Genomic DNA, 72089 nt, shown 5'->3' on the forward strand with positions numbered 1-72089 from the left:
TCCGATCTTATAATGGTAACATTAAATCTAATATTTCCCCTTCAAAGACATTATTTTCAATACTTGTAGTTAAAAAATTTGGTATTATATGCTTGCATCTTTATCTTGCAGAAAATGTTGGAGCGGGGATATGATGGGACCTGGGTCCAGGATGATAAAAAAAAAGCTGGCCATAATCAAGCACTGGTCCGATCTAAAGAGGAGGCACATTAGGTGGATCAGTAAGATCCGTGACAGAATATGCCCAGGTACAATACTTACATTACTTTTGTTTCTCTCACCAACACGCTGTAATGTATATATACAGTTATGCATATAAGTATTTCATCCCTTTACAAATGATTACTTAGTACCTGGTGTGACACGTAGCAAATCAGCCAGTTACATCATACATCTCTACCTCGCTGTGAGTGTATATACACTCACCTAAAGAATTATTAGGAACACCATACTAATACGGTGTTGGACCCCCTTTTGCCTTCAGAACTGCCTTAATTCTACGTGGCATTGATTCAACAAGGTGCATTCTTTAGAAATGTTGGCCCATATTAATAGGATAGCATCTTGCAGTTGATGGAGATTTGAGGGATGCACATCCAGGGCACGAAGCTCCCGTTCCACCACATCCTAAAGATGCTCTATTGGGTTGAGATCTGGTGACTGTGGGGGCCATTTTAGTACAGTGAACTCATTGTCATGTTCAAGAAACCATTTTGAAATGATTCGAGCTTTGTGACATGGTGCATTATACTGCTGGAAGTAGCCATCAGAGGATGGATACATGTTCTCATTCTGTTTACGCCAAATTCAGACTCTACCATTTGAATGTTTCAACAGAAATCGAGACTCATCAGACCAGGCAACATTTTTCCAGTCTTCAACAGTCCAATTTTGGTGAGCTCGTGCAAATTGTAGCCTCTTTTTCCTATTTGTAGTGAAGATGAGTGGTACCCGGTGGGGTCTTCTGCTGTTGTAGCCCATCCGCCTCAAGGTTGTGCGTGTTGTGGCTTCACAAATGCTTTGCTGCATACCTCGGTTGTAACGAGTGGTTATTTCAGTCAGCGTTGCTCTTCTATCAGCTTGAATCAGTCGGCCCATTCTCCTCTGACCTCTAGTATTCACAAGGCATTTTTGCCCACAGGACTGCCGCATACTGGATGTTTTTCCCTTTTCACACCATTCTTTGTAAACCCTAGAAATGGTTGTGCGTGAAAATCCCAGTAACTGAGCAGATTGTGAAATACTCAGACCGGCCCGTCTGGCACCAACAACCATGCCATGCTCAAAATTGCTTAAATCACCTTTCTTTCCCATTCTGACATTCAGTTTGGAGTTCAGGAGATTGTCTTGACCAGGACCACACCCCTAAATGCATTGAAGCAACTGCCATGTGATTGGTTGACTAGATAATTGCATTAATGAGAAATAGAACAGGTGTTCCTAATAATTCTTTAGGTGAGTGTATATATATATATATATATATATATTTATACACGCAGCGAGGTACAGATGTATGATATAACCGGCTGATTTCATACATTTCACATACACATAAATATATATATATATAGTGTGTGTATATATACTGTGGGAATTAGTTCTTAAAGAGGAAGAATTGGCCGGCTTGCGGACAGTCAGAGACAGTGACACACAGGGTTAAGTCCAAAGAAAGTTCCACTTTATTGTGGTTTTAGCAGCAAACAAAAAGGACTTTACATTTCAGGCAAACAAATACAAATCCTGTTCGTCTGAACACTACCTAGACACTGTTTCCCTAACTGTCTTATACACGGTACTGTCAGCCCTGAAGTTCTTCTCACAGCAAGTTACTCACAAGCACCAGCATATCAGCCCCAGCTCTCAGGCCCAGACTCCTTGCCTGGGTTATTCTTTATGCAACTGGTGCAGATGCAGCTAATCAGGCAGCAGTTTAGATCTCTTGTCATAAGTTAACTGCGGATTGAGGAACCCGCCCAACTCTTTCCCAATCCAAAACTCCAGACCCCATACCGACTTTTCTACAAAGCCACCACTGGAAAGCTTGAGCTTTCCACTACACAATGGGCATTCCCTGGAGCGTAAGCTGCATATGACAGGATTCTGGAGGAAAATTACCTGCCATCAATCACTCTACCTGTCACTGTCTCACAGTACATAAACTGCAATAATCATTCTGTATTACAGTAAAAGCCCCTGTCCATCATCACATTAGATACATCCCCCACTTAATTAGCATTTGTTATGAGTTCTAAGTTGTTTGTCTCAATTCTGAACATTGTGTGATGACAGGTGTTCCTGTTCCCTCCGTCCGCCGCAGGCATTCCGCAGACGATCTGGGGGTAGTGGTGGTCTCCGAGGAGGAGGAGGAGGATGAAGAGTGGGCTGGACCCTCCCAAAATGCGGATGCTCCACCCCCACCTGATATTGGCGAAATAGTGGAGGCTGAAGTAGCCGGACCCTCCCAGGACCCGGTTTCCCCCCCACCATGTCCTGATGAGGAGGAGGATGTCACCAGCCCCCGCCAGGAGGGTAAATATGTGCACACGGCAATATAATTCTGTATCCATAACATGTATATTGAATATTTCAAGGTGTGTAGTGAGCATTTTGACAGATCAAGCGTTTCCCAGAATTAGGAAACACTTGGCTTTGAAAAATAAAAAGAAATTGCAATTTTTTCCAGGAAAAGTTGCTTTACAACAAAAATTTTCACTTTCACAAGGGGTAATAGGACAAAATTCACCCCACATTTTGTTTCCCTTTTTCCCTCGAAACACTCCATATGTGATCAAAAAAGGATGTATGGGCGCATAGCAGGGCTCTAGAGTCAAACAGCAAAATATGGATTTAACGGACCTGATTTGGCAGACATTTATTTTAGGTACCATGTCGCATTAAATAAATTCCTGTGGTCCCCAGAAATTAAAAACCCCAACAAGTGACCCCTTTTCAGAAACAGCACCTCCGTATGAACATTTTAAGTGTTGGAGAGGGTATTTGTCAGCAAACAGGTGTATCAAGTGGATAAGGTGAGTTATGTTTTTTTATTTTTTAACGCCTCAAGGCACATTTTACTAAGCATTCTGTATTAAGAATGCTATTATTTTCCCTTATAACAATGTTATAAGGGAAAATAATACAGTGAATATACTTTAATGAGGTCCGGGGTTGCTCATCCTTATCATCTCCTAGCAACCATGTATGAATAATCGCACCGCATCCGCACTTGCTTGCGGATGCTTGCGATTTTCACACAGCCTCATTTATTTTTATGGGGCCTGCATTGTGTGAAAAATTCTTAATATAGAACATGCTGCGATTATGACGCAACGCACAAGTGATGCATGAAAATCACCGCTCATCTGCACAGCCCAATTGAAGTGAACGGGTCTGGATTCAGTGCGTGTGCAATGCGTTCACCTGACGCATTGCACCTGCGTGAAAAACTCGCAGGGGCCTAACAGTACAAATAGAATAAAAAAAATATATAAGGCTGCTGCAACAGGAGCACCTGAAATCAATGAAGGAGCTCCGCGAGCAGCAGAGGAAGCAGCAGCTGATGTTTTCAAAGAAGGTGCAGCAGATAGAGGAGCATCACCGTCCGAGAATCCAGGAGCTGCTGGACCTTCATGAGAAACTTAAGGCGTTTCCATAGGGTAATATTTGTTGGCAAAATTTTAAATAAATATGTTGTTCAGTTATAACGTGTGCTTTTGTTTTTTAACAAAATGCTATGTTTTAGTGTAATATTAACAGATAAGGTTGCAGTAAGGCCCCTTTAGTCCAGGGCAAACTCATCAGGATCAGGAGAGACAGTAGCATCAGGTACATGTAACGGTGGAGTATAAGGCCTACACATAACTCATCGGGATCAGGACAGACAGCAGCATCAGGTACATGGTAACGGTGGAGTATAAGGCCTACACATAACTCATCTGGATCAGGACAGACAGCAGCAGCAGGTACATGGTAAGTGTGGAGTATAATGCCTACACATAACTCAGCATAATCAGGTCAGACAGCAGCAGCAGGTAAATGGTAATGCTGTAGTATAAGGTCGACACATAACTCAGCAGGATCAGGACAGACAGCAGCAGGTATAGGTAATGGTGTAGTATAAGGCCTACACATAACTCAGCATGATCAGGACAGACAGCAGCAGGTTCTTTCTTTGCAACAGGAATGTGTACCCAGGAATGGGCCCCCACCAGACCGGGTCAACACAACAAATAAACTTAGACACCTTTAACAGCAGCAGGTTCTTCGTCTAGAGCAGGAATGTGCTCCCAGGCATACAAAATGCAATATTTTCCTTAAAATAATTTTTAAAGGTATTTTAACTTTGTAAAGCACACAAAATATTTGTGCAAATTTTTCTCCACACGCCGCATGCACCAGTCTGCTCTCAGTTTTCATATCGGGCACATTAAGTCTGGAGCAGAACACTGCGGTAACACATCATGCCGCATCGTGTTCTGATTCCTCCAAGCCAGAGGGCAGCAGTACTGGCGGGGATTAGCAGCACCTATCTCATCCTCCTTTTGCCTGGGAGGAGGCATGGGTACCGCTGCTTGCCCCACCCATACATGATCAGCGCCGCACACACGCTGGGCTCCGGCCATCGGCAGCACCCAGCCGTTCTCTGCCCGTTTAAGCACAGAAGCCAGTGAGGGGCCAGCTTGTCTCAGTCCGTGTCCGGAAGTGTCCACGGCTCTGCCGCTGGGATAAGTTCCCCTCCCCTGGGTGATGACTCGGCTGCCTCCAGTGTGCAGCATGGATCATCTATCGCAGGTCATGCTGCTGAATAAGCCTTTAGCTGCAATTCTTGGCTACACACGGGGGGTAGTGTCACACAGCCCAGGCCAGACATCACCAGAAAGGGGCTGACAGGCACCGGAAAGCACCGACAATGTCATCAAGCAGAGCAGAGTTTGTAGTCTGTTCTGAAGCCATCATGTGTTCTCGAGTTACATAGAACTGCAGGTAAACTTATCCCACAAAACAAATGCCGCTCTACTTCATGTTTGAGGACTGTCGGAATATTTATGCTGTCTCCGTCTATATTATTTATGTGAATAAATTAAAATCTATAATGAAGGAGATTATAATTTATTATCATAAATATCAAGCTAAAACAAGCTCGTGATCTGCGTTGAATTGAAGACAAAACCCAGTTACAAACAAAATATATATGTAATTTATTAATACAAATTTTAGTACAAAATAATATATATAATAAAATTGGTGATAATAAAATTCAATCAATGATATGCAAATAGTGAGAAAGTCAAAAATAATTAGGAATATATATCTACACAATTATGCCTTCTTATAATGATACCCCTCAATTATATTTAAATCAATTTAGTACTTGATTTCTCTCAGCCGACAAATGTCCGATTAAACCCAAATATGGTTTATCTTTTATCTATACAGATATTTATACATATATAATCAACCGTACCGGTCTAGAACTGAATTCAGTTCCTTGGAGATAATACCGTGTTTTCACCAGTATATTTTTAATCTCCCTGTATTGGATTAATTTTCAGGATGATGCTGCAGGTACACCCCAATCTTATTCCAAAACAGATACTATACGCAAGGTATGGTTAATTGAATATATATAGATATGTATTATAATAATTAATTATCCTATAAAATATAGGTAAGGTTATACTATACCCAAAATGTCAGCTAGCAGAAATCAGTTTCAATGGTTCTAAGATGGCTGCCTCCAATGACAAAGGTGGTCAGGGCTGGATCTGGTCTTTTCCCTTAATGAACGTCCCTTGATGATGATAGTTAGAGAGAGAGCTCCAGAGATAGATAGATGGATGGCTGGATGGATCTATGGATCCCCTCTGTCATCCCAGACCATCTTTTTATCCTATCTTAGAAAGGGCTTGGCCAAGCTTTATCATTAACTAGTGACCTCACTTATAACCAATAGAACCTCCCTCTAGGGAAAATACACCCGAGATCTTTAGGCTACCCTAACACTAGATGGCACTAGTACTCCATACAAAATCAAGGCATATTATTGGTTCTCTTATTCATTTACTAATGATACACTTTAACTAAGGTTTCAGACACAACCTTGAGGAGATCTTGAATAGACAATGACTTTTGTATCTGGTCAAACACCTCGCATATCCCTTAATCTTTTGACCAGACCTAATTAAATCAAGATACACATGACCATACTCAAGTCATTGTTCTGGGGAAAAGACAAGGTTTGTTTATGGTCACCTGTGTACACATTTCTCCATACAAGAAAACCTCAAGCAAATAAATAATTTACTTGAGTTTCACACTGAGAGAAATTCTACAAAAAAATGACAGAGTAATTTCTAACCTTAAAACTGAATATATCTATAAGGACCACACTCTTATATATACAGTACAACACACGTATTTAAATTGATGATATAAAATCAATCTACTCATACATTGCTTAATATAAAAACCCCAAAGAAAGATTAAAGTCTTTCTATACACTGAAAATCATCAAGACTCAGCATATGTCTAATACATTGTCTTATCTAGGCAATTACTAAAAACAGACTTGGGTAAACACCTTGGTACAGATTGTTAAACTTAGGTTAGTAATTCTGAGTTAAAATCTTGAACTCACTCTGCCCTCTTAAAATAAGACAAAATGGTTGTTCTTTAGGCTCATGTTCAGACATCTTATATAGGCCTTATACTTATAGACTTTATTTATACCCAATAGTTCTGACAAATCCCCCCCCTTCTTCCCACGTTAGTCAAGGATCCCCTTAAGACCTAACTGGGAGAAGGTCGGAAGAATTTTCATGTCCATCAATATTTTATCCGTCGCATCATAAAGTCAATCCGGAAAAGTATATTGTCACAGAGATCCTGTGTCCAATGGTTTTAGCATGTAAGAAAATGCAAAACTTGGCACCAATCATGCCATTATTGCTGTGACTTTGTTCTCATGCATAATGTACCAATTTGGTTCCTTTCCCAAGCTAAAATGGTGATATCCGGTATCTTCATCCAATGAATGTCCTTGGATCCAATTTCACAAAGATTCTTGAAGTAAAATCTTCTTTGCCATCATTCCCAATCTTGGGACATCTGAAACACGGCTATAGATTCGGGTTGATGATTAGTTCCGTCTTCAATTGGACCTCTCGGATCAACATCATCCGCACGATATCTGTATCTTTGTTGTCAACATCATCGCCAGGAATCACGTCTGGTTCCGCCCGTCCTTTTTCTATAAAAGAAAATGAAAGTATGAATACATATTCTTTAATCTTTCGATATATACAGTTTCCCTAGCGTTGCTATGTAAAAATGCTTTGCAAGGAAACACTAGAATCGGAACATCTGTGAACTGAGAGAAACCAGATTAACGCAATCCTTATCTATTCTCTTATTCAGCATCATCTTCTATGATTCTCAGTTGTGATCTCGGATGACATACTCGTAATTGATTTACATGGACCCATTTCTCGATGAAACCATCTTTGGTATTAATTTTCACCTTATAAACTACAGGTGATATTTTATCAATTACATCATATGGACCTCTCCATGATGGGAGAAATTTTCTTTCTTTTACCCTATCCCGGGCAAAGTTATAGAGATACACTCTATCTCCTACCTCATATTCCTTTTTGGTAGTTTTCAAATCGTAATAAGTTTTGTTACTTAGGGCGGCTTTCTCAAGATTCTTCTGCGCGAAAGCAAACGCGTGTTGAAGATACTTACGAAGGTCCTCCACATACTGATGTGTCGTGGCTGCATTAATCAGGTTATGATCTGATGTGCGATACAACAGATGTTGAGGAAGTACCATCCTTCTCCCCGTCATCAGCTCAAAAGGTGACATCTGGGTAGCCGTGCTTGGAGTAGCTCTAATGGCCATGAGTACTAATAGTAACCTTATATCCCAGTCTTTACCCGACTCCTTAACATATTTCTTAAGGATGTTGACAATAGACTGGTTATAGCGCTCAACAGATCCGCTAGATGCTGGACGATAAGCAATGTGTAATTTTCTCTTCACACCCAACATCTTCCACATCTTCGCCATTACCTCACTTACAAAGTGTGATCCACGGTCTGAATCAATCCTTAACGGTAACCCAAATCTGGAAAATACATGGTTAATCAACAAAAATGCGCAGGTCTCGGCTGTGTTATTATGGGCCGGTAGACACTCTACCCATTTTGTAAACACACAAGTGACGGTCAACATGTATTTATTCCCTCGGGATGACCGGGTTACAGGACCAATAAAATCGATTTGGATGTCAGACCAGGGTAATAAAAAACCTTTCTTCTGAAGTGGAGCACGATGTTTAGGACCTTGAGGTTGAAATTGCGCACATACCAAACAACCTTGACAATAACTCTGGACATCCTTTAACATATGAGGCCAGTAGGCATAATCACGTAGTGACTCATATGTAATCTTCTCTCCACGATGACCAGCTGTAGGGGCATCATGGGCATGCTGTAACATTAAACCTCTAAATGTAGTAGGAACTACCCACTGCTGAATACCATTTTTAGAGGTTCTCATTAATAACCCATCCTGAATACTAAATTGGGATTTGGATTTCATAAGTAATCGGAGGTCTTCTTTTTGGGTATAATTATCCTCCGATATGGGATTATTATTAGGATCCTCAATATGCTTATAGAAGATTCCCAATATAAGATCTTCCTTCTGGCTTTTGATCAGATCCTCACTAGAAGATTCTTGGCTCCATTGAACTACACTATTTTCAGTTTGGGCCTTAGCCTGTTGTCTAGTGATAGCGTCAACGGGAATCATCTCTAGTAAATGATCTATATTCACATGATCCCCATTTATGGCTCCTTGTTTGGCTAGTTTATCAGCTAGGTCATTACCCTCTTTATCTTTATTTTGGGTTTTGGAATGACCTTTAGTCTTTTTCCAATAAATGGTTAGATCATTATGTCGGACCAGCTCATCTATGGTACAAAACAACTTGGTGTGTTTCACTGGTTTGTTATTGGACCGTAACATGTGACTCCTCTTCCATGTGGGCATGTATTCTACAAAACTGTTCCGCACATAATTTGAATCAGTAACTATGACGAATTCCTTTATATTGTGCTCTATAGCAATTTTAACAGTTTGGTAGACAGCTGCTAATTCGGCTACCTGGCTACTCTTAGCACCAATACTGTAACCTATTGAAATACTCGGGCATTCATCTATCCAAGTAATGCCAATTCCTGCCACTAGTTTTCTTTCGTCCTCTATAGTGGTGTGGTAAGCACAACCATCTATGTACGCACAGGGGAGTAGAGAGCAATAGTCTTCGTCATACACTTTGTAAGGGGAAGATTTTTGTTCCTCTAGAAAATCATCTATCAGCTCTTCTGAATGAGAAGGAGCTGCGCAATTATGCAGTTCAGCAAGTCCTTGGGCTACTGGACACTTTTTATTTTGCTTGTACCGAACCTCCAACGGCCATCCTTGTAAAGACAATGTCCAAGCAGTGATCCTGCTGTTAGACAAGTTACCATCCCTAATTTTATCACTCTGTAGATATTGTAGGGGTTGATGGGCCGTTTCAACAATGATTTTCTCACCCTGTACAAAACTTCTAAAGTTTTGAAGTGCCCAGACTGTGGCCAGTAAAGCTTTTTCACAGTCACTAAACTTTATATCGACTGGTGACAGGGATTTACTTGCATAAGCTATAACTTTATGCAATTTATCCTGTTTTTGGCATAGGACAGCACTAATACTAAGATTCGTAAAACCAGTTTCCAGATAAAAGGGTTTACCCCCCTCTGGATAAGCTAGACATGGGGCTTGGGTGAGTCTCCTTTTAAGCTCCGACATAGCTTGTTCCTGATCCTCCCCCCATGTCCAGGGTACACCTTTCTTTAACAATGTCAGCAACGGTTTACTGATCTCAGCATAGTTATCAATGAATTTACGGGAGTAATTCATCATTCCCAGGAATGATCTTAATTCACTGATATTAGTAGGCGTTTTAGATTTCATCACAGCCTCCACCTTTTTCTTCTGGGGATTCAGGCCTTCACAAGTAACCTCATGTCCAAGGAAATTTACCTTGGTTCGACACCACTGGGCTTTCTGTAAAGAAATTTTCACACCTGCCTCTTTCAACTGATTCAGTACATGTCTAATTTCTTGGATATGCTGGTCAAATGAAGTACTTTTCATCAAAATGTCATCTACATAAGGTAAGTTTCCTCTTTCTGTGGCATCAGGCATAGCCTTATGTAAAAACACCGCAAATTCATGACCTGAATTTATGTACCCAAACGGTAGTCTAGTCCAGGTAAACTGTTCTTTACCAAAAGTAAAGGCCAATTTGTATTGGTCTTCAGGACTCACTTTGATGGTCCAATATCCCTGAGCGCAATCTAAGGTGGTAAAGATCCTAGCGCCTTGCATTTGTACCAAGCATTGGTCTATATATGGCACGGGCCAGCCGGACATATATACACGTTTATTTAGCTGACGAAGATCAGCACATAAACGCCATTGACCATTCGGTTTAAGAATTCCAAGAATAGGATTATTATAAGAACTGTGCACTGGTCTTATAATACCTCTCTCTTTGAGATTACAAATTATTTCCGCTAGCGAGTCGTAACAAGCTAGTGGAAGACGATATTGCTTGATATAAACGGGAGGTGCCTCAGGATCAGTCTGAATCCTGGCAATGTGTATGTCAGTCAGACCACAATCAAAGGAATCTTTAGCAAAGATATCCTTGAATTCTAGGAGAACTTCCTTTAGTTGTTGTTGCTCTGGGTCATTGGAGCATCCATCAGCTAATGAGATTTGTTGCTGTACCATTTCCATAAACCCTGGGAAAACTTCTGGTTGACCTATTTCATAGGTTTCCTCCAACCTGTCAGTGAGGTCATGATTTGACTTACCTGCTTTTTGAGCAAACTCATGATATTCCTGGGCTTCCTGCTCATTGATTGTATGATCAAAGATAAGGGAGGATTCCTCTACCTTGCACGTACATTCTTCAAGATTAAAAGGATATACTGAACTAATGGTGAACAATCCTTCAGGAGAAGAATAAAATGTTTGTTCAACCAATTGTTCTTCTGTCAGATACGATTCAGGTATTAAGCCAATAATTACATTCTGAAACCCAAACGTATAATAATCTGAATCTAATGCCATACCAATGATAGTGTCTTTAGACAAATGGACTTCATTTGGCATACCATTATTCACAATTATTTGGGTTTTGAAGGTTTGTAAATTCACCATAGGGGTATAATTTACTGAAATACCTAATTGTTGCATTCTGTTTGATAGGCATATCAATGCATCACAATTCTTTAATTTTTGGCCTTTTGACATCTGAATGGGTAACAGGAAATTACTAGTACCTGGAGGGATTATTATATCTCGTGGCACTAATACATTAACTGCATAAGGCAGTATCTGGGATGACTTGAGTGCTTCAAGTTCATCCATAAAACCATCAGGATTCCGTTTTAATCTTGTCCACAACGTGGAATTCACTATATCCACATGGATAGCAAAACGATGTAAAATATCGTTGCCAATGTACATGGGATATCTGGGCTCATCAAGCACCAGGAATAAATGAGTAGCCGATTTTCCTGCAATAGAAATGGTTAATATACATTTTGCAATTATATTATGATTATCAGAATCATTATCCAAGTCATGTATCCAATTATCCTGTGGATTTGGATATCGAATCACTTTAGAATGGGCCACTTGATTTAGTAGGTCCCTACTAATATAACTATTTTCATGGCGCAAATCTAATTTAGCCCTCTTAGTTCTTCCTAAGTCATTCACCTGTACTGGGAAGAACATCTCATCACCCACCTTTTCCATTCCCACTAGGAATTGTTCGTGACCATTAAACTCAGTAGGGTCAGTATTTTCTGGGTGTAGGTGGATTGTAAGAACATCCCCTTCCAAACAGACATCTTTTACTCGTTCAGGAGACACACATATGGTGTTATCTTCCTGTTCACCTATAGTGGAATTTGAAGTGGTTTGCAGGAAAGAGACATCAGGGACTTGGCTATTTCGGAAATGTACCTCAATGGAATCCGGCCTTTCCTCTATCACATGGCAGTTACGCCTATTGTGATAGGATTGTGATTGTTCATAATTGATGGGCATCCTCACTTGAGACCATATCACCTTATTAACAAAATCAATCACTGGGCTTAATCTTTTCAGGAAATCAATGCCAATAATTAATCTATCAATGGGCATATCCACAATCAATGTAGGATGGCTAATTACTTTGTTTCCTACTTTAAAATCCAGCCAAGCTTTACCTAAAACCTTGAGGGCATTGCCTGAGACACTTACCAGGTTAGCATTAAAACTTTTTAACTTATACCTGTTAGAAGATACATCCTGCAATTTTTGGAAGTACTTTAAAGATAATAAAGTTGCTTGGCTACCTGTATCTATCAAGGCTATAATTGGTGAGAAATTATCAAATAATTCAACTTTCATATAATATCTATTTTCTATTTCCTGTATGGAACAAAGATATTTGGAATGATTATTGAAATTATTTTCCTGCTTGGCATTTATACTTGTCCTTGACTCCACCTCCTTCCTTTTATTAGCAGGATCATATACCTTCATCTGTGCAGCTGAAGACTTTGTGTGCTGTAAGATAGAACAAACAGGTTTCCCCTCCCCCTTGCCATGTGGCTTTGTAAGGGTTAAATTCCTTTTATGGGGAAAGACAATTACATTAGATTGCTCCATTTCACATACATTTAAGTCATCAACCTCTGCAACATTTGACATACTTACCCGCTTCTCCCCATTTATATTTGGGGAGGACTCTCTACAGGAGGGGTTACCCCTAAAAAAGGATTTTTAGGGTTAGCAGTGATGGTTTTAGATAATTCCTCCATCCGCTGCATTAACATACCAAACTGATTTTGGATTTGATCCATTCGATCATATAGGTTACTTTTCTTTCTCCCATAATCTTTGGGAGATTGATTTTGGGACCGATATGATTGTGACCTCCCAGAACCGTCTGACTCAGAACCACTTTGAGCCCTTTCTGGCCTACGCTGATATCCCCTATAATAATTATTTTGATATCGTTGAAAAGGAGGGAATCGTCTATTTCTAAACTCCTTCTGGTGGTTTGGGTTCTTTTCAGCAACATTTGGACCCTTATTCCCATCTGGCCTATGCTGAATTTTATTTGGCTGGGAAGGTCTAGGAGTTTTCAACACTTCAGCATAACTCCTTTTAGGGCTCTCAAATTTTCCCTGATCTCTTTTTATGTGAGTTTCTGCTATTTCCTCACTTGCTCTTTTGAATTTTCTATCAGGAGACTCATCACAATTTTGTATTACAGAGTTGTACTCTCGGTGAGTAACCAATCCAAAGTTTTTCTAGGATGGTAATCCCTGGCCAAAATAAATTTTATTTTATTGGGCAAAGCGTCATAAAATAACTGGATGAATTCAATACCTTCAAAATTGGGATCTTTTTCGGACAAACTATAGGCATTTTTGAGGACTGACAAAAATTCCCTGGGACTTTGATTAGGTCTACATTTCAGGGTAAATAAGGCCCTCCTTGCAGCAGTAGCGGACTTATAGGGACCAAATTCAGTTTTTATTTCTGCGACCACATCTGACCAAGAATTCCTACCCATATCTCTAAGGGAATTAAAGAAATACCGGTGTTTTGGTTCGAATACCCAGGTAATAAATTCAAGTTTCTGTATGTCCTGTTCTAAATGTAAAGTTTTCATGGCCTCCTCATATATTTCCAAATGATTTATTATGGAGGGTGATCCCTTTTTAGCAAATTGACCTACAGTTTCCTTGAGAAACTTGATCACTTTAGTAGTGTCTATCATGGGTTGAGAAGATCTGTGTACTGAACTTTTAGAGGACCTAGGAGGTGAAATTGGTTTTAATTTAGGAAGAGAATGTTCTCCCAAAGAAATTAGCTCTTCTCCATTAAAGGGGTTGTCATATTTACTTTCTGCATCTGATTCCCCCCTGGAATATTTTACCTTCAGTCTATTAGAATCCTTAGGCTGTCTGAATTGTAAATGATCAAGATCCCTGTTACCTAACTCTGTTTGTAAATGTCTATTGTCTTGATACAACTTTTTACATTCCTCATCTAGATCCACCATAGACAATTGACATTTAGACAGTTCATTAGTAGCTTGACTTAATTTCCATTCCAGAGTTCTTATTACTTCTCGCTGTTGATTGTCTCTGTCATTATATTCTGATAATTTAGCAGACCATTGTGCTAATTCACCAGAAACCGTGGCCGCCGTAATTTCCATTTCAGATAGGTCTTTTTGAAATTTATCAATTTCATATGCCTGTTCAACATTTTTACATTTTGCTTTTTCTAATTGTTTTGCTATTTCAATAACTAAATATACAAATTCAGGCCAAGATTGAAGGATTAATGAATCCTTATCTTTCTTATGTTTAGCCTGGGAAATGTGACAGAGAAAATCAGCAAACCGGGATTTATCAGACCCGACATCATCTGCATATTCTATAGCTCTTCTTTCCAATTCAACCCTCCAATCCTTTAACTCTCTCTTAATATCCAACCTGTCATGCATAAGACACATCACAATATATTCAATTAATTCTTGAGTCTTTTCATCATGCATATCAGTCTTTACTACTACAGCAGCAGCCTCACTGTTGTTCTCAGACATATTTTTACTTGTTGCACTACAAGTACCACAACAACTTTATCAAATATATATTTTGCACCCCAAAATTTTGTTTCTATTACAAGCAGATCTCGGTGGGACCTCCAGATTATGTCGGAATATTTATGCTGTCTCCGATTGACAGTCTATATTATTTATGTGAATAAATTAAAATCTATAATGAAGGAGATTATAATTTATTATCATAAATATCAAGCTAAAACAAGCTCGTGATCTGCATTGAATTGAAGACAAAACCCAGTTACAAACAAAATATATATGTAATTTATTAATACAAATTTTAGTACAAAATAATATATATAATAAAATTGGTGATAATAAAATTCAATCAATGATATGCAAATAGTGAGAAAGTCAAAAATAATTAGGAATATATATCTACACAATTATGCCTTCTTATAATGATACCCCTCAATTATATTTAAATCAATTTAGTACTTGATTTCTCTCAGCCGACAAATGTCCGATTAAACCCAAATATGGTTTATCTTTTATCTATACAGATATTTATACATACAGTGGGGGAAATAATTATTTGACCCCTCACTGATTTTGTAAGTTTGTCCAATGACAAAGAAATGAAAAGTCTCAGAACAGTATCATTTCAATGGTAGGTTTATTGTAACAGTGGCAGATAGCACATCAAAAGGAAAATCGAAAAAATAACTTTAAATAAAAGATAGCAACTGATTTGCATTTCATTGAGTGAAATAAGTATTTGAACCCTCTAACAAAAAAAGACTTAATACTTGGTGGAAAAACCCTTGTTTGCAAGCACAGAGGTCAAACGTTTCTTGTAATTGATGACCAAGTTTGCGCACATTTTAGGAGGAATGTTGGTCCACTCCTCTTTGCAGATCATCTCTAAATCCCTAAGGTTTCGAGGCTGTCTCTGTGCAACTCTGAGCTTGAGCTCCCTCCATAGGTTTTCGATTGGATTAAGGTCCGGAGACTGACTAGGCCACTCCATGACCTTAATGTGCTTCTTCTTGAGCCACTCCTTTGTTGCCTTTGCTGTATGTTTTGGGTCATTGTCGTGCTGGAACACCCATCCACGACCCATTTTCAGTTTCCTGGCAGAGGGAAGGAGGTTGTCGCTCAGGATTTCACGATACATGGCTCCGTCCATTTTCCCGTTTATGCGAATAAGTTGTCCTGTGCCCTTAGCAGAAAAACACCCCCAAAGCAAAATGTTTCCACCCCCATGCTTGACGGTGGGGACGGTGTTTTGGGGGTCATAGGCAGCATTTTTCTTCCTCCAAACACAGCGAGTTGAGTTAATGCCAAAGAGCTCTATTTTGGTCTCATCAGACCACAGCACCTTCTCCCAGTCACTCTCTGAATCATTCAGGTGTTCATTGGCAAACTTCAGACGGGCCTGCACATGTGCCTTCCTGAGCAGGGGGACCTTGCGAGCCCTGCAGGATTTTAATCCATTGCGGTGTAATGTGTTTCCAATGGTTTTCTTGGTGACTGTGGTCCCTGCTAATTTGAGGTCATTAACTAACTCCTCCCGTGTAGTTCTAGGATGCTTTTTCACCTTTCTCAGAACCATTGACACCCCACGAGGTGAGATCTTGCGTGGAGCCCCAGAGCGAGGTCGATTGATGGTCATTTTGTGCTCCTTCCATTTTCGAACAATCGCACCAACAGTTGTCACCTTCTCTCCCAGCTTCTTGCTAATGGTTTTGTAGCCCATTCCAGCCTTGTGCAGGTCTACAATTTTGTCTCTGACATCCTTGGACAGCTCTTTGGTCTTTCCCATGTTGGAGAGTTTGGAGTCTGCTTGATTGATTGATTCTGTGGACAGGTGTCTTTTATACAGGTGACTAGTTAAGACAGGTGTCCTTAATGAGGGTGACTAATTGAGTAGAAGTGTCTAACCACTCTGTGGGAGCCAGAACTCTTAATGGTTGGTAGGGGTTCAAATACTTATTTCACTCAATGAAATGCAAATCAGTTGCTATCTTTTATTTAAAGTTATTTTTTCGATTTTCCTTTTGATGTGCTATCTGCCACTGTTACAATAAACCTACCATTGAAATGATACTGTTCTGAGACTTTTCATTTCTTTGTCATTGGACAAACTTACAAAATCAGTGAGGGGTCAAATAATTATTTCCCCCACTGTATATAATCAACCGTACCGGTCTAGAACTGAATTCAGTTCCTTGGAGATAATACCGTGTTTTCACCAGTATATTTTTAATCTCCCTGTATTGGATTAATTTTCAGGATGATGCTGCAGGTACACCCCAATCTTATTCCAAAACAGATACATTCTTCTCCGCCTCCAGACATCTGCATTGTATAGGCCTAATTGTATAATGCCAAATTTTTGGGGCCTGTACTCCACTGGCCTACAATAAAATTGTTATCCAGTGACCACCTAATGTACCTCCAGCCACATAATCACTTGTTCTTTTCTGTCCAGAGAATGCCTAATGTTTGGGGCCTGTAGTCCACTGGCCTACAGTAAAATTGTTATCCACTGACCGTCTAATATACCTCCAGCCACATAATCACTTGTTCTTTTCTGTCAGCTGAATGCATAATTTTTGGGGCCTGTACTCCACTGGCCTACAGTAAAATTGCTATCCACTGACCGTCTAATATACCTCCAGCCACATAATCACTTGTTCTTTTCTTTCAGGTAAATGCCTAATGTTTGGGGCCTATACTCCAGTGGCCTGCAGTAAAATTGTTATCCACTGACCGCCTAATAAACCTCCAGCCACATAAACACTTGTTCTTTTCTGTCAGGTAAATGCCTAATGTTTGGGGCCTATACTCCAGTGGCCTATAGTAAAATTGTTATCCACTGACCATCTAATATACCTCCAGCCACATAATCACTTGTTCTTTTTTGTCAGTTGAATGCATATTTTTTGGGGCCTGTACTGGCCTACAGTAATAATATTATCCACTGACCATCTAATATACCTCCAGCCACATAATCACTTGTTCTTTTCTGTCAGATGAATGCCTAATTTTTGGAGCCCGTACTCCCGTGGCCTAAATTCAAATTTTTCTACTCTCCAGCAGGTCACATTTTTTAGAGTTTCCCTTTAAGAAGCATAAAATGGCCCCTGATTAAAATACATACTTTTTGTGGGAATTTTTGCCATTGATCCCCCTCTGGTATGTCACTGTCCATGTTGTGGGACTATTTGTGCACTTTTAGTAAGCATTTGGTGGCTGCAAATATGATCTGAAGGTTTTTCAGGTTCGCCTGCCATTAAAGTGAATGGGGCCCGCCGCGAACGCGCGGTTTGCGAACATTTCATAGCGTTCGGGAAATGTCCTGGCTGATGTTCGTTCATCACTATTCTTCATTACTGGTTTATAGTATGTTTGAGATAGAAGTTTATTATCTACGATTTTGATTGTTAAGTCAAGGAATTCTACTTGTATTTTGCTAAATCTAAAATTTCTATCGTTGTCGTTAATTTCTTCTAAAAAAGAATGTAATTCATGTTCGGAATTTCGTCAAATAAATATCACGTCGTCTATATAACGACGTCAGAGCTGAAGGCCTTTTATGATAAACTGCCTGTAACACTGTGCATGAGGCAGAGCTTAGCAGGCAGAGCAGCACAATAACATTCATCATAATAGTTCTCTATTATGGTGTATGGGACAAGAGATGAGAAAGTCCCAGGTTCTAGCACCCTAAGGGGCTAAAAGTTATGTTAAAAAACATAAAAATAAAAAAAATTCTAATCACCCCCTTTATCTATTTTACATATAACCAAAAATATAAACAATAAAAAATACAGGTATCACCACATCCAAAAATGTAAGAACTATTAAAATATAAAAATATTTTTTCCAGAAAAAAAATATGAAAAACACACAATTCGCCATTTTTTTGTCACCTTGTCCACCCAAAAAAATTGAATAACATTGATCAAAAAGTACCTACATTCATACCACAAAAATGGTACCAATAAAAACTACAGTTTGTTCCGCAAAAAATAAGCCCTCATACTGCTCTGTGGATGGAAATTTAAAAAAGTTCTGACTGTCAAAAAAATGGCGGTGCAAAGAAAGTTTAGATTTTTTTTTTTAAAGTAGTAAAACAAAATAAAAAGTATACAAATCTGATATTACCATAATCATATTGACCTGAAGAATTAGAACATACTGTCATTTTTAGCGCACAGTGAACATCGTGATATCAAAACCCCAAAAACCTCGTCAAGATGGTGAATTTTTTCCCCTGTTTTCCAATAAAATACATGGTAAATTAAATAGTGCCAAACTACAACTTATCCGGCAAAAAATAAGCCCTCATATGGCTATGTGAGCGGAAAATTCTAAAAGTTATGGCTCTTGGAATGTGGGGATGAAAAAACAAAAATGCAAAAATGAAAATGGGCTTTGTCTTCAAAGGGTTGATGGTCCTGTCTTAGTTATAACCTGAAGCTCCAGGGCCTTATTGCTAAATCTCTAACATTAACTCATCTCCCCATTAACCATTTTTAAAACTGGTTTCTTCTTATGTGGCAGAGGTCCCCTTAGAGATCAGAAGCCAATGTAAATCCTACCTCAAACCTGCAGGTTACTAAATCTCAACCCGTGACTAGTGTTGAGCGCGAATATTCGAAAAGCAAATTTTTATCTCGAATATCTTAACTTCGAGAATTCGCAAATATTTAGAATATAGTGCTATATATTCGTTTTTTAGAATATTTGTAATTTTTTTCCATCTGAAGTCATGATTCCTCCCTGCTTAAATTGCTTTTGGGCCAATGACTTATTGGCCCACAAGCAAGAAGCATGGAGGAATCATTCATGTTCACTTTCCGATGGAAAAAAAAATGCAGACTATTCAAAAAAACGAATATAGCACTATATGTGATTGGAGCATGTGATCTGACGTCACCACAGGTCCTTTAGCCCACAGCTCATCATTAAAGAAGTAAAGAAGAGACCGGCAACTACGCGATCAAGAGGAGAAGGTGAGTTAATTATTATTATTTTTTTAACCCTCAATTGATCACCTACTAAGCATTCTGTTTTCAGAATGCTATTATTTTCCCTTATAACCATGTTATAAGGGAAAATAATACAGTGAATAGACTGTCACCTAGCAACCATGCGTGAAAATCGCACCGCATCCGCACTTGCTTGCGGATGCTTGCGATTTTCACGCAACCCCATTCACTTCTATGGGGCCTGCGTTGCGTGAAAAACGCAGAATATAGAGCATGCTGCGATTTTCATGCAACGCACAAGTGATGCGTGAAAATCACCGCTCATCTGAACAGCCCCATTGAAATGAAAGGGTCGGGATTCAGTGCGGGTGCAATACGTTCACCTACCGCATTGCACCCGCACGGAAATCTCTCCCGTGTGAACGCACCCTCATAGTTCCACCCTCCACTGCCATTCTGATATTCTTCTGCTCCATAATGCTCTGCAGTCATGGTCCTGGCTTGAAACACGGGAAAAGGCTGGAAATGCTGGTTCAACTAATCATTGGCTATTAGCATCATTGTGATGTGTACTGTTAAAAAAAAAACATTAAAAAAAAAATAATAAAAAATAATAATAATATTCGTCATTACGAATATATAGCACTACATTCATTGAATATAGTGACATATATTCGTCATTACGGATATTCTTTTTTTTTTTTACACATTACAAATCACAATGATGTGTGCTTTGTAAGAATTAACCACTTCCCATCTGGGCCATTTGCCCCCTTCCTGACCAGGCCAAATTTTGCAAAACTGACATATCTCACTTTATGTGGTAATAACTTTGGAACGCCTTTATTTATCCAAGTCATTCAGAGATTGTTTTCTCGTGACACATTGTACTAGTCATAAATTTGAGTCAAAATATTTCACCTTTATTTATGAAAAAATCCCAAATTTACCCAAAAATTTGAAAAATTCGCAATTTTCTAAATTTCAATTTCTCTGCTTCTAAAACAGAAAGTGATACCTCATAAAATATTTATTATTTAACATTCCCCATATGTCTACTTTATGTTGGCATCATTTTGGAAATGTCATCTTATTTTTTTAGGACGTTAGAAGGCTTAGAAGTTTAGAAGCAATTCTTAAAATTTTTAAGAAAATTGCCAAAACCCACTTTTTAAGGACCAGTTCAGGTATGAAGTCACTTTGTGGGGCCTACATAGTGGATACCCCCATAAATGACCCCATTGTAGAAACTACACCCCTCAAGGTATTCAAAACCGATTTTACAAACTTTGTTAACCCTTTAGGCGTTCCACAAGAATTAAAGGAAAATGGAGATCAAATTTTTAAATTTCACTTTTTTGGCAGATTTTCCATTTTAATCAATTTTTTTCATTTAACACATCGATGGTTAACAGCCAAACAAAACTCAATATTTATTACCCAGATTCTGCGGTTTACAGAAACACCCCACATGTGGTCATAAACTGCTGTATGGGCACACGGCAGGGCGCAGAAGAAAAGGAACTCCACATGGTTTTTAGATGCCATGTCCCATTTGAAGCCCCCTGATGCACCCTTACAGTAGAAACTCCCAAGAAGTGACCCCATTTTGGAAACTAGGGGATAAGGTGCCAGTTTTATTAGTACTATTTTTGGGTACATATGATTTTTTGATCATTCATTATAACACTTTATGGGGCAAGGTGACCAAAAAATTGGTTGTTTTAGCACAGTTTCTATTTATTTATTTTTACAGCGTTCACCTGAGGGGTTCAGTCAAGTGACATTTTTATAGAGCAGATTGTTACGGACGTGGCGATACCTAATATGTATACTTTTTCTCATTTATTAAAGTTTTACACAATAATAGCATTTTTGAAACAAAAAAATTATGTTTTAATGTGTCCATGTTCTGAGAGCTATAGTTTTTTTTATTTTTTGAGAGATTTTCTTATGTAGGGGCTCATTTTTTGCGGGATGAGGTGACGGTTTTATTGGTACTATTTTGTGGGACATACGCCTTTTTGATCACTTGGTGTTGCACCTTTTGTGATGCAAGGTGACAAAAATTGCTTGTTTTGACAGTTTTTTTTTTTTTTTTTGTTACGGTGTTCACCCGAGGGGTTAGGTCATGTGATATTTTTATAGAACTGGTTTTTACGGACGCGGCAATACCAAATATGTCTATTTTATTTTATTTTTTCTATTTTTAATTTTTTTTTTTATTCCTTACTTGGGAACTTTTTTTTTTTACATGTGAAACTTTTTATTTTATTTTATTTTTTCAACCCTTTATTTTTTTTTACACTTTTCGTCCCCTATAAGGTTATACAAGACCTCTGGGGGACATTTGCTTCACTTTTTCTTTTTTTTTTCACTGTTGATTTCTCCTGTAACTGGGGCTGACATTGTAGCCCCAGTTACAGGACAAATGCACCCCTAGAGAGGCTGTACAGCAGCAATCCAGCACTGTACAGCCTCAGAGCAGGGCTGATCGAGGTCTCTGAGAGACCTCACACAGCCCCTGCACACTCCGGTCACGGCGGTCACATGACCGCCGGGCCGGAACAGGAAGCGCACAGCGCTTCCTTCTCTGCAGACACAGCGCTCGGTGAGCGCTGTGTCTGCAGCGATCGTGAAGGCAGGTACACCTGGGAACTGTCCCTGCCTTGTCTTAGGGTTGCCCTGCTGTCACTGACAGCGGGCAACCCGATCAGCAGCTGCACGATTAGCGTGCAGCTGCTATTTCTGACAGGACGTTTTAAAACGTGCTGTCAGAAATAGACGTCCACCCATAGGACGTTTATAGTCTATGGGCGGACGTGAAGCGGTTAAAAGAAAAAAAAAATCTATTTCAAGTCAACCAAAATGAAGCACAGCTGCATTCGTTATGTGGGAACATTTTACCGGCAGTTCTATGCAACTACAGAACACATGGTGCCTTCAGATCAGACTCTAAACTACGCTCTGCTGAATGACAGTGAAGGTGCTCCACTTTCAGCCCCTTGCTGGTGAAGTCTGCCCCAGGCTGTGTGACACTACCCTCGGGTGTAGACAAGCCTCGCATCTAAAGGCTTATTCTGCACCATGACCTGCAATCGATGACCCGGGCTGTGCACTGGAGGCAACCGCTGTGGACCCCACCAGCAGCCAGGAACTGCCGAGTCTTCACCGATAGGAAGGTAAACTAATCCCGGCGGCTGAGCAGGGGACACTTCCACACCCTGCCCGAGGCAAGCTGGCTCATCACTGCCTTCTGTGCTCAGACGGGCACAGGACAGATGGGTCCTGCCGTTGGCCGGAGCACAGCGTGTGTGCGGTGCTGATCGTGTTTGGGTGGGGAGAGCGGCGGTACCCATTTCTCCTCACAGACAAAAAGGGGATGAGAGAGCCGCTGCAAAACACCGCCACTCCTACTTCCCTCTGGCTTGGAGGAATCAGCACACGGTGAGGCTGTATGCCCTACCGTAGAGTTCTGCCACAGACTCGATGTGCCCGATATGGAAACTGATAGCTGACTGATGCAGGCGGCGTGTCTAATTAATTTAGTACTCATTTTTAGTGTGGCTTCAATAAGTAAAAATAAAGAAATAAAGTTAAAAAAAATTGACAATGTAAAATAGTGCTTTTTTTGGGCATGTTAACGCATTCCTGCTGCACAATTACAACTTGCTAATGTCAGAGTTGTCTTAGTTTTTTTTTTTTTGCCCTGGTCTGGTGGGGGCTTTATACTTCACCGTTACAAATAACTGCTGCTGTATTTCCTTACATTGCTGAGTTATGTGTGGGCCTTATACTACAGTATTACCATGTACCTACTGCTGTCTGTCCTGATCCAGATGAGTTTAACCCTGGACAAAAGGGGCCTTACAACTACCGTAAGTTATCAGTTAAAATTACACCATAACATAACAGTATAAAAAAATGAAAGCACGCGTTATAACACTTCAAAAACAATTTATTAACATTAAGAAAAAAAGCCTCTAGGGCAACTTTTTAAGTTGGCAAGTAGCTCCCCCGTTTCCTTCATCCCTTGACAGTGCGGTTTATTCAGGTGGTTAAAGGGCTTCTGTCACCCCACTAAAAATTTTTATTTTTTTTTGTGTACTTATAATTAGAGTTGAGCGAACACCTGGATGTTCGGGTTCGAGAAGTTCGGCCGAACTTCCCGGAAATGTTCGGGTTCGGGATCCGAACCCGACCCGAACTTCGTCCCGAACCCCATTGAAGTCAATAGGGACCTGAACTTTTCGGCACTAAAAAGGCTGTAAAACAGCCCAGGAAAGAGCTAGAGGGCTGCAAAAGGCAGCAACATGTAGGTAAATCCCCTGCAAACAAATGTGGATAGGGAAATGAATTAAAATAAAAATAAAAAAAATTAAAATTAACCAATATCAATTGGACAGAGGTCCCATAGCAGAGAATAGGGCTTCATGTCAGCAGAGAATCAGTCTCTTCATGCCATAGCAGAGAATCTGGCTTCATGTCAGCAGAGAATCAGTCTCTTCATGCCATAGCAGAGAATCTGGCTTCATGTCAGCAGAGAATCAGTCTCTTCATGCCATAGCAGAGAATTTGGCTTCATGTCAGCACAGAATCAGTCTTCATGTCACCCACCACTGGAACAGGCCACTGTCACATATTTAGGCCCCGGCACCCGGACAGAGGAGAGAGGTCCCGTAACAGAGAATCTGGCTTCATGTCAGCACAGAATCAGTCTTCATGTTATAGCAGAGAATCAGGCTTCATGTCACCCACCACTGGAACAGGCCACTGTCACATATTTAGGCCCCGGCACCCAGACAGAGGAGAGGTTCATTCAACTTTGGGTTGCCCCGCAATATAATGGTAAAATGAAAATAAAAATAGGATTGAATGAGGAAGTGCCCTGGAGTACAATAATATATGGTTAAGGGGAGCTAGTTAATGTCTAATCTGCACAAGGGATGGACAGGTCCTGTGGGATCCATGCCTGGTTCATTTTTATGAACGTCAGCTTGTCCACATTGGCTGTAGACAGGCGGCTGCGTTTGTCTGTAATGACGCCCCTTGCCGTGCTGAATACACGTTCAGACAAAACGCTGGCCGCCGGGCAGGCCAGCACCTCCAAGGCATAAAAGGCTAGCTCTGGCCACGTGGACAATTTGGAGACCCAGAATTTGAATGGGGCCGAACCATCAGTCAGTACGTAGAGGGGTGTGCACAGGTACTGTTCCACCATGTTAGTGAAATGTTGCCTCCTGCTAACACGTTCCGTATCAGGTGGTGGTGCAGTTAGCTGTGGCGTGGTGACAAAACTTTTCCACATCTCTGCCATGCTAACCCTGCCCTCAGAGGAGCTGGTCGTTACACAGCTGCATTGGCAACCTCTTTCTCCTCCTCTGCCTTCGCCTTGGGCTTCCACTGGTTCCCCTGTGACATTTGGGAATGCTCTCAGTAGCTCGTCTACCAACATGCGCTTGTACTCGCGCATCTTCCTATCACGCTCCAGTGTAGGAAGTAAGGTGGGCACATTGTCTTTGTACCGGGGATCCAGCAAGGTGGCAACCCAGTAGTCCGCACACGTTAAAATGTGGGCAACTCTGCTGTCGTTGCGCAGGCACTGCAGCATGTAGTCGCTCATGTGTGCCAGGCTGCCCTGAGGTAAGGACAAGCTGTCCTCTGTGGGAGGCGTATCGTCATCGTCCTGTGTTTCCCCCCAGCCACGCACCAGTGATGGGCCCGAGCTGCTTTGGGTGCCACCCCGCTGTGAACATGCTTCATCCTCATCCTCCTCCACCTCCTCCTCATCCTCGTCCTCCTCGTCCTCCAGTAGTGGGCCCTGTCTGGCCACATTTGTACCTGGCCTCTGCTGTTGCAAAAAACCTCCCTCTGAGTCACTTCGAAGAGACTGGCCTGAAAGTGCTAAAAATGACCCCTCTTCCTCCTGGGCCACCTCCTCTTCCATCATCTCCCTAAGTGTTTTCTCAAGGAGACATAGAAGTGGTATTGTAACGCTGATAACGGCGTCATCGCCACTGGCCATGTTGGTGGAGTACTCGAAACAGCGCAACAGGGCACACAGGTCTCGCATGGAGGCCCAGTCATTGGTGGTGAAGTGGTGCTGTTCCGCAGTGCGACTGACCCGTGCGTGCTGCAGCTGAAACTCCACTATGGCCTGCTGCTGCTCACACAGTCTGTCCAGCATGTGCAAGGTGGAGTTCCACCTGGTGGGCACGTCGCATATGAGGCGGTGAGCGGGAAGGCCGAAGTTACGCTGTAGCGCAGACAGGCGAGCAGCGGCAGGGTGTGAACGCCGGAAGCGCGAACAGACGGCCCGCACTTTATGCAGCAGCTCTGACATGTCGGGGTAGTTGCGAATGAACTTCTGCACCACCAAATTCAGCACATGCGCCAGGCAAGGGATGTGCGTCAAACCGGCTAGTCCCAGAGCTGCAACGAGATTTCGCCCATTATCGCACACCACCAGGCCGGGCTTGAGGCTCACCGGCAGCAACCACTCGTCGGTCTGTTGTTCTATACCCCGCCACAACTCCTGTGCGGTGTGGGGCCTGTCCCCCAAACATATGAGTTTCAGAACGGCCTGCTGACGTTTACCCCGGGCTGTGCTGAAGTTGGTGGTGAAGGTGTGTGGCTGACTGGATCAGCAGATGAAAGAAGAGGAGGAGGAAGCTGAGTAGTAGGAGGAGGAGACAGGAGGCAAAGAATGTTGCCCTGCGATCCTTGGCGGCGGAAGGACGTGCGCCAAACAGCACTCCGCCTGCGGCCCAGCCGCCACTACATTTACCCAGTGTGCAGTTAGGGAGATATAGCGTCCCTGGCCGTGCTTACTGGTCCACGTATCTGTGGTTAGGTGGACCTTGCCACAGATGGCGTTGCGCAGTGCACACTTGATTTTATCGGACACTTGGTTGTACAGGGAAGGCACGGCTCTCTTGGAGAAGTAGTGGCGGCTGGGAACAACATACTGTGGGACAGCAAGCGACATGAGCTGTTTGAAGCTGTCTGTGTCCACCAGCCTAAATGACAGCATTTCATAGGCCAGTAGTTTAGAAATGCTGGCATTCAGGGCCAGGGATCGAGGGTGGCTAGGTGGGAATTTACGCTTTCTCTCAAATGTTTGTGAGATGGAGAGCTGAATGCTGCTGTGTGACATGGTTGAGATGCTTGGTGACGCAGGTGGTGGTGTTGGTGGTACATCCCATGTTCGCTGGGCGGCAGGTGGCAACGTTCCTCCAGAGGCGGAGGAAGAGGCCGAGGCTGCAGCAACAGAAGAGGCCGAGGCGGCAGCAGCAGAAGAGGTAGCAGGGGGAGCCTGAGTGACTTCCTTGTTGTTAAGGTGTTTACTCCACTGCAGTTCATGCTTTGCATGCAGGTGCCTGGTCATGCAGGTTGTGCTAAGGTTCAGAACGTTAATGCCTCGCTTCAGGCTCTGATGGCACAGCGTGCAAACCACTCGGGTCTTGTCGTCAGCACATTGTTTGAAGAAGTGCCATGCCAGGGAACTCCTTGAAGTTGCCTTTGGGGTGCTCGGTCCCAGATGGCGGCGGTCAGTAGCAGGCGGAGTCTCTTGGCGGCGGGTGTTCTGATTTTGCCCACTGCTCCCTCTTTTGCTACGCTGTTGGCTCGGTCTCACCACTGCCTCTTCCTCCGAACTGTGAAAGTCAGTGGCACGACCTTCATTCCATGTGGGGTCTAGGACCTCATCGTACCCTGCATCGTCTTCCACCCAGTCTTGATCCCTGACCTCCTGTTCAGTCTGCACACTGCAGAAAGACGCAGCAGTTGGCACCTGTGTTTCGTCATCATCAGAGACGTGCTGAGGTGGTATTCCCATGTCCTCATCATCAGGAAACATAAGTGGTTGTGCGTTAGTGCATTCTATCTCTTCCACCCCTAGGGAAGGGCTAGGTGGATGCCCTTGGGAAACCCTGGCAGCAGAGTCTTCAAACAGCATAAGAGACTGCTGCATAACTTGAGGCTCAGACAGTTTTCCTGATATGCATGGGGGTGATGTGACAGACTGATGGGCTTGGTTTTCATGCGCCATCTGTGCGCTTTCTGCAGAAGACTGGGTGGGAGATAATGTGAACGTGCTGGATGCACTGTCGGCCACCCAATTGACTAATGCCTGTACCTGCTCAGGCCTTACCATCCTTAGAACGGCATTGGGCCCCACCAAATATCCCTGTAAATTCTGGCGGCTACTGGGACCTGAGGTAGTTGGTACACTAGGACGTGTGGCTGTGGCAGAACGGCCACGTCCTCTCCCAGCACCAGAGGGTCCACTAACACCACCACGACCATGTCCGCGTCCCTTACTAGATGTTTTCCTCATTGTTCCCGTTCACCACAATTTTGAAAATGGCAAATTTGGGAATAGTTTTTCAACCCAGAACAAAAACTGTGCTTTTACGGTCACTACAAATAATTTGACCAGCTAAAACAGTACTGATTTGGAGGAATATAAATGTCAGGCCTATTTTTTAGGCGCTGTGTGACAGGTATACCTTTAATCACAGAATTAGACTTGTATCTGCACTGTAGCGTGTGTGTTAAGTTTTTCAGAATGACACTATCAGCACCTTGAATCTAATATACCCTTTTTGGGATAGATTTAAAGTAGGCCTGATATAGCAGAAACTACTAATTTTGAAAATGGCAAATTTGGGAATACTTTTTCAACCCAGAACAAAAACTGTGCTTTTACGGTCACTACAAATAATTTGACCAGCTAAAACAGTACTGATTTAGAGGAATATAAATGTCAGGCCTATTTTTTAGGCGCTGTGTGACAGGTATACCTTTAATCACAGAATTAGACTTGTATCTGCACTGTAGCGTGTGTGTTAAGTTTTTCAGAATGACACTATCAGCACCTTGAATCTAATATACCCTTTTAGGGATAGATTTAAAGTAGGCCTGATATAGCAGAAACTACTAATTTTGAGAATGGCAAATTTGGGAATAGTTTTTCAACCCAGAACAAAAAATGTGCTTTTACGGTCACTGCAAATAACTTGACTAGCTAAAACAGTACTGATTTGGAGGAATATAAATGTCAGGCCTATTTTTTAGGCGCTGTGTGACAGGTATACCTTTAATCACAGAATTAGACTTGTATCTGCACTGTAGCGTGTGTGTTAAGTTTTTCAGAATGACACTATCAGCACCTTGAATCTAATATACCCTTTTAGGGATAGATTTAAAGTAGGCCTGATATAGCAGAAACTACTAATTTTGAGAATGGCAAATTTGGGAATAGTTTTTCAACCCAGAACAAAAACTGTGCTTTTACGGTCACTACAAATAACTTGACTAGCTAAAACAGTACTGATTTGGAGGAATATAAATGTCAGGGCTATTTTTTAGGCGCTGGGTGACAGGCTCAACTTGCCCCTGATGTAGTATATGGCCAAAAAATAACCACACTATTGATGGTTAAATGCACTTGGGTGACACAGGCTCAGCCTGCACCTGATGTAGTATATGGCCAAAAAAAAACCACACTATTGATGGTTAAATGCACTTGGGTGACACAGGCTCAGCCTGCACCTGATGTAATATATGGCCAAAAAATAACCACACTATTGATGGTTAAATGCACTTGGGTGACACAGGCTCAGCCTGCACCTGATGTAGGATATAGCAACAAATAACCACACTATTGATGGTTAAATGCACTTGGTGGTAGCTTGTGCTGGCGCACCACAAGCCACAAAATGGCCGCCGATCACCCCAGAAAAAAGTGATATAAAAACGCTCTGGGCAGCCTAAAAAAAGTGAGCAATTGAATATCAGCACTTCAATGATCCACAGCTGGAGATCGATCACTGAATTAAGTCTTTTGGAGGAGTTAATCTGCCTAATCTCACCCTAACATCGCAGCAGCAACCTCTCCCTATGCTTGAATCAGCAGAGTGACGTGCAGCGCTACGTGACCCAAGCTTATATAGAGGCTGGGTCACATGCTGCACTGGCCAATCACAGCCATGCCAATAGTAGGCAAGGCTGTGATGGCCTCTTGGGGCAAGTAGTATGACGCTTGTTGATTGGCTGCTTTGCAGCCTTTCAAAAAGCGCCAAGAAAGCGCCGAACACCGAACCCAAACCCGAACCCCGACTTTTACGAAAATGTTCGGGTTCGGGTCCGTGTCACGGACACCCCAAAATTCGGTACGAACCCGAACTATGCAGTTCGGGTTCGCTCATCCCTACTTATAATCCCTATCCTGCCATATTGCCATACATTATGTTATTAATAATTTTCGTTCAGTAGATTTAGCAAAAAACTTACTTTTATGATATGCTAATTACCTTTATACCAGCAAGTAGGGCATCTACTTGCTGGTAGCAGCCGCAGAAAACCGCCCCCTCCTTCTGTTGATTGACAGGGCCAGCCGCGATCTCCTCCTCCAGCCAGCCCTGTCAGAATTTCAAAAATCGCGCGCCTGTGTTGATTCGGCGCAGGCGCTCTGAGATAAGGAGGCTCGCCTCCTCAGCACTCCCTCAGTGCGCCTGCGCCGATGACATCACCGAAAGAGAAGACGTCATCGGCGCAGGCGCACTGAGGGAGTGCTGAGGAGGCGAGCCTCCTTATCTCAGAGCGCCTGCGCAGAATCAACACAGGCGCGTGATTTTTGAAATGCTGACATGGCTGCCCGGAGGAGGAGATCACGGCTGGCCCTGTCAATCAGCAGAAGGAGGGTGCGGTTTTCTGCGGCTGCTACCAGCAAGTAGACGCCCTACTTGCTGGTAGAAAGGTAATTAGCATATCATAAAAGTAAGTTTTTTGCTAAATCTACTGAACGAAAATTATTAATAACATAATGTATGGCAATATGGCAGGATAGGGATTATAAGTACACAAAAAAAAAATAATGAGTTTAGTGGGGTGACAGAAGCCCTTTAACCACCTGAATCTCCATCCGCCTGCTCCACTGAATCTTCCTCATCTGTGGAAACCTCCACCACGTTCAGAAGATCCTTTTTGGAACCCCTGTAATCACAGAATATTAACAATTTTGACAAACAACTCATAAATCATAACAAAAGGTAAAGATCCAGAAATTCCTATATGTAGGGATCTGCGTGGGATTATGATTATCCACATGGTGTATTTGCTTCATTTTGGGGTTATATAACATGCCAAAACCATTGTTACAGATGGGTAAAACTAGCCTAAGTTACAAGGTAGGATGAGGCAACAGGGGATTTGTTAGGAAGGTGTCCTATAGGGTATTGTGGCTGGGTTATTGACGTTTAGAGAAACCAAGCAACAGTTCGGAAATTAGATAAGGAGTTATTGGATGGTGTTATGTTGGGTATATCATTTTTTGTGGCTGCCAGCGTTATACTGTCTGCCAAGCCACATTTTGAAGATCTGCTGCCAGCCCGCCCTCCCTGTTGATTTAGGCTATTTTTACAGAGGGATCTCAGAAACGGTTCAAAACGGATCAGTTCAGCCCCAATGCATTCTGAATGGATAAGGATCCGTTCTGAATGCATCAGTTTGGCTCCATTGCGCCTCCATTCCGCTCTGGAAGCGGACACCAAAAACGCTGCTTGCAGCGTTTGTGTCCGCCTGGCGATGCGGAGCCAAACGGATCCATCCTGAATTACAATGTAAGTCAGTGGGGACGGATCCGTTTTCACTGACACAATATGGTGCAGTTAAAAACGGATCCGTCGCCCATTGACTTTCAATGTAAGTCAGGACGGATTGATTTTGACTTAGACTTAAAAAAAAAAAGAATAATGCAAACAGATCCGTTCTGAACGGATGCAAGCGTTTGCATTATAGGTGCGAATCCGTCTGTGCAGATACCTAACGCAGGTGTGAAAGTAGCCTTAGTTGTTACGGTCACTTTATACTTAAAGGAGGGGTAAAGTCGCTTGCCGATAGGTGGCGAGCGGACTAGATTTTTATATGCTATTTAGGCATATGCTATACAGGGAGTGCAGAATTATTAGGCAAGTTGTATTTTTGAGGATTAATTTTATTATTGAACAACAACCATGTTCTCAATGAACCCAAAAAACTCATTAATATCAAAGCTGAATATTTTTGGAAGTAGTTTTTAGTTTGTTTTTAGTTTTAGCTATTTTAGGGGGATATCTGTGTGTGCAGGTGACTATGACTGTGCATAATTATTAGGCAACTTAACAAAAAACAAATATATACCCATTTCAATTATTTATTTTTACCAGTGAAACCAATATAACATCTCAACATTCACAAATATACATTTCTGACATTCAAAAACAAAACAAAAACAAATCAGTGACCAATATAGCCACCTTTCTTTGCAAGGACACTCAAAAGCCTGCCATCCATGGATTCTGTCAGTGTTTTGATCTGTTCACCATCAATATTGCGTGCAGCAGCAACCACAGCCTCCCAGACACTGTTCAGAGAGGTGTACTGTTTTCCCTCCTTGTAAATCTCACATTTGATGATGGACCACAGGTTCTCAATGGGGTTCAGATCAGGTGAACAAGGAGGCCATGTCATTAGATTTTCTTCTTTTATACCCTTTCTTGCCAGCCACGCTGTGGAGTACTTGGACGCGTGTGATGGAGCATTGTCCTGCATGAAAATCATGTTTTTCTTGAAGGATGCAGACTTCTTCCTGTACCACTGCTTGAAGTAGGTGTCTTCCAGAAACTGGCAGTAGGACTGGGAGTTGAGCTTGACTCCATCCTCAACCCGAAAAGGCCCCACAAGCTCATCTTTGATGATACCAGCCCAAACCAGTACTCCACCTCCACCTTGCTGGCGTCTGAGTCGGACTGGAGCTCTCTGCCCTTTACCAATCCAGCCACGGGCCCATCCATCTGACCCATCAAGATTCACTCTCATTTCATCAGTCCATAAAACCTTAGAAAAATCTGTCTTGAGATATTTCTTGGCCCAGTCTTGACGTTTCAGCTTGTGTGTCTTGTTCAGTGGTGGTCGTCTTTCAGCCTTTCTTACCTTGGCCATGTCTCTGAGTATTGCACACCTTGTGCTTTTGGGCACTCCAGTGATGTTGCAGCTCTGAAATATGGCCAAACTGGTGGCAAGTGGCATCTTGGCAGCTGCACGCTTGACTTTTCTCAGTTCATGGGCAGTTATTTTGCGCCTTGGTTTTTCCACACGCTTCTTGCGACCCTGTTGACTATTTTGAATGAAACGCTTGATTGTTCGATGATCACGATTCAGAAGCTTTGCAATTTTAAGAGTGCTGCATCCCTCTGCAAGATATCTCACTATTTTTGACTTTTCTGAGCCTGTCAAGTCCTTCTTTTGACCCATTTTGCCAAAGGAAAGGAAGTTGCCTAATAATTATGCACACCTAATATAGGGTGTTGATGTCATTAGACCACACCCCTTCTCATTACAGAGATGCACATCACCTAATATGCTTAATTGGTAGTAGACTTTCGAGCCTATACAGCTTGGAGTAAGACAACATGCATAAAGAGGATGATGTGGTCAAAATACTCATTTGCCTAATAATTCTGCACGCAGTGTATATGCTATTTAACAAGTTTATCATTGGTATATTCAGTGGTTAAAGGGAGTCTTTCATGTAAAATCATCATTTTACACCACTAACATCATGATCTCCCTTACCTTCCCCCTATTACAATCTTAACTTTCATATTGCATTTAATTAGTGGTTTATGAGGTTAATTTACTGGGGTGTGTGTTTTATATATATATACATATACACTCACCTAAAGAATTATTAGGAACACCTGTTCTATTTCTCATTAATGCAATCACATGGCAGTTGCTTCAATGCATTTAGGGGTGTGGTCCTGGTCAAGACAATCTCCTGAACTCCAAACTGAATGTCAGAATGGGAAAGAAAGGTGATTTAAGCAATTTTGAGCGTGGCATGGTTGTTGGTGCCAGACGGGCCGGTCTGAGTATTTCACAATCTGCTCAGTTACTGAGATTTTCACGCACAACCATTTCTAGGGTTTACAAGGAATGGTGTGAAAAGGGAAAAACATCCAGTATGCGGCAGTCCTGTGGGCAAAAATGCCTTGTGGATGCTAGAGGTCAGAGGAGAATGGGCCGACTGATTCAAGCCGATAGAAGAGCAACGTTGACTGAAATAACCACTCGTTACAACCGAGGTATGCAGCAAAGCATTTGTGAAGCCACAACACGCACAACCTTGAGGCGGATGGGCTACAACAGCAGAAGACCCCACTGGGTACCACTCATCTCCACTACAAGTAGCTTAAGGCTGACATGTCAGCCTGCATTTGTGGGAGGGGCGTAGGCGCACTTAAAGGAAGGCACGCCCTCTCCTCGTTTGCGTGCGTTTTCCGGTGCATTCCCGCCATTAACGTCACGCCCTGTACTGCCGTGCTGCTCATCAGGTAAGTTGCTGCGGGTTCCCCACCGATGCTCACCGCTCTTTCCGGCTGCCAGGGTAAGTTAATTGTTATCTTCCCGAACCCCCTCCCCGGCGTGCTTCTCCTCCTCTGCCTGGTGCAAATTACTACCCACCTTCTACTCCAGGTGGTGCGGCCGGCGCGGTCCACACTTCCGGCGCCGGCATGCTAAGGTCACGTGGGACGCCGGGCAGCGTCTCCGTTGCCTTGGCAACGGAGCCGGCGTCCCGGCCTGCGTCTCGTGTCGGGCTCCCCCTCTCGGCTCCGGGCCCTGCAGCAGCCTGCCCTCGTTTCTGGTCCGGCCCTGTCACCCAGGGGTTGGGTCCATCTAGAGCCAGGGCCGCGCCAGGGGTGCCGCTTCCGCTCCGCCGCAGCTGCTGGCCGGCGTTTGTTAGTTTTCAATAAAGTTATAAAAAAAAAGAAAAAAAAAGAATTTTACAAAAAAAAAAAAAAAAAAAAAAGAAGATCACATTAAAATCTTCAAACGCCACCTGGGTCTCAGGCGCGCCAGAGTTCATACGCAATTACCAGGAATGTCAGACCGTGTCTGTCATCCTAGTCCAGTACCACCTTCCTCCCTAGACACAATCAATTTATTAAATCACCTTCACATGTCAGTCGTTTGGCGGGCGCATTCTGGTCTGCATTTCTTCCCTTCACGTCATCTATTGTTTTGCAGACCCCGGGTGAAGCCCCACTTTAGCGGCTCTCGTCTGCCAGGTTGCTCTCATTGGTGCCGTCTGATCCAACCGCCGCTCTGTCACTTCGCCAAATCCACGGATACTTCCGGTAACTGCTGCTCTTCCCACACACTTGCCGTTTTTCAATCCACGCTGCAATACAACTCCATACCCTCTTGTCGCCCACGTCAGGGTCACTTTCTACTCTCAGGGTGGTCCCCAGTCACGGCCCAGATCACGTCTCGTCTATTGCACCAGGTTTGCTTCACTATCTGGTCGGTCGATGGCGCGCTGTCACTGTTTCGTGTCGGCCTGGGTGTCGATGGTCGATCCTCGCCTCTTGCCATCCACGGCCTGTCTCCGGGCGTCCGCTCCGTCTTCCCCATTGGCCTGACACTTTCAGAGACGCGCGTTGTCGACTTTTTCTGCCTGGCACGCTCCAGGTTTCCGTTCGCGTCCCACCATGTCGGGTGCCGGCCACGGTCCAGGATCACGGTTGTTGTTCATGTATCATCTGTCACCCATCACGTTCAAACTCACGTCAATTTCTGTTGCCAGTCACGCTGCAAACAGCTCACATATTGCAATGTTGCAATTGTTGCCTGTTACGTTTCAGATTTACGTTTTTTCTTTTTCTGTTGTCTGTTACGTTTCAGGCTTACGTTTCTAATCTATCATGTTGCCTGTTACGTTTCAGGCTTACGTTTCTAAATATAGCATGTTGCCTGTTACGTTTCAGGCTTACGTTTCTAATATATCATGTTGCCTGTTACGTTTCAGGCTTACGTTTCTAATGTATCATGTTGCCTGTTACGTTTCAGGCTTACGTTTCTAATATATCATGTTGCCTGTTACGTTTCAGGCTTACGTTTCTAATATATCATGTTGCCTGTTACGTTTCAGGCTTACGTTTCTAATGCATCATGTTGCCTGTTACGTTTCAGGCTTACGTTTCCAATATATATCATGTTGCCTGTTGCGTTTCAGGCTTACGTTATAACATATCTTGTTTATTGCCTGTGGCGCTTCAGGCTTACATTTCTCATATATCCTGTCTATTGCCTATTTACGTTTCAGGTTTACGTTTCTACTGTACCATGATTGTTGCCTGTCACGTTTTCAGGCTTACGTTTCTCTTTTTTCATCTGTTGCCCGTTACGCTTCGGGTAGGGATGAGCGAACCCGAACTGTATAGTTCGGGTTTGTACCGAATTTTGGGGTGTCCGTGACACGGACCCGAACCCGAACATTTTCATAAAAGTCCGGGTTCGGGTTCGGTGTTCGGCGCTTTCTTGGCGCTTTTTGAAAGGCTGCAAAGCAGCCAATCAACAAGCGTCATACTACTTGCCCCAAGAGGCCATCACAGCCTTGCCTACTATTGGCATGGCTGTGATTGGCCAGTGCAGCATGTGACCCAGCCTCTATATAAGCTTGGGTCATGTAGCGCTGCACGTCACTCTGCTGATTCAAGCATAGGGAGAGGTTGCTGCTGCGACGTTAGGGCGAGATTAGGCAAATTAATTCCTCCAAAAGACTTAATTCAGTGATCGATCTCCAGCTGTGGATCATTGAAGTGCTAATATCGACTTGCTCACTTTTTTTAGGCTGCCCAGAGCGTTTTTAGATCACTTTTTTCTGGGGTGATCGGCGGCCATTTTGTGGCTTGTGGTGCGCCAGCACAAGCTACCACCAAGTGCTTTTAACCATCAATAGTGTGGTTATTTTTTGCTATATCCTACATCAGCTGCAGGCTGAGCCTGTGTCACCGAAGTGCATTTAACCATCAACAGTCTGGTTATTTTTTGGCCATATACTACATCAGGTGCAGGCTGAGCCTGTGTCACCCAAGTGCATTTAACCATCAACAGTGTGGTTATTTTTTGGCCATATACTACATCAGGGGCAAGTTGAGCCTGTCACCCAGCGCCTAAAAAATAGACCTGACATTTCTATTCAACCAAATCTGTACTGTTTTAGCTGGTCAAGTTATTTGTAGTGACCGTAAAAGCACAGTTTTTGTTCTGGGTTGAAAAACTATTCCCAAATTTGCCATTCTCAAAATAACTAAGTAGTTTATGTTATATGAGGCCTACTTGAAATCTATCCCAAAAAGGATATCTTAGATTCAAGGTGCTGATAGTGTCATTCATAAAAACTTAACACACACGCTACCGTGCAGATACAAGTCTAATTCTGTGATTAAACCTATACCTGTCACACAGCGCAAAAAAAAATAGGCCTCACATTTCTATTCATATAAATCACAGAAAAAATGCACCAAACGGATATGCCACTGACTATACTGGCTAGTCATAAATGCAGATATTAAAAGCTGAGACTTTCGCCAATATATTCCTGTCAGGAAAATATCGGAGCCCTTCATGCACCACGTCACGGTCACTCAGCATGGCAAAGGGTTCTACCATTACGCTAACTATGGTGTGAACAAGGTCTGAAGGTGATGTAATCCAGCTCACAGCCAGGCTTCCACACAAACGCCTAGCAGGACAACTAGTGCAATGTGAACAAAGCCAGACTGCAAGTCACACCCATATCAGACCCTGTAATGGAGGTCACCAGGTGCAAAAGAGTGTTTGAATGCCAGATAAAGGCACATACACTACATATAAAACAAGACAAAAACACAGAAATATAGTGGCAATACTGGAGGAGCTGCTCAACCCCTAACACTGTAGCGTGTTTTTCATTGGGGGAGCAGCCCCACCGCATGTGGACCGCAGCAAACGACTATCCCCAGCAAAAAATGCATACGGTGGAGGATGTCGGCGCGGTCCACATGCACCACAAGGACATCCTACACAAAACGGAGCATTGTGCGGATGTAAATACAATCATATAAATCACAGAAAAAATGCACCAAACGGATATGCCACTGACTATACTGGCTAGTCATAAATGCAGATATTAAAAGCTGATACTTTCGCCAATATATTCCTGTCAGGAAAATATCAGAGCCCTTCATGCACCACGTCACGGTCACTCAGCATGGCAAAGGGTCCTACCACTACGCTAACTATGGTGTGAACAAGGTCTGAAGGTGATGTAATCCAGCTCACAGCCAGGCTTCCACACAAATGCCTAGCAGGACAACTAGTGCAATGTGAACAAAGCCAGACTGCAAGTCACACCCATATCAGACCCTGTAATGGAGGTCACCAGGTGCAAAAGAGTGTTTGAATGCCAGATAAAGGCACATACACTACATATAAAACAAGACAAAAACACAGAAATATAGTGGCAATACTGGAGGAGCTGCTCAACACCTAACACTGTAGCGTGTTTTTCATTGGGGGAGCAGCCCCACCGCATGTGGACCGCAGCAAACGACTATCCCCAGCAAAACATGCATACGGTGGAGGATGTCGGCGCAGTCCACATGCACCACAAGGACATCCTACACAAAACGGAGCATTGTGCGGATGTAAATACAATCATATAAATCACAGAAAAAATGCACCAAACGGATATGCCACTGACTATACTGGCTAGTCATAAATGCAGATATTAAAAGCTGAGACTTTCGCCAATATATTCCTGTTAGGAAAATATCAGAGCCCTTCATGCACCACCTCACGGTCACTCAGCATGGCAAAGGGTCCTACCACTACGCTAACTATGGTGTGAACAAGGTCTGAAGGTGATGTAATCCAGCTCACAGCCAGGCTTCCACACAAACGCCTAGCAGGACAACTAGTGCAATGTGAACAAAGCCAGACTGCAAGTCACACCCATATCAGACCCTGTAATGGAGGTCACCAGGTGCAAAAGAGTGTTTGAATGCCAGATAAAGGCACATACACTACATATAAAACAAGACAAAAACACAGAAATATAGTGGCAATACTGGAGGAGCTGCTCAACCCCTAACACTGTAGCGTGTTTTTCATTGGGGGAGCAGCCCCACCGCATGTGGACCGCAGCAAACGACTATCCCCAGCAAAAAATGCATACGGTGGATACTATATTTCTGTGTTTTGTCTTGTTTTATATGTAGTGTATGTGCCTTTATCTGGCATTCAAACACTCTTTTGCACCTGGTGACCTCCATTACAGGGTCTGATATGGGTGTGACTTGCAGTCTGGCTTTGTTCACATTGCACTAGTTGTCCTGCTAGGCGTTTGTGTGGAAGCCTGGCTGTGAGCTGGATTACATCACCTTCAGACCTTGTTCACACCATAGTTAGCGTAGTGGTAGGACCCTTTGCCATGCTGAGTGACCGTGACGTGGTGCATGAAGGGCTCCGATATTTTCCTGACAGGAATATATTGGCGAAAGTCTCAGCTTTTAATATTTGCATTTATGACTAGCCAGTATAGTCAGTGGCATATCTGTTTGGTGCATTTTTTCTGTGATTTGTGTAGGCAACGTAGTTGCCGTATTTGTGGGAGGGGAGGCTCCCGCACTTACTACTTAAGGCGCCTCTGTGCCCTCCCCCCGGCAGCTGTCGTCTCGATTCCCGGCACTGCAACGTGTGCCGCGTCACTTCCGGGTCACGTGGTGCATCAGCCTCCGACGGCCGCCGTCCTGCCTTCCACTGCGCTTCACCTCCGCTTCCGATCCCCGCTCGTCCGGCAGGTATCCCGGCTCAGGTAACGGGGGGTACCCTCTGGCTGCATACCCCACGCCCAGGCAGCAGAGGGTTCGGTAGGTGTGCGCCACTTCAGAGGAGACACTTTAATGATCCCCGGCACAGCAGCGACTACAGCGTCGCTTCCGGGTCACATGGCACATCTGCGTCAACGACCGCCGCCCCACAGCGCTCACCTCCTCCTCCCGCTCCCGTCCGGCGGGTTTCCTGGCCAGGCAATGGTCGCGTGCCCCACGTCCAGGCGGCGGAGGGTTCGGCAGCCGGCGCCACTTCCCTCCCCCGCCGGGCAGCCACATAAGCACATGTCACCGCCTGCATCCTTCTAGCAGCGGTACCGCCTACCTCCATGCACATCCCGGTCTGCCGGAAAGTGGTGCCGGCACCTCTGTCACTAGCCATGTGTGCCGGCTGCAGGCCCCAAACGTTTAAACTCCGGCACGCTACGGTCTCAATACCGCACCGGCCAGTGCGCTATTCTAGGCACACCCACGCACGGCGCACAGGGAATGGCATCGCCATACGCAGTATCCCATGCGTCCGTCATACCATGTCATCCACGGTCTCAATACCGCACTGGCCAGTACACAATTCAAGGCACACCCACGTAGCATACGAGTGGCACATTTTGTATAGATGTCCGGTGTTTTATGCTCCACAGGTTGTTCGTTACTGCCAGTCGGCAGTGGGTACTGTCAATATCATTCATGCTTTTATCCCATAACAGGTGTCATCTCAGACTTCAAGGGCTCGCACGGTCAAAATATCAAACTCCTACAAATCCTGGTGCAGGTAGATTTCAGTTACATAGTCAGGTCAGGTTTAATTTTTCTTAAACTGACCTGGTGCTCTGTTTTATTCACAGTCAAGTAGTCACATACTTCGTCCATCAGGATCCGGTAAAGGGAAATTTGTTTTATTTTTCTCTCCCCCTTTTCTCTCTCTTCTCTTCCTCGCCCTCTCCGCACCAGGGGTTCCACTACTCACCAGGGGGGTCATGTACAGCCATCATATTAATCAAAAAAAAAAAAAAAAAAACCTTAATGACAAAAAAAAAAAGGGGGGTTTTTCTCCCCACGTCCTCAGACTCACACGCAGTCCCGGCACGTTCAGCCTCGGCAGGTCTGTCACGTCCTCAGACTCACACGCAGTCCCGGCACGTTCAGCCTCGGCAGGTCTGTCACGTCCTCAGACTCACACGCAGTCCCGGCACGTTCAGCCTCGGCAGGTCTGTCACGTCCTCAGACTCAGTTGATAATCACGAGATATCTCAGTCCCACTTCTGACACATGCTCAGACTCTCACGCAAATTCCGTCACGTTTCAGCATTTGCCAGTTCTGTCACGTCTTCAGACTCAACGTAAGTCCTGTCACGTCCTCAGGCAAACTCGTCTAGTCTGTCACGTCTTCAGACTCGGTCAAGTCCTGTCACGTCCTCAGGCACTCGTGTCAAGTCTGTCACGTCCTCAGACTCAGTCTAAGTCCTGACACGACTTCAGGCATACGCAACTCCGTCACGTCATCAGAGATGACGCAAGTCCTGTCACGTCTACAGGCGCCAGTATAGTCCCACCTCGGTACGGCTTACAGTCCGAGCGTACAGGTCTCCTGCCTCACACGCATCCACTTGAACCCACTCACACGCAGTTGTGGGCCTCCACGGTTATCAGCTGTCACGGCTGTACATGCCCCGTCTCGGGGTACACTAGGTGGCAGGGGGTGTCAGGGTACACAGGTGTTGCGCGTAATTTCCCTCAGGCACAGCTTGCATGATTAGTCTTTCTTCCCTAACTAGTTCACCAGGGTGCATGGTACGGGCAATCGTCACGTTTAGCAGCCATCGTGTCATGCATTTCATATATTCTAGATGGAGCTGCCACACAACCAGGTTCCGACTGCATCCGCGTCATCCCAAGCCAGCGGGGACGTACAGTCAGAAAGAGGCGTGACCCCTTCCCTGAGGTCATGGACCATATCCAGAATTACCACAGAACTGTTACGCAGAGGGATTCCTTTCCCTGCATCTGCCAGGAAGGCTGAACTTTTCCGCTTACTACAGTCCGAACCAGGCTTGAGTCAAGAGATGTTTACGCCCAATACCATACAGACTTCTATTACCCAGTTACACGCGGCTATTGACAACATGGCGTCCTCCATGTCTGGCTTCCAAACCAGTCTAGAGGCAATTCAGAACAGGGCATCCACATCCAGCGCCGGCACCCCAACACCCATGTCTCCATCAGTTCCCTCCACGTCTGCGGCGACCTTCCCCCCCAACTTCCCTAATGTCGCACCGTCGCATTTCATTCCGGCTTACGTTAGGCAGGATATTCTAGACGGTAAGGATGTCAATTTAGCCTGTCTGCTCATCGCTACACACGAGGTACCTGATAATAAGACCATTGCCTGCGGGGAGGTGTCAGTCATCCTCAAGTCACGGGACATCAGGCTAAACCGCAAACTCAGTATCACTGAGTTTGTGCTGGCGTTTAGCCTATACCGGGACGTCATCTGTTCCGTGTCGCCCAGTCGCCGCGAAGAATTAGACCTGTACCTTTACAAAGTAGTAGACTTAGGCCACAAATACGGTGGCACGGCCTTCTACGAGTATCACAGGTCTTTTTCCGCTAGGGCAGCAGCCTTACTCACACAGTTCCAGCACACCGTCGACTGGGCAGTGACTGACACCGAGCTTTTCTGCCGCCATTTTGCTGGCTTGAGAGCCCCCGCTTGTTCCACTTGCAGTGCACACTCCCACACCGCAGAGTGGTGCTCCTCCAGCAATCCTCCGTCAGGCGGCTCCCAGACTAGGCAGGCACCCGATAGCGTCATGCCCAAATCCGCCACAGGGGTCGATAAATTAGGCAGGCCCATTAAGTACTTAGGCAAATCGCAAATTTGCAACAACTTCAATTACACAGGGTGCTTCTACAGCCAATGCCGGTTGCTGCATTTATGCACCAACTGCTTCAGGGCCCACCCCAAGACAGCGTGCCCCCAGAAAGGCCTCCACCCGGCATGACTAGGCAGGATGCATGTTGACACGCTAGCCATATTCCTGGCCGATCATCCAGACCAGCAGTGGGTCAGGTTCCTCCTAAACGGTTTCACCGTAGGTTTTCACACAGGCCAGATATCTCTACCACAGTCCACGTATGAATGCAGGAATTTGCTGTCTGCTGTCAGGAACCCCGAGGCAGTCAGCAGCCTCATTCAATCAGAGTTGGCTAAGGGCTACCTGATAGGTCCTCTGCGCCAGCCCCCTTTCGATTGCTGGAGAGTTAGTCCGATAGGTATGGTTGTTGGCAAGTTCTCAAATAAAAAACGCCTGATTTATGACCTGTCAGCTCCACATTCTTCTGACGTGCCTAGCCTCAATGCTCTCATTCCCTCCGAGGAATTCGGCATGAAATACGCGTCCATAGACGAGGCTATTCAGGTCATACTGTCTTTAGGGCAGCACACGTGGCTGTCGAAAGCGGATATCACCGACGCTTTTAAACTGCTGCCCATTCACCCCCAACTATGGCAGTGGCATGGCGTTAGGTGGCACGGGCTTTATTATTTCGCTAACTGTCTCACTTTCGGCTCAAAATCAAGCCCTTGGTTGTTCGATCAGTTTGCCAGCAGTCTACACTGGATCCTTGAGCACACCTTCAGTGCCCATCACGTCATCCACTATCTAGACGACTTTCTGCTGATCGAACCTCCGTCGCGGCCTCCAGGTGATCTAGGAGTCTTGACCGAAGTGTTCAGCAAACTTGGTGTTCCAGTAGCGAATCATAAACTCGAGGGCCCACACACCAGTTTGACCTTTTTAGGTATCCAACTAGACACCGTCACGTTGCAAGCTAGTTTGCCTCCGGACAAGCTATGTAGAATCAGAGATAATATCCACAAGTTAGCTTGCGCAGGCATTTGTTCCAGGGTAGAGCTCCAAAGTCTGCTTGGCATGCTCAATTATGCCATGAGGATTATCCCACAAGGCAGGACTTTCATCTCCAGACTCCTTAGCCTTCTCCCATCAACCACCGACCAAGATAGCCAGGTGAGGCTAGATCAACAAGCTCTGGCCGATCTAGTCATGTGGGACCAGTTCCTTTCCAACTGGAACGGTATTTCATTGTTTACTCCCTCAGTGTCCAGCCACTCCCCCGTTCTCCACGCCGATGCTTCATCAGCTCTGGGCTTCGCCGCTATTTACGGCAACCACTGGATGGCCAGCGCTTGGCCTCCCGAGGTTACTTCCATACCTGGGTTTTCTCAGTCATCCTCACTGTTCGAGATCTACCCCATTGTCGCTGCAGCACTGGCGTGGGGAGCTTACTGGCGCAAGAACACAGTGTTGATTCTGACCGATAACGAAGGTCTGGCAGCACTGATCAATAAGGGTAGGTCAGACTCCAGTGAAATCATGGCCTTTTTGAGACGGTTCATCTGGTTGGCTTTACAACATCAATTTCATTTCGAATGTGCACATATTCCCGGCAAGGTAAACGTGGCAGCAGATGCTCTATCTAGAGGTAAACGGCAATTTTTCTTTCAGATTTCACCAGAGGCGGACCCCGTACCCACCCCTACACCATCGCACAGCCTGTTAGTCATGCCTTGAACACGCACCTGGTCACAGCCAGGCTCCTCATGCAGAGGTCATTGTCCGAGAATACGGCCAGGATGTACAAGACGGCATGGTCCCATTTTTCTAGGTTCCAGCTAAAGTGTCCACAACTGGGCATGGACGATATTACGTATTTACTTGCGTTTATAGCTTTTTGCCACTCAGACCTCAAACTAGCACACGGCACAATCAAGTCATACCTAGCCGGTATACAACATTGCTGGCACATCTCTTACCCAGATAGACCCTCGCTATTCTCCGCTCACCCTATTAAAACGATCCTCAAGGGGATCCAGAATTCAGCAGCAGTCAGCACAATTTCCAGAAGACCCTTCTCCGGGGACATGTTTAAGTCCTTAGCAGCCGTCCTAGATACCAACCCCTTCGGATTAAGGACTAGCGCCCTAGTTAAAACCGCCCTGTATCTATGCTTCTACGGCTTCTTACGACCCGGGGAGTTCACGTGCCCTATTTCCCGCAATACTTTCATTCAGAAACAACACTTACTACACTTAGGCTCCCACTACGTGCTCACACTTAATCACACCAAAACGACCAGACCTGGCGAGACCACCAAGGTTAAGTATTTTTCCACGGGTAACGCATGGTGCCCAGTAGCTGTATTTAACGAATGGTCGGTGGTGATCAAACATGACACACCTCACTCCCCTTTGTTGTCTTACGATTCCGGCCCACTCACTATCCAGACTTTCCTTAGGTTCGTCCGCGCATTGTTGCCGGGTCTGGGTGTGGATCCTTTGAGCATTACCGGCCATTCCTTCCGGATAGGTGCAGCGTCCGCCGCCTCTAAAAACAATGTACCGGGTCACATTATAAAGAGATTAGGGCGTTGGAAATCGTTATGCTACACTCGCTACATCCCCAACCCTAAACGCGAGATGTCTTTAGCTTTCCGGAATTTGTTACTGTGATGTGTGTTAATACAGTACTTTGCTCACATTACTGTGTCATGTGTTTTTGGCCCCTTTAGGCCACCCTTTACAGCAGTTCCGCCACGCCTCTACTGCTATGCTTAGGTCACGGGTGTTCTGATAGTCGATCCGAGTACAAGTGTAGGCAACGTAGTTGCCGTATTTGTGGGAGGGGAGGCTCCCGCACTTACTACTTAAGGCGCCTCTGTGCCCTCCCCCCGGCAGCTGTCGTCTCGATTCCCGGCACTGCAGCGTGTGCCCCTCCCACCCAACCCCTTTTTTCATCCTTCCATATAGGGTGGCCCCCTTTAGGCCACCCTTTACAGCAGTTCCGCCACGCCTCTACTGCTATGCTTAGGTCACGGGTGTTCTGATAGTCGATCCGAGTACAAATATGATTGTATTTACATCCGCACAATGCTCCGTTTTGTGTAGGATGTCCTTGTGGTGCATGTGGACCGCGCCGACATCCTCCACCGTATGCACTTTTTGCTGGGGATAGTCGTTTGCTGCGGGCCACATGCGGTGGGGCTGCTCCCCCAATGAAAAACACGCTACAGTGTTAAGGGTTGAGCAGCTCCTCCAGTATTGCCACTATATTTCTGTGTTTTTCTCACATTTCTATTCAACCAAATCTGTACTGTTTGAGCTGGTCAAGTTATTTGTAGTGACCGTAAAAACACAGTTTTTGTTCTGGGGTGAAAAACTATTCCCAAATTTGACATTCTCAAAATAAGTAGTTTATGCTATATGAGGCCTACTTGAAATCTATCCCAAAAAGGATATCTTAGATTCAAGGTGATGATAGTGTCATTCAGAAAAACTTAACACACACGCTACCGTGCAGATACAAGTCTAATTCTGTGATAAAACCTGTCACACAGCGCAAAAAAAAAATAGGCCTCACATTTCTATTCAACCAAATCTGTACTGTTTGAGCTGGTCAAATTATTTGTAGTGACCGTAAAAGCACAGTTTTTGTTCTGGGGTGAAAAACTATTCCAAAATTTGACATTCTCAAAATAACTAAGTAGTTTATGCTATATGAGGCCTACTTGAAATCTATCCCAAAAAGGATATCTTAGATTCAAGGTGCTGAAAGTGTCATTCAGAAAAACTTAACACACACGCTACCGTGCAGATACAAGTCTAATTCTGTGATAAAACGTATACCTGTCACACAGCGCAAAAAAAAATAGGCCTCACATTTCTATTCAACCAAATCTGTACTGTTTGAGCTGGTCAAGTTTTTTGTAGTGACCGTAAAAGCACAGTTTTTGTTCTGGGGTGAAAAACTATTCCCAAATTTGCCATTCTCAAAATTGTGGTGAACGGGAACAATGAGGAAAACATTGGACATGGTCGTGGTGGTGTTAGTGGACCCTCTGGTGCTGGGAGAGGACGTGGCCGTTCTGCCACAGCCACACGTCCTAGTGAACCAACTACCTCAGGTCCCAGTAGCCAGCAGAATTTACAGCGATATTTGGTGGGGCCCAATGCCGTTCTAAGGATGGTAAGGCCTGAGCAGGTACAGGCATTAGTCAATTGGGTGGCCGACAGTGGATCCAGCACGTTCACATTATCTCCCACCCAGTCTTCTGCAGAAAGCGCACAGATGGCGCATGAAAACCAAGCCCATCGGTCTGTCACATCACCCCCATGCATATCAGGGAAACTGTCTGAGCCTCAAGTTATGCAGCAGTCTCTTATGCTGTTTGAAGACTCTGCTGCCAGGGTTTCCCAAGGGCATCCACCTAGCCCTTCCCCAGGGGTGGAAGAGATAGAATGCACTAACGCACAACCATTTATTTTTCCTGATGATGAGGACATGGGAATACCACCTCAGCACGTCTCTGATGATGACGAAACACAGGTGCCAACTGCTGCGTCTTTCTGCTGTGTGCAGACTGAACAGGAGGTCAGGGATCAAGACTGGGTGGAAGACGATGCAGGGGACGATGAGGTCCTAGACCCCACATGGAATGAAGGTCGTGCCACTGACTTTCACAGTTCGGAGGAAGAGGCAGTGGTGAGACCAAGCCAACAGCGTAGCAAAAGAGGGAGCAGTGGGCAAAATCAGAACACCCGCCGCCAAGAGACTCCGCCTGCTACTGACCGCCGCCATCTGGGACCGAGCACCCCAAAGGCAGCTTCAAGGAGTTCCCTGGCATGGCACTTCTTCAAACAATGTGCTGACGACAAGACCCGAGTGGTTTGCACGCTGTGCCATCAGAGCCTGAAGCGAGGCATTAACGTTCTGAACCTTAGCACAACCTGCATGACCAGGCACCTGCATGCAAAGCATGAACTGCAGTGGAGTAAACACCTTAAAAACAAGGAAGTCACTCAGGCTCCCCCTGCTACCTCTTCTGCCGCCTTGGCCTCTTTTGCTGCTGCCGCCGCCTCGGCCTCTTCTGCTGCTGCTGCAGCCGCCTCGGCCTCTTCCTCCGCCTCTGGAGGAACGTTGGCACCTGCCGCCCAGCAAACATGGGATGCACAACCAACACCACCACCTGCGTCACCAAGCATCTCAACCATGTCACACGGCAGCGTTCAGCTCTCCATCTCACAAACATTTGAGAGAAAGTGTAAATTCCCACCTAGCCACCCTCGATCCCTGGCCCTGAATGCCAGCATTTCTAAACTACTGGCCTATGAAATGCTGTCATTTAGGCTGGTGGACACACACAGCTTCAAACAGCTCATGTCGCTTGCTGTCCCACAGTATGTTGTTCTTAGCCGGCACTACTTCTCCAAGAGAGCCGTGCCTTCCCTGCACAACCAAGTGTCCGATAAAATCAAGTGTGCACTGCGCAACGCCATCTGTGGCAAGGTCCACCTAACCACAGATACGTGGACCAGTAAGCACGGCCAGGGACGCTATATCTCCCTAACTGCACACTGGGTAAATGTAGTGGCGGCTGGGCCCCAGGCGGAGAGCTGTTTGGCGCACGTCCTTCCGCCGCCAAGGATCGCAGGGCAACATTCTTTGCCTCCTGTCTCATCCTCCTCCTACTCAGCTTCCTCCTCCTCCTCTTCTTCCACCTGCTCATCCAGTCAGCCACACACCTTCACCACCAACTTCAGCACAGCCCGGGGTAAACGTCAGCAGGCTGTTCTGAAACTCATATGTTTGGGGGACAGGCCCCACACCGCACAGGAGTTGTGGCTGGGTATAGAACAACAGACCGACGAGTAGTTGCTGCCGGTGAGCCTCAAGCCCGGCCTGGTGGTGTGCGATAATGGGCGAAATCTCGTTGCAGCTCTGGGACTAGCCGGTTTGACGCACATCCCTTGCCTGGCGCATGTGCTGAATTTGGTGGTGCAGAAGTTCATTCGCAACTACCCCGACATGTCAGAGCTGCTGCATAAAGTGCGGGCCGTCTGTTCGCGCGTCCGGCGTTCACACCCTGCCGCTGCTCGCCTGTCTGCGCTACAGCGTAACTTCGGCCTTCCCGCTCACCGCCTCATATGCGACGTGCCCACCAGGTGGAACTCCACCTTGCATATGCTGGACAGACTGTGCGAGCAGCAGCAGGCCATAGTGGAGTTTCAGCTGCAGCACGCACGGGTCAGTCGCACTGCGGATCAGCCCCACTTCACCACCAATGACTGGGCCTCTATGCGAGACCTGGGTGCCCTGTTGCACTGTTTCGAGTACTCCACCAACATGGCCAGTGGCGATGACGCCGTTATCAGCGTTACAATACCACTTCTATGTCTCCTTGAGAAAACACTTAGGGCGATGATGGAAGAGGAGGTGGCCCAGGAGGAAGAGGAGGAAGAGGGGTCATTTTTAGCACTTTCAGGCCAGTCTCTTCGAAGTGACTCAGAGGGAGGTTTTTTGCAACAGCAGAGGCCAGGTACAAATGTGGCCAGACAGGGCCCACTACTGGAGGACGAGGAGGACGAGGATGAGGAGGAGGTGGAGGAGGATGAGGATGAAGCATGTTCACAGCGGGGTGGCACCCAAAGCAGCTCGGGCCCATCACTGGTGCGTGGCTGGGGGGAAACACAGGACGATGAGGATACGCCTCCCACAGAGGACAGATTGTCCTTACCTCTGGGCAGCCTGGCACACATGAGCGACTACATGCTGCAGTGCCTGCGCAACGACAGCAGAGTTGCCCACATTTTAACGTGTGCGGACTACTGGGTTGCCACCCTGCTGGATCCCCGGTACAAAGACAATGTGCCCACCTTACTTCCTACACTGGAGAGTGATAGGAAGATGCGCGAGTACAAGCGCACGTTGGTAGACGCGCTACTGAGAGCATTCCCAAATGTCACAGGGGAACCAGTGAAAGCCCAAGGCGAAGGCAGAGGAGAAGCAAGAGGTCGCCAACGCAGCTGTGTCACGGCCAGCTCCTCTGAGGGCAGGGTTAGCATGGCAGATATGTGGAAAAGTTTTGTCACCACGCCACAGCTAACTGCACCACCACCTGATACGGAACGTGTTAGCAGGAGGCAACATTTCACTAACATGGTGGAACAGTACCTGTGCACACCCCTCCACGTACTGACTGATGGTTCGGCCCCATTCAACTTCTGGGTCTCCAAATTGTCCACGTGGCCAGAGCTAGCCTTTTATGCCTTGGAGGTGCTGGCCTGCCCGGCGGCCAACGTTTTGTCTGAACGTGTATTCAGCACGGCAGGGGGCGTCATTACAGACAAACGCAGCCGCCTGTCTACAGCCAATGTGGACAAGCTGACGTTCATAAAAATGAACCAGGCATGGATCCCACAGGACCTGTCCATCCCTTGTGCAGATTAGATATTAACTACCTCCCCTTAACAATATATTATTCTACTCCAGGGCACTTCCACATTCAATCCTATTTTTATTTTCATTTTACCATTATATTGCGGGGCAACCCAAAGTTGAATGAACCTCTCCTCTGTCTGGGTGGAGGGGCCTAAATGTGTGACAGTGGCCTGTTCCAGTGGTGGGTGACGTGAAGCCTGATTCTCTGCTATGACATGAAGACTGATTCTGCGCTGACATAAGGCCGGATTCTCTGTTACGGGACCTCTCTCCTCTGCCTGGGTGCCTGGGCCTAAATATGTGACAGTGGCCTGTTCCAGTGGTGGGTGACGTGAAGCCTGATTCTCTGCTATGACATGAAGACAGATTCTGTGCTGACATAAGGCCAGATTCTCTGTTACGGGACCTCTCTCCTCTGCCTGGGTGCCTGGGCCTAAATATGTGACAGTGGCCTGTTCCAGTGGTGGGTGACGTGAAGCCTGATTCTCTGCTATGACATGAAGACTGATTCTGTGCTGACATAAAGCCAGATTCTCTGTTACGGGACCTCTCTCCTCTGTCTGGGTGCCGGGGCCTAAATGTGTGACAGTGGCCTGTTCCAGTGGTCGGTGACGTGAAGCCTGATTCTCTGCTATGACATGAAGACAGATTCTGTGCTGACATAAGGCCAGATTCTCTGTTACGGGACTTCTCTCCTCTGCCTGGGTGCCTGGGCCTAAATGTGTGACAGTGGCCTGTTCCAGTGGTGGGTGACGTGAAGCCTGATTCTCTGCTATGACATGAAGACTGATTCTGCGCTGACATAAGGCCAGATTCTCTGTTACGGGACCTCTCTCCTCTGCCTGGGTGCCTGGGCCTAAATGTGTGACAGTGGCCTGTTCCAGTGGTGGGTGACGTGAAGCCTGATTCTCTGCTATGACATGAAGACTTATTCTGCGCTGACATAAGGCCAGATTCTCTGTTACGGGACCTCTCTCCTCTGTCTGGGTGCCGGGGCCTAAATGTGTGACACTGGCCTGTTCCAGTGGTGGGTGACGTGAAGCCTGATTCTCTGCTATGACATGAAGACTGATTCTGCGCTGACATAAGGCCAGATTCTCTGTTACGGGACCTCTCTCCTCTGTCTGGGTGCCGGGGCCTAAATGTGTGACAGTGGCCTGTTCCAGTGGTGGGTGACGTGAAGCCTGATTCTCTGCTATGACATGAAGACAGATTCTGCGCTGACATAAGGCCAGATTCTCTGTTACGGGACCTCTCTCCTCTGTCTGGGTGCCGGGGCCTAAATGTGTGACAGTGGCCTGTTCCAGTGGTGGGTGACGTGAAGCCTGATTCTCTGCTATGACATGAAGACTGATTCTGTGCTGACATGAAGCCAGATTCTCTGCTATGGAATGAAGAGACTGATTCTCTGCTGACATGAAGCCAGATTCTTTGCTATGGCATGAAGAGACTGATTCTCTGCTGACGTGAAGCCAGATTCTCTGCTATGGGACCTCTGTCCAATTGATATTGGTTAATTTTAATTTTTTTTATTTTTATTTTAATTCATTTCCCTATCCACATTTGTTTGCAGGGGATTTACCTACATGCTGCTGCCTTTTGCAGCCCTCTAGCTCTTTCCTAGGCTGTTTTACAGCCTTTTTAGTGCCCAAAAGTTCGGGTCCCCATTGACTTCAATGGGGTTCGGGTTCGGGTTGGGAACATTTCCGGGAAGTTCGGCCGAACTTCTCGAACCCGAACATCCAGGTGTTCGTTCAACTCTAGCTTCGGGCTTACGTTATAGTTTTTCATCCATTACCTGTTACAGATCGGGTTCACGCTGTTAATTGCTATCTTCTGTCGCTGTCACGTGTTTTTTTCCAGATTCGATCCATATTCTTTTTCTACGGTACAATCCCAGGTTTGATGTTCTATTCCATGTTTAAACCCCCTGTCGGAAGCCACGTCCTTGTAGCTCGTACGTCTTTTTACGCCTTAGTCTGGTAAGGTCCTCCACAGTAGCACCCGTTTCACAGCACTAGGCACTCGCCCGCCCTAGTTTTTCTTTACCACCATTCACGGCTCGGGTGTCGTCTTCGTTTCCTGCGGGGCCTCCAGCTCAGCTATTAATTTTTGTTTGTCACTCGCCACGTCCTTGTAGCTCGTACGTCTTTTTACGCCTTAGTCTGGTAAGGTCCTCCACAGTAGCACCCGTTTCACAGCACTAGGCACTCGCCCGCCCTAGTTTTTCTTTACCACCATTCACGGCTCGGGTGTCGTCTTCGTTTCCTGCGGGGCCTCCAGCTCAGCTATTAATTTTTGTTTGTCACCTCGCAGCCACAGTATGTCGCATATTTCCAACATCGAGGAAGCCCTATCCATCCCTGAGACACCCGCATCCGAGCGGCCCAGCTCCTCTTCACTAAGGAGTTGGACAATTGCGAAGCTGATTGCGGAACTTAACAGGAGAGGGATCCAGCACCCCGCTTCCGCCCGGAAAGCAGAATTATTTAGACTGCTCATGGCTGAACTAGCGGCCCCGGACTTGGAGCAAGTCTCCATGTCCACTTTGCAAGTGTCTCTGACTCAGTTACATGCCATGATGAACACCATTGCCTCCTCAGTCTCGGACGTGCAGTCCAGACTCCTGGCCGTCGAGTCCCACCAGGGGCTGGCATCCGAACGTGCCTCCTCACCTTTGCCGGTAGCCTCCACGGCAGGGCTCGTTCCCCCAGGTAGGTTCCTTTGCGCACCTGAGGTAGCTCCAGCCCACTTTATCCCCAGCAACATCAAAAAGGATATTTTAGAGGGCAAGGACGTCAATCTGGCGTCCATCCTGATAGCTACCCATGACACGGTAGAGAGCAAAACCATTGCTTGCGGCGACATCTACATCGTCCTCAAAGCTAGGGATCCCCGCCTCAACAGAAAGCTAACCATCACGGAGTTTGTCCTCGCGTTTAGCTTATTTAGGGACGTCATCTGCTCTGTCCATCCTGAGAGGCGGGAGGAGTTGGACACATACCTTTACAGGGTCACGGACTTGGGCCACAAGTACGGTGGGCAGGCATTCTATGATTACCATCGCTCCTTTTCAGCAAAAGCCGCCGCCTCGCTGGTCCAATTCCAGCACCTCACAAACTGGGCGGCCATGGACATGGAGCTTTTCTGCCGACATTTCGCGGGCCTCAGGGCCCCGGCATGTGCGTCATGCCAGTTCATCGCTCACTCCGCTGATTGGTGCCCCAACTCAGGTCCCTCCACGTCCCAGGGCAGATCCCTTCGTAGTAGCTCCGGGTCCCTCTAACGGCCTGGCTCAACCACGGACAAACTAGGTCGGCCAATAGTTTTCCTGGGCAACAGCCAGGTATGTAATAATTTCAATCAGGAGGCTTGTTACTACAACAAGTGCAGGGCCCTTCACGTGTGCGCAGGCTGTTTTAGGGCTCACCCGCAGAGGGCGTGTCCGCAAAGAGCAAGGCCATCCTGACTAAGCGGGGTCAACGTGGTTCTGCTGGAATCCCTGTTGCGCGAGCATCACAGCCCTCAGTTGGTGCAGTTCCTGATTTCCGGGTTCACTATCGGGTTCCACACGGGTCTGGTAGCTCTCCCACAAACTTCTTGGAAAGGGCCCAATCTGCTGTCCGCAATCAGGGATCCCGAGCCGGTAGGGACTCTGATCAGGTCAGAGTTGGAGAAGGGGTTTCTCATCGGCCCCTTTCCCTTCATACCATTCGACCTCTGGAGGATCAACCCCATTGGTATTGTGTCCAAGCAGTTCACAAATAAAAAACGTCTCATCTATGACTTGTCGGCACCTCATGGCTCCAGCACACCCAGTCTCAACTCCTTAGTGCCATCCGAGGAGTTCTCCATGAGTTACGCCACCATAGACGAGGCCATCCAACTTATCCTCCAAGTAGGTCGGGGGGCATGGTTGGCCAAGGCGGATATCGCCGACGCCTTTAAATTGCTGCCCATTCATCCACAGCTTTGGAGGTTCTATGGCATCAAGTGGCAAGACCAGTATTTCTTTGCCAATCGCCTGACGTTCGGGTCCAAGAGCAGTCCCTGGCTGTTCGACCAGTTCGCTCAGGCATTGCATTGGATCCTGGTCAACCACTGCGATTGCCCTATGGTCATCCATTACTTGGATGACTTTCTTATAATCGAAAGCCCAGACCACCAGCCTTGTAAGCTCCAGGCTCTGCTGCAGCTGTTCGGCCAACTCAATGTTCCGGTGGCAACTTCGAAAACGGAAGGCCCCGCGACGGTAATTACCTTCCTGGGCATAATCTTGGACACAGGGAAGATGGAGGCCAGGTTGCCAGCAGAGAAGTTGGCAAAAATCAAGGAGGCCATCTCAACAGCAGCAGGCAGCAGGACGTGCACCAAGGTCGAGTTGCAGTCCCTTCTAGGCATGCTCAACTTTGCCACCAAAGTCATGCCCCAGGGCAGGGCCTTCATGTCCAGGCTCCTCCGGTTACTCCCCTCAGCCCCCGAGCAAGACAGCCTCATCACTTTAGACGCCCAAGCCATGGCCGATCTGGCCATGTGGGAGGACTTCCTGGCATCTTGGAACGGAGTCTCTTTGTTTGTTCCTCAGCTGGGGCCAGCATCCACCTTGATTTTTTCGGACGCCTCCGCCTCCGGGGGTTTCGCAGCGATCTGTGGAAATCAATGGTTCGCGGGCCCCTGGCCACTCGAGGTTTCAACAGCCAGAGGCGCTTTACAATCATCCCCGTTGCTGGAATTTATCCAGTCGTAGCGGCAGCCCAGGTGTGGGGCAGCCAGTGGGCCAAATCTTCCTTGGCGTTCGTCACTGACAATCAGACAGTGGTGGACATTATCACCAAGGGCAGGTCACAGTCACCCCAGATAATGTCATTTGTCCACAGGCTGGTCTGGCTCTCGCTGGAGTACAACTTCCATGTGGCATGCAGGCACATTCAGGGAGTTCATAATGTGGCCGCAGACACCTTGTCCCGCTTTAATTTCAAAACTTTTTTTCAGGTCATGCCAGAGGCAGACCGTGTGGGGCTACCTCTTCCGATGTATCAATATCTAGTGATGGATTAAACCTTTTCATTGATTCAGCAAAATCCTTGATACAGAAGTCTTTATCTCATAACACTGCCAGGAACTACAGGACCGCCTGGAACACTTTCAACAGGTTCAGGGGCCTACATCCAAGACAAGACACTGACAAGACCACGTACATCCCAGCTTTCATAGCCTACTGTCATATTGATCTCAAGCTGTCCTTCAATACCATTAAATTGTATTTGGCCGGAGTCCAACATTTCTCCATGTTGGAAGACCCCGAAAGTAGGTCGGTTTTCCTATCCCAAGCAGTCAGGGCAACCCTCAGGGGTGTTCAGAAAAGTGGTCACGCAGCCATCCCGAGCAGGCAGCCTGTGTCAGGGGAATTATTTAGGAAGCTTTCAACCTCCCTAGATGGTCTTCCTTTTGGGCTCCTTCCCAGCACAGTCATCAAGGCCGCAATGTACCTTAGTTTCTATGGGTTCTTAAGACCCGGCGAATTCACCCGCACTTCAGCTAGGTCCAAGGGTCTAACCAGGGGTCAGCTAGTCTGGCACCACGACCATTTCTCCCTACACCTCTTCACTTCCAAGACCTCGCAGGTGGGTCCACCAGTGGAGGTGAAGTTCTTCCCATCTACTAACGCATGGTGCCCGGTCCAGGTACTCAGGAGTCTGCTGACGGCTCTGGGGGACTCCGCCCCTGATCATCCATTGCTCCCGTTTCAGGCCTCAGCCCTCACGGGCTTGGGTTTCGACCCAAGGCCATTTCAGGGCACTCTTTCCGCATTGGAGCTGCATCCGCAGCTTCAAAACATAACGTCCCCGGTCACATCATCCGGAAAATGGGTCGCTGGCGCTCCTCATGCTTCACGCGATACATACCTAACCCTCAGGCCGAGATATCCCAGGCATTCCACAGTTTGGTTTTGTAACTTGGTACACTGCCAATAAAGGTTTTTCTCTCCCTACTTGTGTGTCTTTTTGCCCCCTTTTAGGCTTACCCCTGGCATGGCTAAGGGCACCTCTCCAGCCATATTAGTTAGGCAGGTTGGTTTCCTCTGTCAGGTTCGGCACATTTCGGGGCGCGAGCTCTCTGCCGTAGCCATGACCACAAGTAGCTTAAGGCTGACATGTCAGCCTGCATTTGTGGGAGGGGCGTAGGCGCACTTAAAGGAAGGCACGCCCTCTCCTCATTTGCGTGTGTTTTCCGGTGCCCCACCCGCCCCTCCCTTTTTCTTTCCATACTCCTCAGGGTATGCCCCCTTTTAGGCTTACCCGCAGCATGGCTAAGGGCACCTCTCCAGCCATATTAGTTAGGCAGGTTGGTTTCCTCTGTCAGGTTCGGCACGTTTCGGGGCGCGAGCTCTCTGCCGTAGCCATGACCACAAATAGGAAAAAGAGGCTACAATTTGCACGAGCTCACCAAAATTGGACTGTTGAAGACTGGAAAAATGTTGCCTGGTCTGATGAGTCTCGATTTCTGTTGAGACATTCAAATGGTAGAGTCCGAATTTGGCGTAAACAGAATGAGAACATGTATCCATCCTCTGATGGTTACTTCCAGCAGGATAATGCACCATGTCACAAAGCTCGAATCATTTCAAATTGGTTTCTTGAACATGACAATGAGTTCACTGTACTAAAATGGCCCCCACAGTCACCAGATCTCAACCCAATAGAGCATCTTTGGGATGTGGTGGAACGGGAGCTTCGTCCTCTGGATGTGCATCCCTCAAATCTCCATCAACTGCAAGTTGCTATCCTATCAATATGGGCCAACATTTCTAAAGAATGCTATCAGCACCTTGTTGAATCAATGCCACGCAGAATTAAGGCAGTTCTGAAGGCAAAAGAAGGTCCAACACTGTATTATTATGGTGTTCCTAATAATTCTTTAGGTGAGTGTATATATATATATATACACACTCACCTAAAGAATTATTAGGAACACCATACTAATACGGTGTTGGACCCCCTTTTGCCTTCAGAACTGCCTTAATTCTACGTGGCATTGATTCAACAAGGTGCTGATAGCATTCTTTAGAAATGTTGGCCCATATTGATAGGATAGCATCTTGCAGTTGATGGAGATTTGAGGGATGCACATCCAGGGCACGAAGCTCCTGTTCCACCACATCCCAAAGATGCTCAATTGGGTTGAGATCTGGTGACTGTGGGGGCTATTTTAGTACAGTGAACTCATTGTCATGTTCAAGAAACCAATTTGAAATGATTCGAGCTTTGTGACATGGTGCATTATCCTGCTGGAAGTAGCCATGGATGGATGTTCTCATTCTGTTTACGCCAAATTCGGACTCTACCATTTGAATGTCTCAACAGAAATCGAGACTCATCAGACCAGGCAACATTTTTCCAGTCTTCAACAGTCCAATTTTGGTGAGCTTGTGCAAATTGTAGCCTCTTTTTCCTATTTGTAGTGGAGATGAGTGGTACCCGGTGGGGTCTTCTGCTGTTGTAGCCCATCCGCCTCAAGGTTGTGCGTTTTGTGGCTTCACAAATGCTTTGCTGCATACCTCGGTTGTAACGAGTGGTTATTTCAGTCAACGTTGCTCTTCTATCAGCTTGAAACAGTCGGCCCATTCTCCTCTGACCTCTAGCATCCACAAGGCATTTTTGCCCACAGGACTGCCGCATACTGGATGTTTTTCCCTTTTCACACCATTCCTTGTAAACCCTAGAAATGGTTGTGCGTGAAAATCCCAGTAACTGAGCAGATTGTGAAATACTCAGACCGGTCCGTCTGGCACCAACAACCATGCCACGCTCAAAATTGCTTAAATCACCTTTCTTTCCCATTCTGACATTCAGTTTGGAGTTCAGGAGATTGTCTTGACCAGGACCACACCCCTAAATGCATTGAAGCAACTGCCATGTGATTGGTTGACTAGATAATTGCATTAATGAGAAATAGAACAGGTGTATCTAATAATTCTTTAGGTGAGTGTATATATATATATATCAAATCTATAATCCCATGCAAATTAAGTGGGGGATCTATGTAATGAATGGGGCCTTTCACCGGAATACTGAATGATGTTGGCAGTTTATGTATATATAATCAAAAATACCTATATGTATTTATGTGTGTGTGAAACGTATGAAATCATCCAGTCACATCATACATCTGTACCGTGCTGTGTATATAACTATATATATAATATATAGAAATCCGCAGCACCCAGGCCCCTTGGTGACACGCCGTTCTCCCCTATAGTGCCCCCCATAATGTGTAAAAAAAAAAAGCCCCTTTAGAGCCCCCATAGTGCTCCTCTCCCCCATGGTGCCCCCCCCATAATGTGCCAGTAAGAAGTGCCACCTAAAAAAAAAGTACCACCAGATGCCCCATAGTGCCGTTCTCCCCTTTAGTGCCCCCATAGTGCCAGCTCCCCCCCTCCAAAAAAAACAAAAACAAAAAAAAAATACACTGATACTTACCTCCATCAGCAGCGATGCGATGCAGGCTCTTCCGGCCTGTGTCCCTGCTGTGTGCTGCCCGGCTCAGGCGGCGTGATGATGACGTCATTGCGCCGCCTGAGCCGGCCTCTGATAGGCTGCAGGCATTAGTGCCTGCGGCCTATCAGAAGAACAGGGGAGGGACACACCTCTCCCTCCCCTGCCGCAGCACAGCACAGGCATCTGTATCGCTGTCCTAAGGACGGCGATATAGATGGATTAGATATGGAGATGAGCGCTTCCACAATGGAAGCGCTCATCTCCTAGTACTCCTACTGCCCCCCCCCACCACTGCCGCGGCCGTCGCAATTACATCCAGGGCCGCGCCGCCTGTGGTGATCGGCGGTGCGGCCCTGAAGGATAAAAAAAAAAAATTGGGCTGGTTGTTCTAGGGGGGGTCCAGACCCGTTGGACCCCCCCTGTAGGTGCACCACTGTACACACCCACTAATTTACTATTTAAGGCATGGTATGTTGTGTATGATTTCATTGCTTGAGAAAGACCAGAGATGGTCGAAACGTCGCTGTCTATAGGCTGCTGGTACAAATAAAGTAACCGGCTTTATTCATCCAACTGAAGAGTGCTGCGGATTTCTATATATTGCTTCTTGACGGGACCCCTAGCCAGGATCTCCATCCGTGGGCACCATTTATTCATCATTTTTCTTTTATTAGCACTTTATTCCCAAATTGGGACCTGGAGTGCTGCTTACCCTATATTGTTTAACTATATATATATATATATATATATATATATATAGTGGCAATGTTAACATTGAGGTGTTGTTTGCACCAGGAGCGTGTCACCAAGGGGCCTGGCCTTGGTGGAGTAAAAGCCCTAGTCCAGGTGTCCACTAAAGTAGTTGGGGGACACCATATAGATAGTGTAGCTGGTTCAGCTATTTCAGGGTGGGCTTTTACTTGGAACAGGCAATGTGTTGGGTGGGTGCCTGTTCCCCATGCTCCAGTCCAGGACTTAGGGCATGCTTACATCCAGGGATTCCATTTAATCTGGTTTCTGCAATTGGGTGTGTCTCAATCTGGAGAGTGTGCAGACAAAGGCCTGGTGAGGTTCTGTCAGCGTAGTCTCAGCTAGGTAAGGCTTAGGGGCCATGTAATAGCCTGAAGTTTGGGGGACCTAGCAACGCCTAGAGAACGAGGGCTGCACGGCCAGCGTCTGGAGGAATACTGAGCCACACTCTCCCAAAAGGTCCTGGAGTTGCCACAGCCTGGAGGCTGCTGTATTGATGTTGGCTGAGGAAAGCCGCATATAATGTCCATGTGTGAACTGTGCTCTACATTTTGTTTAGGTAGCGCCTAGACGGGCAGGAGATTATTTGTGTTTTAAGTGTTGGCGGTGTGGGAACCTCACCCCACCTAGTGATGTATAACTGGAATATCCTTTATGAGAAAACTGTCAAAATAAATACACAGTTTGGACATGAAAATCCATTGTCTGGTGAGATATCTGTGAGTGAGACCCCCTGAAAAGAGATGATCCCTTGCAATATACACTCACAGCGAGGTAGAGATGTATGATGTAACCGGATGATTTTGTACGTGTCACACCAGGTATTAAGTAATAATTAGGGATGAAATACGGATGTAGTAGAATTAACAGACATGCTTTATGAGACGTGTTATGTAAACTAAATGCATTTAAATGCGTTAAGCTATTTTTTTAAAATGGCTTTTGTTTCAAGATAGAGATGAGTTAAGAAATTTGAGTTAAGAGGTTGTGTGTTAACCCTACTACATCTGTACGGATTAGGAGCATAACTGAATATATACCTTACAGAGTGTTGTAGAGAGAGATACAAAAGTCATGTAAGCATTGTACCTGGGCATAATCTTTCACTCATTTCTTTGACCCGATTATAGTGGAATCGCTTCAGATCGCACCATTTTTTCTGGATGGCGTCCTTTTTGTGCCAGATCCCAAATTTTTGGGACAATTCAAAGCGGAGAGCCCTGATGATGGCCTGCTTCTCCTCTCTTTTATGGGTATGGTCATAGCCCCGCACCAACATTCGCTGCAGGATAAAGATGCAAGCATATAATACCAATTTTTAAAAATCCAAGTTTAAAAAAAAATTTCCTCAACAAAACAGCAAAAAGTAGTTACGTCTTTGAAGGGGAAATATTAGATTTAATGTTACCATTATAAAAACTGATTGTATTGCGATTGTATGTTTGTGAGCAATCGGATATTGGCCAGCTAAGGGTACTTTCACACTTGCGGCAGGACGGATCCGACAGGCTGTTCACCATGTCGGATCCGTCCTGCGGCTATTTCGCCGTGCCGCCGGACCGCCGCTCCGTCCCCATTGACATGCACTAATTTTAGTCCGGCGGCCTTTTGCCGTGCACTGCCGTGCACCGCCGTGCACCGCCGTGCTGCGCCGGAGCTCCGCCCCCATCCCCATTATAGTCAATGGGGACGGAGCGGCGGTCCGGCGGCATGGCGAAATAGCCGCAGGACGGATCCGACATGGTGAACAGCCTGTCGGATCCGTCCTGCCGCAAGTGTGAAAGTAGCCTAAGCAGAGATGTACCTGTCTAGTTCATTGACAGTACGTTATGGGGTGTACTGCTTGATCGCCTTCCCGTGGTGCACCCTGGGTAACGATAAATGAACCAGAAAAAACTTAAGGTCAAACAAAGAAAGCTCATGGACATAAAATATAATCTATATATATATATTGTGTGTGTGTATGGTATTGGTATATAGTGTATGGTATATAGTGTGTGGTATAGTGTGTGTGGTATATATTGAGTGGCAGGAAAATAGATGTGCAATGTGCATGTGAGAGATATTTCTCTGCTGTCCATACATACTGTACATGCTACAGACATAGTGCTGTGAAGTAACACGAATACTTAGTGCACCAATCAGTAATATCTACTCTTACCAAATAAACTGTGTTTGTATTACGAAAAATAAAAATTCGTATCCATATAGCTAATATTCGTATGTACGAATATTTTGCAAGACTCGATCTACATATAACAATTGTTCTGCCATGCTGCATGCAATATGTAAAAAAAAAAATAAGTGCTGTAATATAATATTACTTACAGTTAACACAATTTCTTCCTCTGCTTTGTCAAAGTAGTTTCGAACCATTTTTTCTTATAAGACAGGACAGACTTTCAAATTCGAATATAGCCCCTGCCGCTCATCACTATTGTCAATCAGGAGAACAGGGCCCCAACGTCCCCCATTTGAATAGCGCAGCAGTCTGGCATGCTCTTTGGCACTTCATTGAACCTCTATGGGACATACATTTGGTTATCCCTGTCAATCCAACACAGTTGAATGCAGAAGGACACATTCCAGACCATTTATAGGACGTAAATGTCATTTTCGAGTAAAAATCGGGATGCCGAATATAACAAATATTTGAATTCACGAATATTCTAAAAAAATATTTGTGATATATCGCAAATTCGAATATAGCCCCTTCCGCTCATCACGGCCATGACTAGAGATTATTACCCTCACAATTCGAGTTTTTTTCAGAGGAAAGCTTAAAGTGGTTTTCCCACAATTGACACTTCTTGTCTATTCACAGGATTAGTGTTGTCAATTAGTGTTTGTGGCGAAACCAACCTCGCCACTGGGTTTTGGAGAGGACTGGCTGCTGGCCTCTTGCCCCAGGATTATGGGCCATATACTAACTTTTAAACCCCTGAACCGATTCAAGTGAATTTTGGATAGGTTTGTCCCCACGTTATACTGTTTGAATTAATGTAAGTTATATGTATGGCCAATGTAAACTCACAAAGTTGTAACAATCTATAATAATTGTAACTTGTCAGCTTGGGAGGAAAATGCGGGGTGTGTTTCTATTGTGCCATTGTCCCATTGTGTGTTTAAATGGTGATGTCTGTCCTGTTGTATCTACATGTGTATTGGCGATCTCCCTTTGTTCTGAGAGATAATTGGATTGCTCCTCAGGTTGTCTCCAGACAGAGGGGAGGAGACCATGATGCATTGTGGGGATATGTTGTCCTATGTCCCAGTCTTCATTCTGGTCCTCTGGGGGCGTGAACGATTGGTTGCTGTAGTTGCATTGTATGTGTTGTTAATTACTGATTGGTTGTATTTCAAACCCCTGTGGGCAGTACTATGTTTTTGGTTTGTGAATAAAAGAGGCTGTACGTGAAGTACAGTCAGTTCCTGTTTCACCTTCAACATAGAGCCTCGTCTCATGTGTGTGGGGATTGCTATACGTGTATACTCCCCTGGCTATAACTACTAGCTCTTTTAAGGGCTGTTCCTGATCTCTGGTTTTAGGAGAGGTCCACCCACTGGAGCCTGGAGCCTTGTCGTAGGTCCAGGGTGGGTAGGAGACGGTGAGACCTCAACCAAGCTTCGGCGGTTCGTGGGGTCTGCAGTGCGTACGGCGTCAAGTGGAGTGCTTGGAGTCCTCGGAAAGCACTAGGAGCATTCATTCAACGGAGGTACCCGGTCGGTGTACCAGGTGATCCGTTACATTGGTGGCAAGCAGTGGGATGGCGTCCTAGTGTGAGGAGAAGCAGCTCGGAGACACCGTTCGTGGAGTTACAAATTGAGGGCAACGCTAGTATCCGTACAGCGCCCCTGGGAGCAGAGGTATCCAGCGACTTGGAGCAGACAAGTATGGAAGGCTCTGAAGATGACTGGCTGGCCGAGGTGAGGCAGCGAGTGGCCCAGTATGGAGGTAATGTGTCCATGGATATATACCAGGCCATCTGGAACCAGGTCACAGCCAAGCGACATGCAAGGATGGAACGAGAATTCCGACTGGCGAAAGAGAGCGAAATTGCCCAGCGGAAGGAGTGTTACAGCAGCCGAGCAGAGGCTGCATCCGAGGAGGTTAGCAGTCTCCCCCTGAGGCGGCCAGAGGAACCCGAAGTAGGGGTCCTCATAGACTGGTCCTGTGAGGAACCACAACAGGCAGGTGGAGACGGGACCGAGGTCTCTCCACCGGGATGCTGGGCAGCTGGCCCAGACGCTCAACAGCAGCCGGAGTTGCCAGGTGTGGACGCAGGTGGTTCTTACTCGCAACTGTTGAGGGACCTCACAGACTGGTCCTGGGAGGACCCACAGATGGCAGGTGGAGATGGGACCGAGGTCTCTCTACCAGTCCTACAGGGATGCTGGACGGTTGGTCCAGATCTCCAGCCATCTCCGCAGGGATACCAGGAGGAGGAGGTAAGCGAGCCCTCCCCTTCCCAGGTACTTCCCAACCGAGTTCTGGGGGCAGGGGATGAGCCTGCGATATCCACTGATCTCTCTCCCCAACCACAGGGGGACAGCACCCCTAACTCCGATGGTGCAGATGGGACCACGGTCTCTGCACCAGACCTACCGAGATACTGGACGGCCGGTTCAGATCCCCCACCAACCCTGCAGGAATGCCAGGAGGAGGAGGTAAGCGATTCCTCCTCTCCACAGCCGATCTGCAACAAGGTCCTGGGGATAGGATTCCCTGACCACATCCCAGCGGAAGAGCTGGCATCTGGGCAGAGCGCAGTCGGCCTCTGCCCTCCCCTATCCTCTTCTCCAGAGCCGGACTTCCCACAGGCTACCCCAGCAGAAGAGCTGGCATCTGGGCAGAGCGCAGTCGGCCTCTGCCCACCAAGTACCTACAGCTCCAAGCTGGAGAACCACAAGGAAGCGAGGAGTAGCAGATGCCCACTCAACAGCTGGGGACATACAGAACAGAGCCAGGCCCCAAGATTCAACAGGTCCAGTATTGGGTTGTGGTTGGACTGCCAGACTAACTCCGGTACTGACCGTGAGGTCAGGTATCTGGTTAGTCTTCCCTGGGAGGGGGAGATGTGTGGCGAAACCAACCTCGCCACTGGGTTTTGGAGAGGACTGGCTGCTGGCCTCTTGCCCCAGGATTATGGGCCATATACTAACTTTTAAACCCCTGAACCGATTCAAGTGAATTTTGGATAGGTTTGTCCCCACGTTATACTGTTTGAATTAATGTAAGTTATATGTATGGCCAATGTAAACTCACAAAGTTGTAACAATCTATAATAATTGTAACTTGTCAGCTTGGGAGGAAAATGCGGGGTGTGTTTCTATTGTGCCATTGTCCCATTGTGTGTTTAAATGGTGATGTCTGTCCTGTTGTATCTACATGTGTATTGGCGATCTCCCTTTGTTCTGAGAGATAATTGGATTGCTCCTCAGGTTGTCTCCAGACAGAGGGGAGGAGACCATGATGCATTGTGGGGATATGTTGTCCTATGTCCCAGTCTTCATTCTGGTCCTCTGGGGGCGTGAACGATTGGTTGCTGTAGTTGCATTGTATGTGTTGTTAATTACTGATTGGTTGTATTTCAAACCCCTGTGGGCAGTACTATGTTTTTGGTTTGTGAATAAAAGAGGCTGTACGTGAAGTACAGTCAGTTCCTGTTTCACCTTCAACATAGAGCCTCGTCTCATGTGTGTGGGGATTGCTATACGTGTATACTCCCCTGGCTATAACTACTAGCTCTTTTAAGGGCTGTTCCTGATCTCTGGTTTTAGGAGAGGTCCACCCACTGGAGCCTGGAGCCTTGTCGTAGGTCCAGGGTGGGTAGGAGACGGTGAGACCTCAACCAAGCTTCGGCGGTTCGTGGGGTCTGCAGTGCGTACGGCGTCAAGTGGAGTGCTTGGAGTCCTCGGAAAGCACTAGGAGCATTCATTCAACGGAGGTACCCGGTCGGTGTACCAGGTGATCCGTTACAGTGTTGAGCACGAATATTCGAATTATCGCAAATATCGCCACTTCGAGAATTTGCAAATATTTAGAATATAGTGCTATGTATTCGTTATATCGAATATTCAGCATTTTTTTTCCATCTGAACACATAATTCCTCTCTGCTTCTTGCTTGTGGGCCAATGAGAAGGAAGCAATGTCAAGTTCACAACAATACTTAGTGCACCAATCAGTAATCTGAAGTCAGACCTGCTAAAATGTGAAGTTGCACGTAGTGCTAAAAAATATTCTAATCACCGCCGATTAGCGCAATCGCGAATATATTGGAGCACTTGACTCTACCTGCATATAAAGCTATTGTAATGTTCTGCCGTGCCAACCATTTTCTCCAGTCTCAGGAGAAACTCAAAAAACTTCAAGCAGCTTGAAAAATTTAGCCAAAGTGACCCACGCCTGTATTTCGCATTACGAATTCGCATTACGCAATTTTTACATTGCCGATTTTTTGCATTCAATAAAATAATCTCAAATTCGCGAATATATGACGAATATTCTACAAAATATTCATGAAATATCGCAAATTTTGAATATAGCCCCTGCCGCTCATCGCTATTGTCAATCAGGAGAACAGGGCCCTTACGTCCCCCATTCGAATAGCGTAGCAGTCTGGCATGCTCTTTGGCACTTTATTGAGCCTCTATGGGAAAGACATTTGGTTATCCCTGTCAGTCCAACACAGTTTAATGCAGAAGGACACATTCCAGAACATGTTTATTGAAATGGGGGACACAAGACCCCAGTTCTTGTGATCAGTTAGGGGTTCCATTGTTCAGGCGTCTAAAAATCTGACACCCATCATCTATACTATGAATAGGTAATAACTATTCAGTTGAAAACCCCTTTAAACTATGTATTGTTTCCAGTACTCCTATACAATCTCTAAGGATCAATTTGTTTTAAAAAAAATGCTATAATTCAATTTACAGTACTTTGACAATAATGATATTGTCTGAGGCAATGTAAAATATTCTACACATAGTTAATGACTATGTACAACTTCCCAGCATTTTATACCTGCAGTGCATACATTTTATTGAAAATGTCCTACTATTTTCTTTCAGTGAATATAGCTACTATGCAGATCTATGTATCTCTAAGTTAATAGACAACAAACAATGTAGTCTGATCTTGCAGTCGTATTCCTTTTTATATATGTCCCCTACTTCTCGAGAATCTACCAAATGTATGTTAGGAAGAAGTATAGGACAGGTGGAATATGACTGCAGGAGAAGACTGCACACCATTGAGACACTTAGTCTGCTCAAAATGTTAGGACATTTTTGCAAAGTTTTCTTAGTATTTCATATACATTGGGCAAATGTGTGCAAAGCCTTTAATCCAAGTCAAACTTAAACGAAAAAAATTAAGCCTAAACCAGATCATGCATTAGCAGAGCACGGTAGCCTCTTGTAGCCCTGTTCTACAGATAAAAAAGGCTTAGTTCAGATCATCAATGAAGACAGGCATGTTGAGAAATGGTATAGTACAGTGTATGTGGTTCTTTTTATACATTTGTGCTTTGGTAAAGCTGTGCTCTATTTTAGGTTGCTTTTCTTTTTGAAACTGCAAGGGGCATTGAGAACCCTGCTACAATGGCTGGGGAAGTACAGGAGATACAGCAGTGTTGTATATACATACTTGTACTTGTTTCACAAAACAGCTACATGGACAATGGAGAACCTAAAGCAGACCATAAACATTAGATAAGCGTTAGGCTACTTTCACATTAGCGCTTTTGGCGGATCCATCATGGATCTGCAAAAACGCTTCCGTTACAATAATACAACCGCATGCATCCGTCATGAACGGATCCGGTTGTATTATGTCTTCTATAGCCATGACGGATCCGTCTTGAACACCATTGAAAGTCAATGGGGAACGAATCCGTTTTCTATTGTGTCAGATTGTGTCAGAGAAAACGGATCCGTCCCCATTGACTTACATTGTGTGTCAGGACGGATCTGTCTTGCTCCGCACCACATCGTGGACAGAAAAACGCGGCTTGCAGCATTTTTCTGTCTGCGATAGGGACGCAACCAAACGGAACAGAATGCCTTTTGCTGCATTCTGTTTCGTTCAGTTTAGTTTTGTCCCCCATGACAATGAATGGGGACAAAACTGAAGTGTTTTCTTCCGCTATTGAGATCCTATGACGGATCTCAATAGCGGAATTGAAAATGCTAATGTGAAAATAACCTTAGTTGAACCCACCAATCTTGATGGGACTGAAGACCATCTAATGTGTATGGCATACTGAAATTTTTGGTTCTCAAGGGAGATAAGCCACCATCAAAGGTGTCTGGCAGTGGTTCGCTTAGCTATTGAGAATGCATGCCCACTTGGCCAAGCTTAGCGTGCATGTGAATGAAGTGGTCAGGAGGAATGAGCCTACAGCTATCCAAAGTGTATGACTGGATTCATTATTTTACTCACAATGTGCTATTTATATTGTCAAAGTCATGTCTACAAAGTGTATAATTTACCCTAAATATTCTAGCATATTACAAAAAAACTTACATCTATACATAGAAGGATTACCCTTACTGCAATTGGTACATGATGAACAAAGAAAAATTTGAGGCGTATGAATTCTCAACAAAGGCAAGCGCTTACATGAGAAACAGCCAAGCGGAACTAATTTGAATTTCAGAAAGCGGCTTATTCTCTTTCATCCATGAAGTTAGCTGGTGTCACCAGAGACTTGCAAAAGAAATTGTTTATGCCCTCATACAAAGAAGAAGTATACAGTGTACATTGCAAAATAAATATGGTGTCACACAAATCCAGTAGCTTGCTGTGTCTCCCAATTATGTGCTCCATAAATGTTTGTCTCTTGTATACATACAGTTTTTCTTAAAGAGCTTCTGGCTATTGTTTTTAATGTATCACAGGCTGCATTTCAATCTGTTCTGCTAATGTTACCCCAACCAGATATATAGACAGTCTTATCTTTCATTTTGGCCATATGCTAAAATCCACATTATCTGTTGTAATTGGGATTAATGTTATTTTTTCATTATCATAGAAATACAGTAACCCGTGATCAAATGTCTTAATCCTGGGAAAACAAAGAGGGAAGAAAGTTAAAAGGAAAAAAAAGAGGGGGAAAAGCAAATCTTCCAGAGTCCTATATTCACACCATCTTGTTTGATGTATCGTGTTACTGGAATTTCGATATTGCTGTTTGCCAGGAGTATAGGGAAACCACAGACAAATATGAAATTTGAGCTAAGGCAAGCAATACATTTTTTAACCTTGGTTATATTTTGTTAGCATCTAATGAGATATAATCATGTTCGCTTTTGTTATGCTTACAGGATTTTATGTTTGTTCAATTTAGTCTCAATATGAGAAGAGGGCACATCTCAAGTAGAGTTTAATACAGATAATTCCAAATTCACGTAAAGGGAAATTCCTATGATAACTGGAGTTTTCCATTATAAATATTCATATGGGAGTCCTTTCCATTAGTCCTTTTTTTAAGATATCTTAAATCTTATATAATGTTTTGTTCCTTGGTTACTTTCTAGATCTACCTTAAGCATTTGTATTATCTTAAGTATAGTAGTTGTTAGTGTTGATCGAGCACCAAAGTACTCGTGTGCTCTGGTCGAACACATTGGTATGCTTATGTGCTCTACCGAGCACCCGAGCACAATGGAAGTCAATGGGAGAACCCCAGGCACCCCCTGCTCGGAAGAGAAGAGGGTGTCTGGTTCACAAAAATAGGTTAGAAATTGATGGAAAACCCATCAAAATGGTTTGGAAACAGCATTAAGAGGATAGCTGGATGCGTCTTGGACTCCTATTATCTACGACATACAATAGACAACCACACAAAGGCTATATGCCAAAAGCCACGTATGTGCAAGCCATCAATCTATCCATGAGATAGATAACAGGCTTAGTCAGCATCCCTTACAATGGCAGCCTTGTGCACTATGAAACATTCCAAACCAGCTCTCATCTGACTAAGAGCCAGTAAGCCTCAAAGCTACTTCAGATGTGTTGGATGGCTTGGGTGGACCTGCGCACCTAGATCAATATCATTAGGGAGACAAAAAGTTTTCTGATTGTCCTAACATAATATTCGATAACCTTTCTATACAGTTTTGTCATGTAAAACTCATTTGTATAAACATGGGAATATGGGAAAGACATGCAACAGAGCAGAATCTGCCTTGTTTTTCAGCTGAAAAACCATTTGCATGGAAAATTCGAGATCTACACTACTCATGAACAGCGCCATCTATTGGTTTCATAGTCTTATGACAAAATTATTAGTGTAGCCTTTTGCATGGACAGTTCACGATAAAAATTTGCGATTAGAATATTCACGATCTACACTACTCATTAACAACGCCATCTATTGGATTCACAGTCTTGTCATAAGACTATGAAACCAATAGATGGCACTGTTCATGAGTCATTACAAGCAGGGCTATAGTCCTCAGATACACCCTAGCAAGCTTATATTACCGCAGATAAGGTGCTAGAAGATGTGTGAATGATAGCAGCAATCCGATATACACCTCAGTGTTAGCACAGGCTATTATAGGCTGAGTGCTACATGGTGTGTGGACTCTGTTGACCAGTGTGCCCCACTTACTAGCGCCCCAACAAGATGAACAGCGCCATCTATTGGTTTCATTGTCTTATGTTTAAACAGTTTTTATTCAGTTCATTTATCAAAAACATTTAACATGTCCACATTTCATTCAATGAAGTACATAATATATATATGTAACAAAAAAAGTACATACCAGCAAAAGTATCTCTGCAATGTGACACGTTAATAGGGCGTGAGGGAACAGCCCATCACTATTTTAGAAAAGAAGACACTATACATACAAGAAAGAGGAAAAGGAAGAGGGAGGAAAGGTAAAGATAAAGAGAGAGAAGGGGGAAGGGGGAAGGGGGAGGAAGGGGGGAAGGAGGGGAAGTATATGATGAGAGTGCCTGCCATTTACGAAGTGAGTACTGACAGAAGTTCTGGAGAGTCTTGAAACTCGATCCACTGCGACCATACCTTGTGGAATTTGATCAAAAGGTCCGAGGCCTCAGCAGAAATCTCCTCCATTCTGTTTATGTGCAACATCTCTTGATACCATTCTCTGATGTTAGGTGCATGTACGGTGCGCCAATGTCTGGGGATCACAGACCTGGCTGCGGAGATAAAAAATCTCAACATATTGCATTTCTGAGAAGCGATGGAACCTGGTAGGATGGAGAGGAGCGCCACTTGAGGTGTGTTTTCTATTGACTTCCCAGTCATTTTCCTATATATGTCAAAGATTTTGTTCCAGAAAGGCTTTACCTTATTACAGCCCCACCAGATATGCAACATAGTCCCGTTTTCTGTGCTGCATCTCCAACAGGTTTCTGGTACCGATGGGAATAGCCTATGTAATCTAGCTGGGTACCTGTACCATCGAGCCATAATCTTATAGTTTTTTTCCTGTGCTGAACAAGCCATTGATAATTTGTGAGAGAATATAAACGCTTTCTGTTGATCCTCCGTTGTTATAGAGGCACCTACCTCTTGTTCCCAACCTGAAATAAAGCTCGGTCTGCCCTGATATATATCTTCCATCAGATTCCTATATAGCAAAGAAATCAGGTGAGTCGGCGGAGATGGTAACAGAAATAATTTCTCAGTTTCAGATAAGGATTTTCCAAAGGAACCTTCCTCACCTTTTGAGGAAATGTACGATTTCAATTGCTCGTATTCCAACCAAGAAATACAAGCATTCAAGTGTTTTGCGGACAAGTCCTGAAAGGACGGCAAAGGAGATCCTGATAGAATGTGATAAAAGCGTGGATCCGCAGAGGCCTGCATCCCCAGGAAGGAATCCCTATTGGAACTAGCTGGAAAAGCTGGGTTGTGGAAGAGTGGAGTTAAGGGACTAAATTTTCTAGAACAAATGCCTCTCTGTATAAACGAGTCCCATAATTTCAAAGTTTGTTGTGTCAGTTTGTTATAATTTTTAAACTTGGGACGAGTCTCTGTCGCAATCCAAGGAGTATGGTTAAGTGGAAAGGAGTAGAGGAACTGTTCTAGTTGAACCCACTGTTTAGAACGCCTATGATGCTGCCAGTCAAGTAATCTGAGAAAGAAAGAGGCTGCGTGATAAAGTTTCAAATCTGGAAGACCCGCCCCTCCCGAGTCAATGTAGTGAGTGCGATTCGAGGACTGGACGAGCCCCATATAAATCTGGTAATTAAAGTCTGCAAAGAGCGAAAAAATGCAGGAGGGGGTATTAGCGGAACTATTTGGAAGATATATTGGAATTTTGGCAAGATATCAATTTTTAAGACATTCATTCTCCCAAACCAAGATAAACCTTTTTTATTGTAGTTGGCAAGGTCTTTTGTCGTTCGATCTAATAGTGGGAGGTAATTTAAAGTATACAACGAGTCCGAATCTACTGGTATCTGGATTCCCAAATATTTTATTGCTGAAGGTTGATGCTTAAATTGGAACGATGTGAGCAAATTGCTGAATTCTTGTTGTGGTATGGATATATTAAGGATCTCTGATTTTGAATAATTAACCTTAAAGTTGCTTAAGTGTCCAAAGCGTTCGAACTCCTTTAAGATTGAAGGGAGAGAGATATGTGGTTGAGAGACGTACAGCATCAGGTCGTCAGCATATAAGGCTGCTTTATATTGTGTTCCATTTATCGTGGTACCATGCTTATTTTTATAGATGGTGAGAATATACCGTTTACCTTCACCTTTGCTGTGGGAGTCGAATATAATGCACGGATTCTACTCATAAATTTAGACCCTAACCCTATTTGTCTCAGAGAGGCGTCCATAAAACTCCAATGAACGCGGTCAAATGCCTTTTCGGCGTCAATCGATAACAGGCACAAAAGGGAGGAATTACATTTCGCCGAATTGGTTAATAATAAGGTCTTTATTGTGTTATTGCGAGCCTCCCTGCCTCTTACAAAGCCTACTTGATCCGAATGTATTATTGATGGAAGTAAAGGGGATAACCTATCCGCGAGCATTTTTGAGTATATTTTGATATCTATATTAATTAAGGACATGGGTCTGTAATTCATTGGAACAGAGTGATCTTTACCAGGTTTAGGTAAGACACTAATGTGGGCTTCCAGGGATTG

The 72089-nt window shown here is 45.1% G+C and overlaps 1 long non-coding RNA gene across 1 annotated transcript; it reads right to left on the reverse strand.

Moving 5' to 3' along the window:
- Positions 1–7127: 7127 nt before the first annotated feature.
- Positions 7128–27489, reverse strand: LOC120991391. The gene is made up of 4 exons (XR_005776657.1): positions 27478–27489; positions 26531–26542; positions 25541–25547; positions 7128–7249 (listed from the first exon to the last, which is right to left on the reverse strand). It is a non-coding gene; the product is annotated as an uncharacterized LOC120991391 (long non-coding RNA).
- Positions 27490–72089: the final 44600 nt, after the last annotated feature.

The sequence above is a fragment of the Bufo bufo genome, chromosome 2, assembly GCF_905171765.1.
Source record: "Bufo bufo chromosome 2, aBufBuf1.1, whole genome shotgun sequence".
NCBI lineage: Eukaryota > Metazoa > Chordata > Amphibia > Anura > Bufonidae > Bufo > Bufo bufo.